Consider the following 57655-nt stretch of genomic DNA (forward strand, 5'->3'; position numbering starts at 1 on the left):
CGACTGATCATCGTACCTGCTGTAAGACCAATTTGTCAATTTCGAATTTTCGAGCCAGGGTTTTCGGGCCTACGGTACAGCTAAACTCAACCCCATCAATCCGTCACCAACGGGCCACAAAAATCTGACCTTACTTAACGGGTGTGGACGTAAGGTGGGGTTCCACTGTAATTTGGGAACGATGCTAATTAACATATAGCGTCGAGCCCTTATCATGAACAAGTGCTGGTTTAGAAACCTTGGATTATTACTACTTGCTAAAAGTAAGTATAGAAGGATAAATTTAGCACTATACTGTTTGAGGCAAAACAATTCCCTTCTACTCGCTCAGCTTAGCTCTTCTGAGATCGAAGTTGTATCTGGTTAGCTTTGCTTTGCAAGTAACAAACAACGCGCAAGTAACAGCCTTCCACCGACCCACACGAATCTCTGTAGAGTCGCGTCATCAGCATGGAATCGGCCAGTGACAGAAGAAAGTCCATGATAATGATCTATGATGCTTACATGTAGCTGTACCCACCGCTCGATACAGCTATACCTTCCTTCCGTTTGTCCTCGGAGGTTAGGGGGGTGGGTGGGTGGGTTTTCAGGGCTAGAACACCCCCTAACGTTTTTCCTCGGAGGGTGGGTACGGCAACATAAGGCAATGAAAAATACATGTTTGCGCATTCCAGTGCATTATTTCCAAAGATCATGCCAGCGTCACCCCCTGACAGTTTCTGATGTACCCTCCAGCTTGGGGCGTGTAGGAATTTAATTTTCCCCTTGAAACCTGTCCCAGATGACGTGCACTGCTTGCTGTGCCCACAAGTCCATCACTTGGTCCAACCATTTGTGTCGGCAGCTCTCAGAACTTAGTAGGTCTTCACCTTGCTCCATAATCTTTCACTTTGTAGTGAATCGACCACTGAAAAAACACACTCATTTTAAAACTCATGTTCATCATGTAGATCTTTTATTGAAAATTTGTACTTTAACAAAACTCTGTTTTTACTTTATTTTGGTTTTAATTTATTTTATATTGTGGATGGACGTGTTTTAATTCTAAAATTACAAAACGTTTTGTACGATTGTCACTAAAATATGTACAATGGTGAAGTTAACCTGGCAATAAATAAACTGATCTATGTATGTTTTTTTTTTCTCCCTGCAGTTTCGTTGGGAGAGTAGAGACGAGGACATTCGCGTTAATTTTTTTTAATTTAACTCTTTTCTCGAAAATATTTTTGTAATATTGGTAAATGGATCGTCTGATTCAACGAAAGTGTCACACAATTGAAGTTACGTGTAACGCCAGGTCAATGACAAATTGATGACCAGCACAGTCGATCTTTTGAGGAACAATCCAGTACGGTCACGATATGCACGGACCCTGCAAAGTAGGACAATTCTTCCAAGTCCTTAAAGTGCCTTCTTGTACAAGTTCCTACATAGAGGAGGAATTCAGGCGTCACGAAGAGGCCTTCAGGACATAGCTTGCCAGGTGCCAATCACACTGGACTGAGTTCAAGCCTCCAGAAGGGTGTTTTAGTCTTGAAAGTAATACGTCTGAAACACAGGCTCGCTTTTACAAGACGCCATAGCGTAGTAAGTGTGCATGAGAAGACGAGGATAGCGAGAGCTGAAATAACGCATGTATCCATCAGGAACCGAGCCTAAAGCTTTTTTCACGTGATCTGGAAGTTCACGGTAGTGGTGTTTCTGTCAAAATGAACAAAACGAGACATCAGAAGAATTAACATCAACTGCAAGAAGTTCATCTCTAAACACTCGGCAGCTGTGTGAGGACTTAGCATGAGCTACTTTTTCTTCTGAGAAACTTCTTTGCCATAGCCACCACAGTTTTATGACCCAAAAAGAGACTCGGACAGGTCCCCTTGACATTGACGGGGTTTCCTTGTCGGTGTTCTAAGCACCTAACGCAAACGCGCCTTGAGATCACCGAGATAGCATCGGTCACTGGCTGATTTACCAAACGAAAGGTACCGCGTCTTGTTATTTCTTTCTTTCTTTCTTTTTCTCGGAAAGGACAGCCAAAAGTCAAGTTACATGGGACAAATCAGGCTATAAATACGATTGTAACCTGTCAGATACTTTAAAGTGTCAAAACAGCGCCGCGCTTAGAAAGAAACTGGGAACTGGGGAAAAGCTCAACTAAGGCAGCCGCTGACAGGAGAGAGACGACATGCAGACTCAGCTGATTTAAAATCGAAATTGAGCTGCACTGACAGATTTTTATAATTACCTTGTTTCGCATGGCACGTAGAAGATCTCTGACATGAGAACCTTTGTACGTCCTAAATCTGCGAAGATCTGTAAAACAAGAAATTAAAGGGAGATTAAAAATTAAAAGTAACACATAAAATACCCGCCTGGAGATACACTCTTAGTTCCAGGTCTCTTTCCTGTACTCACCTTCTTGCAATTCGCTTCCCAAGTGTACTTTCCAGTCCCCTCGCACCACAGGGATGGAATCTTTCTGTAATGACAATAGCAGGTCTGATTCTTCGTCCTCTTTTTCAATGCGGTCACTTACGTCCTGAAAATACAATAAGATTTTGAGCTCTTTTCAAGCGTTTATAACAGACTACGACGGAAAAAAGCCTCCTTTTAATTATTACCTGAAAGAATGCCAGCTGTTTTTCTCTATTCCAGAAGAATGGATGTTTGAGGATTGCTTTCGCTGAAGGCCTGTAAAGAAAGAGTAAGTTATTTAGTGTTCAATCACACCAGTTGAACGACTTATAAGGCTTGTAGAAGTTGAGCACCGACCACTTGTGACTTAAATAACACCTCATTTAATTTCACTTAAGGGTAGGACGTTCATCGTACAAGTGTTAAAACTTTCCAACGTTTCCGTCAAGAGTTGTACCAGGTGAACAGTTTTGAATCGAGTAATGCGCGTGCCTGAAAATTTCCAACTGTTATTGTCCAATCAGAAACGACCCTCGCGGGCCGAAAGTTGATACAACTTGTTACCACAGAGGTACGTAATGGGATGTCATGCTGCCTAGCAACGCCCAAAAACTCATTCGATCTTCGATAACAAGACACTCGCTGACTCGAAAGCAAAAATAAACTTACCTTTCTGAAGGACAAGGATTTAACATCATTTTTATTAAGTCTCTTACTTCTGTCACTACTGTGAAAGCAAATTATGCATTGTATTATTAATATTCGTCAAAATGTCCTCGTGTAAGGAACGCGTCGTTGGACAAAATTACAGTTACCAAATACCGAGCCCGGAACAGTAAATTTATGTAATTTGGGTGCGGTAAGTTTCGAAACGAACAAAAGCAAAGACGAGATTCTCAAGCTATACTTTCTATGATAAGCCAATCGATCGCTATTGTCAAATAAACTTGTTAAACAGGTACAGCTTCTTACATTCTGAATTGATGATCTTCTCCATATCGTAATCTCCCGCTAGTATGTTAGCTTGTCGTCTGTATTGATCTCCAAATGGATGACGTCCTCCACTCAACACGTAATAAAACACACAGCCACACGAGAAGATATCTACGGAACGATTCTGGGGTAGAAAAAATACAAACAAATTAAAAATACAAAAACGCGCTAAGGAAGGACTGTTTAAAAACTTTTCTAATGGTTCATTCATTCTTCATAAGAAACGATAGCCCATTGAGAGCCCCGTTCACACTACGCGGGATAAATTTAAAAACGCAGCTTTGTTTCTACGGTTAGGCCTACCGTCCACACTTATCCGTCACGAAAACAGAGCTTTTCGAAAACGCTCTTCAAACGTGAGGAATGTGAAAACGCTGGCTTTGCGTCTTAGTGTGAACAGGACACATTTTGAAAACGGAGCTTTTCGAAAACGATGCCATCGCGATAATCACGTGATTTCCCTGACCGAGTTTTCTTCAAACACAAATCCAGAATGACCGGTGATTGTCGCGTTTTTAAATTTCTCCGGCGTAGTGTAGATGGAAAACATTTGATGCGTTTTTAGAGTGAAAACGCCGTTTTCTAATTTCTCCGGTGTAGTGTGGACGGAAATCATTTGATGCGTTTTCAGAGTGAAAACGCCGTTTTTCAATTTTCCTGGAGTAGTGTGGACGGACTCTGATACCCGATTCACTTCTGTTGAGGAATAATCCGTTCAACAACAATGATTGAAAGCATTTATATTTTTTATAGGTCGATAAAAAAGGAAAAACATGGCATTACCATTTTGTTGTCTGGCTTGAACATCTCTGGAGCTATCCAGCCGTCTGTGCCTATAGCACCTGTTTGACACGTGACCGAGTTGCGACCGTACGCCAGCTTCTTACAAAGTCCAAAGTCCGATATCATTGCTTTCACTTCGCCGCTTGCACTTCGCTTTGAAATCAGCACATTGTGAGGTTTAATGTCGCGATGAACTGAAAGCAAATTAAACTTTTTAGAGAGAAATAAAAATAAAAAAATAGATTATTGACATCATTACATTACTTGCAAAACAATTGGGACGTTACAATTTCGAAAGTTTAATTTTCGGACACTTTTTACCTCTAAAAATGATAGTTTTACCGCACCGTCAAGGTTTTAGATATATATACCGAGGTAAAAGTAACACAAATTCTATCAAGCCGTTACGTATCTTGAGCAGTGTCTCAACTAGAGTTCGCCTCATAAAGAAAACCAAGAGCTTTGGAGCTACTTAATTTATGCTGTATTCTAAATATTTTGGACCCTTAAAAATTTCGGACGGTTTTATTTTCCGACACTTTTTTGGTCCGAAAGTAAAATGGGCCCAAATTTTTTGCAAGTAATGTACGAGAAAAGTCCAGGGGCAAATGGTATGATAGTCGTGTTTACTCTCGAGTGATATCTTCCTTCTGTCTTGAAATTTATTTTCATTAACACAATCCTCAAAGAAAAAGTTCATTTTACCAATATTAAGGGAATGAAGATGGGAAAGTCCTGACATCGCTTGATTCAGTACAGTTACTGGAGTGAGCCCATGACGATCAAATGTTGGATCTTCCACATACTGAAAACAAAACAAAAAAAACCCATCAAATTAATACACAATAGTTTGGTAAGAACATATGTGAAGGAATTCATTCAGAATGCTTTCTTTGTACCTCTTGGAGAGTAGCCTCGCATAATTCCAGTGCAATATACCGAAACTGCTGATCCTCTTCCTAAAATGATAAAAAAAGCTCATTAACCATCACATCACCACACAGCCTTCGAATGTAATTGCTACCAGGTTCTTGAGTTAAATACGTCCAAAAGATATTTGTCGAGTGTGCCACATATAGACAGGACCTTAATTCGAAGCCTCCCTCAATTTTTCGGCCTAAATTTCTGCTGTCTGCTATTTAAGAGAGATCCGTGAGAAGTCTGTGATTGGCTGCTGCTTCGTTTTGATATTTTCGCGCGCAAGTAACAACCAATCAGAGGGACCATAGGGTTCTCTACGTCATCAGAATGAAATTTTTGCCATAAAACTGACTTACCGTGCAGAAATACCTGATAACATTTGGATGCGCATCCGATTCTCGTAGAAGATCGACCTGAAATAAAACACCACCAAATAAACCTCGGCCAATAATTCCCCAAACAACGATCATCTAAACATTTCTAAAACTGACTCTCAAACGTATTTTAAAACAGAACAAAATGTGACAAGCCAATTTAAAGGAGCCAAGTCACGGTTTGTGCATCTTGAAAAGTTTCCCTGAATTTTTCAAGGTCGTCGTTTGTAATCAGTGTGAATCTTGTCCATCCTTAACCATCCTTGTTCCTTTATGGTTTATTATTATCTCTTTGGTGTTTTTCTATCTTAGTAAACTGCTATTTTCGGGTTTCCTTCAATTTAAAGGTAATTATGTACATTATGTACGCGGCCAAAATAACTCAAAATACTGTGAGTTAGCCCCTTTAATTGAATAGCTTCTTTGCGTCCGCTCTGAAAAAATTCAGATACGGAAACAACAAAAGAATTGCTGAAAATTTAATACCTCTCTATCGGCAAAGCTGAAACATTCCGGTAGAATACGTTTCACTGCTGCATCGCGGCCGTCAAAATTACCCCTGAAAACAACAACAACAAGATATCAACACAAAAGTTCAGCACAACTTTGATAAAACCAAACGCTAAGGATGTTAAAGAACTTGACACAAACTCCAGTGCTTCCCCGCGGAATTTTGCAAGTCAAAATTTTACAAATACATTTAGCAAGATTGAGATGAGGATAACTTACTTGTAAACAACTGTTCCTTCACAACCACGACCAAGCACATCTTTTAGCGAGAAGGAAATCTTGCCCACAGACACGAAATTATCTGTTGTCAAAGATAAGAAGATGAGAATGGCTCACCAGAAAACTAACAAACTGTACGTACTGTTACTGCAAACTAAACACTAGTTATGCAACACTTTCGAGTGGCATACCATAGAATATCCTACGAGTCACTTGTATTTTTGCGGTATACCACGAGAGACCATTGCATAACTATTTTATACCATGCCATAGAAAAAACAGTGGACAACACAATCAATGCGACATGCGCGCGGTGCATGATGGGAAGGTTGGGTGAAATACCGTCGAATAAAATTCAAATGTTCGCGCCGCCGTGTAATATTCTTTATTTAGTAAAAACATGAAAAAGTTTGTGGTATTTTTCCCTTACTTAAGTTCTCAGGCGGCGGCTCTGTTTTTTGATCGTCGATTCTCTGTGATGATGATGCTGGACGCGATGAGCCCCTTGAAGACACAGAATGCTGTCTGGTTGACCTCTATAACAACAGGAACAGACAACAAATCAAAACTGCATGTGACAAAGAACCATTCTCTACCAACTCAAAAGTGTGACATCCTGATTTCAGACGTGATCTGGACTGAATGAATTCCATCACACGGTCTTGTAAGCATCTGCAACAGTGAAAAAACTTACGTCAATATAAAACACCACCAGGAGAACCACAGGAATACCAATGGTGGCAATAATAGTGTACAACAGACGCTGATGAATCTTCATCATTTCAAACATTTCTTGTTGTTGTCTTCTGTCTTCTTCCTTTGCACTTGGCTTGTCAATTCTCTTGGGCATAAGCTTCACGCCTGGTAGATGGTGATAATGCATGTACAGCGGCATCAGCTTGTCGGGAATGTGTGTAATATGCAGCTGAGGACTGGCCACCAGTGGAACTTGATGGTGTCCAAGTAGCAACGCTGCCTTGGGTTCCAGTACTTTAGGCTGCTGCACAGGCCGTCGCACTGGAGGGGAACTGTTCACAGATGGCTCTGTGGAAGACACTGCATCCTTTGATTGGGATGTTGAAGGAACTACTGGTTTTGGGCCTTCAATCAGTAAGACCTTCGCCTGAGGTGAGAAGTAACTTGGGTGTTAGTGGCTCAGTAGGTCAGTGCTACACTAGAACAAGCTATACATCATTTATGAAAGCATCAACATTGTGAATGAGATACTATAGAACTCCATAGCATCCCCTTCTCCCCTGAAGATTGAGTCTACTAAATAAGAATTAACCAACTGTTGTTAATACAATGCTCATGGTCCTTACCTCAACCAATGGTGAGCCTTCTTCTACCAGTGATGGTAGGGCATACAGCCCACCAGCATGCTCTCCTATGTACAGTGTTGGTCTAAAATGTATTAATAAAATAGCAAATATGCAATCAACAATTCTGAAGCCTTGATGGAGGCTGCACAGCCCAATGGTTAGAGCACCAGAATGAAATCTGGAGGTTGCGGGTTCGAGTTCCACTCTGATCACAAACTGGTTCTGTTTCATGGTAGACACAAGTTCAACTTCTTGGCTATATTTGTAAATAGCCACCTAATTTGCCTCCTGCTTGTTGGTTTCTGAAATTTAGCCTTTGGCTATAGACACTGACTGAGGGTAAAGGAGGGTTACTTATTCATTTATTTTTATTAGTTTTTGGCTAGTATGTCAGGCTTAAAATGTAGAGGAAGAGTTCAAGCCTGGCCAACGCTCTTGTCAGAGAGCTATCCTAAGATTCACTGCAAGTTGCACAACAAAGAAAAACAATGATTATATCCACCAGAAAAGAGTCAATGACCGCAGTATAATTTTGTGCAAAAACAAGCTTGAATAATCTACAACAGACAAATGAATGTTTTTGCAAGTCATACATGTATAAATAACTAAGTCCATTTTAAATGATTTAACTACTGGCTTGTACTTACTGTAAAACAATCTCTCCACCATCACCAAGGAACGTGTTTTCATGTGAAGAGCTTGACGTGTTGGCACCAATAAGATGTGTCAGTGTTTCTTTAGCTATGTGATTGACCTTGACTTTCAACAGTGCTTCATTGTCCATCTTATAGATTCCTACCACAGGTGATCCATAATTCTTGGTCCACAAAATCTCTCCTGATAAATGAAAACAATAAGTTAGATAATGCACACTCCATTGGTCTTTCAGTCAGCAAACCAAGTTCGTGCTGCAAACTCTGGCATTGGTAAACAAACTGGTTTGTACAACTCAATCAACTAAAAAGTTTAGCAAGAGCAGACTTGCCAACCTAAAAAAAATCAAAATTCTGGAGTTTGCCAATTTCACCCTGAGTTCTTGACCCTAGTAAAAAGCCATTCAAAGCAGTGCTCTGTCTGTTCACCACAAAAATGCATCAAAAATCCAGAAATTTCCCATTAAAAAAAATTACTTAAAAAAAAAAAGACAAAAGAGTGAAAATTAAACTTTGGGCACTTTCCTTTGTATCCAAGAGGTTTGGTGGTCCATAAAGGAGACTGGGAGATAAACTCTCTTTAACTTTAAGTTTAACTTTAATACAAATTCCAAATTACATTACATTGAACAAGTCATTCCAATGAATTTGAGAACAGCTTAAAACAGAATACAAGATTCCTTATTATTACATGGCTAGCTCAGTGAGCGGGCAAGATGAATCAAATCCTGCACTGTGATTGGCTACCCGAGCGGGCAAGATGGAGCTATCTTGCCCGCTCGGGACTACCCACCGTGTCCCACAAGAAAAGTTTCCCCGAAAGCCATATAATAAATACTTTATTGACCAAGCTTGTTTGGTCAAGATGGCTGGATATTGGCCTCGTTCCTTTTTTGTGTGTTTATGGACCTTGACTCCGTCTCAGTCCATAAACACCCAAAAAAGGAACGTGGCCAATATCCAGCCATCTTGACCTCACACTTGGTCAATAACCCATATATATAAGCCACCTTAGTGTATCATTGTATGATTGTCTACCTAGTTAAAAATTACTCTAACCTCATATTAAAAACACCTGAACTCTCTATCCAGAAGACTCCCAGAGAATCCGGGAGAGTTAGCATACTAGAAGTACATGTATCTGTTAGCTGTGTGCCAACAACCTTTCATAGTACCAACAAAAGGGTACTATTAAAAACAATTTTATTAATATTATTTTGTAAAGTTCATGATATATCACTGTTAGTATAGGCATGATCAGTATCTTGAAATCATTACCATGCCAATATTCCTGTTGATTTTTAAGGAGAACCAACACAAAAATTACTCCATTTCAGACATAAACTGAAGACACTTTCCAGACAACTTCATTGCTTGCGAGGTATTAAGCACGGCCTTGGCTGGTTTCACAAACACCTAACAGATTGTTTGAACAATATATCCATCCACAATGTGCAAAGAAATAATTCAAAAGTAAGAACTTGATCAAACAGTCCTGGTATGTCAATAATTGAATAAATAATTTTAGGATAAATGCATGAAAACATTCACCTGTTGATGCATCCATTGTGACCATGAAACCATCAGAACTAGAACAAAAATGATGAAGGTCTAGGAAAAAAGATTCTTAGTGTTAGTAAAGTATGTTGTGTCAAGCAGGTTGTTGTGAAACAGACAATGAATGGTGAACAATAATAATTACTGTAATCCACATCTTGGGCGAGATGAGAGGAATAGTCATGAAATGTGGCATTCCATCTGCAATAAGAAAAACAATAATATATTTTTATAATTTGTCACTAAGAATAGAGATAAATAAATATCAAGGGAAGTATCAAGGCCACTCTTAAAGTTAAGACACACAATATGGTCAGGAATATTATTTCTTGCGTAAGTCTACTTGTAATTCACCAGTGTACAAACAAATAAAATAATTTTCTAGATCTATGCAGTCAAAAAATCTAAATACAAACCTCTTTTCTCTAGTTTTGCTATCATACATGGTTATCGTATATTCTGTAAAGATAAAGATACATGTAAGTATTATGATATTGTATATGTACATGTACACTGTATTTGCAAATTACCATTCTCTTAATTTACACAGTCAAAATAACACTCAGATAAGTGATCAATTTTCTAGCCTATTATTTTTCTCCCTCTACTAACCTTGAAACAAAAAAATGCTTCTCTTTAACTGATTACCCTAGAAATCAGTAGAGTCCCAAAAGTTTTGTTGTACATGATGTACATCAATGTAGTCACTGTGATGCTAACAGGACAAACTAAAAGCTTAGATGTAAATTTATATACCTGTTCTTCCAAGAAATACTGGAGCCTTCTTGTTGGACATCATTGGACAGACAGTCTCTGTTCCGTCTAACTTTAGAGTTTGTTGTTTTATGCCAGTGTCCAGGTCAATGGCGTACCAAACATCTGTTTTACGGCCTGGGATAAAAGTTTGTCACAATAAAACCAGTGTTGGACTGAAAAATTATTAAGGGTAACAAATTGCAAATGAAAAACAGATCAAATAAAAAAATAAAAAAGGAAGGAGGGACGGAATGCACACATGAATGAATGTCTTGAATGAATGCAAGCATGCATTCATGTGTGCATGACTGACCAACTGACTGACTGACAGATTGACAGACGGAAGGACCGACGGATGGATGGATGGACTGATGGAGGGACGGATGGAGGAATGGACATATGGACTGGCTGACTGAATGTATGAATGAAAGAACTTAAAAACAGACAAAGGAAGGAACAAAGGAAGGAATGAATGAATGAGACCATGAACAAATTAAAATTTAAGGCCGCAATAATTTTAACCTGTGTACAGGATTCCATCTGAACTTCGACAGGGAGATGCTCGCACAAGTTCAGGTATTGTGAAGGGCAGTTTCTGCAAAATATGATAAGATAATAATTATTTAAAATTAGTTTCAACATCAGCAAGATGGCCTATATAATCGATGATTTGAAAATATCAAGAAACTTTTGATAAATCCAAGACACTATCTAGCAATAACATTTCACTGCAAGATCCAAGATAACATTATTCTGCAACAGTGAATACAATAACTAAAAATGCCAATACCTTAAGACCATCGTGTGCACTTCCAAAGGCATACAAGCTTCCATCTTTGGGATCAGGAATGAATATTGCACTGAAGAGAAAGAAACAAAACAATACCATAGATAAACATAGCACCAACAATCTCGGTAATACATTACAAGTAGCCTTCTGTCTGTTACAAAGTACGGTGGAGCCCCGCCTTACCACTTTATTCTGGCTCGAAAAAAGTTCAGCCAGTCATTTTCTTATTTAAAGAACCCCTTTAATATGGCCACCCTGTTAATACCGCAAGATTTTTGTGGCCCATTGGTGACCGGATTAATGGGGTTCCACTGTAAGTAAGATTGCCCTTACCCTGGGCGAAGGTATACTGGTGTTTGAATAACAGCGTCTGTTGAAGGTAAAAAATAAAATTTCACTATGTATCACCTACAAGAGACCAGTGAATCATGCACTGAAAAATCTGTTTATCAAATACACACTGTAAATGTTTTCTCCACAATAACAACACATATATCTACATGTATCCTAAGGAACTATCCATGAGGAGATCCTTCTGTATGACAATAAATTATCTTTAGTTACCAAAAATGGGTTTTGTGATGAGTTGATTGGGATTAATATTGTGCAGCTGCTGTCACCAACCAGATGACAATTATGAATGAGTCACTAACTAAAGCTAATATTATTGTATAATATCAGAAACAAGTTAAAAGGCTGCTTTTATTTGCTTTACCCTCTACAATGTATTTGGTTGTAAACTTCTCATTAAACATAAAGTTGTGTATAGATACTTTGTGTAAACATTTTGAAGAGGCATTCTATGTAAACAAGAAATTTTCACAGTTTGAGCTTCCTAAATGCATTGAAACCCAGTGCGTTAAATTATAAGAAAGTGGTTTGACAGGTAGGATTTTGACGGGCAGAATTTTGATTGGCAGATGCCGTATAGTCAGATTTATGACAAAAAAAAACAGTCCTATATAATCTATTTTCTAGTGCCTTTATCTACATTCCTAAATTGTTCCTCTTTCACTTAGAAACAACACATGTATTTCATTAATACAATAATGTGACCACTGTTGATGCATGGACAAAGAGGCTGCTCTCACACTAAATGGTAAAATAGATATCATATATCTTTTAGTTATATACCTTTTTGTTGCCTGAGGAGAGATAACTTAAGGAGTCCCACTAACAAGGGATGCTTAAGAGGTGCAAATGAACAGTCTGTGGTTATTTTCATGCAAATGAATTTGAAATATTGTTAATAAAACCTTTCCCCCAAACACAACAAGAAAATGAATTTAATTAAACCTGGGCCCAAAACAAGTTGCCTTTTTATCCTCTATCAAACATTGTAACATTAATTTTGAGATGTTTGCATCATGGTTTAAAGGGTGGGTAATATAATCTAGAGTATTTTCCTCAGGTGCACTAGAATCAGTTTATATTCCAGAGTGTACAAAGGCATTGGAAGAATAAGCTAATAATAAGCCCAAGAACACGACACAAAGACCCATATAGCCAGTACTCAAACCTGGATCACACAATCTCAAATCCAATACTGTCTTGCATGTGTCGATATAACTGTTAAAAAAATTTATACCACAAAATAATATACCACCAAGACTTTATGAGTTCCCTTCACAACCAAAAACAAAATATTACTTATTTCAAGTCCCAAAAGTACTACAAGTTAAACTGTGACAGTGAATTTCATTGTCAAGTAGCTTACGCCTTCTTTAGTAAATCTTGACAGACACAAACCCCAAGCAAAGGATCCAAACAAATTTTTCAGACTCTCTGAAGAGTTAACTCTTTTGTCAAATAAAACCTTATTAAAATATCTATTTTGTAAATTACAAAAAATGCACCATCCACATTGTTAACTGATGTGCCTGGAAAAAGGTGTTAGAAGAATTTTATTATTTGTGATATCTTGTCTTCAAATTAAGACAAAAAAATGGCTGTATTTTTATTCTTTCTGTGTGTATAATATGGTCACTTTGCTCTTAAAGATATTAAAAAACATGCACCTTTTAAACAAGATCGCGATTTTGTGTAAATAGCTGTCTGGAAAATAAACAAACCCCTCTGGAATGGTATTATATCACATGGGAAGATATTTCGAAAAAGACAGCTTTCATGATGAATACATAATTTAAACGTTAAGTTTCTTTCTTTCCAGACTAATCAATGAATAAATGATTATGCAAATGTATTGGAAAACAATTACAAAAGGACATTTGATAATAAATTCATATTGCATCACACCTCGCTTGGCTCCTGGACGAATTTAAGATATTGGATACTTGATTCTTCATGCAATAATCTGAACTTATCACTCCTCCAAACTGACTATGGGTTGTTAGAAACGTAGACTACGAAATTTCAACGATGACGTTAATTTGCAGATTTCGATAGATATCCAGGATCTTTAAAAGCAGAGATCGAGAATTTCTTTTAAAATGCTTAAAACCTAATTAAACCAAACGATAATACCAGCTTTAAACAGATCTGAATACAAACCACTAAAAATAAGGAAGTGAAAGAAGATACCTTACTTGCAAGCATAAACCTTCAGTAAAATATCAACCCACGAAAAAAGTTTGTGATCATGTTGCAGTCATCGGTCGCTGAAGTTTATCGCAAAATTCCACAGAATTAATTCAAGCTTAAGGTTAGGCTTTCTACCAATAAATTAATTGAAATCAGATTTGAAAAACACAGAATGGCTTCTAAACATGCTCCTAACTTCACTGCCAAAAATAAGCTTAGGCAACGACTTCCGTACCATAGTAAGACTAGTATTCACTTAAAATATACAATTAGTACGGGGAAATATTCTCACCTTCTTTAAGTGACCACCTTATTTCTCCAGTCTGTTTCTTCACGGCATGCATTGTACCATCCAAAGTGGAGATAAACAGGAAAGATTCTGGGACACTCAAGGTTTTAGACTGTAATGGAAAAAAATCTTCGTGTTTGAAGGTCGATTCACATGTAGACAAACATGGCTGGATCGATCGTGGGATGAAAAACTCTAGATAAAATACCGATTTTCAGGTTTACCTCTACGGATTTCACAGCCGAAGGCAAGGCCAGAAACACAATAAAACTACAAAAGAATCCTAAGATTGTGTAACCACTCATGCTGCCTGACTTGTATTATTTGATTGAAATAACAAAATCAGGTTTGTAGTTGCTCTCTTTCATGTAAATATCCGTGTTCCTTTCAGTTGATTTTCGTTCGACGCTGTGACGTCGTTCAATCTGATTGGTTCGGTAAATCGTCGCCATATTGGATTGCTCAGACTGAAAAGGACTGGAAAGAGGAAGCTCCTCAACCGAAAAATGAGGACTTCTCATTTTTTTCTTTGTATGAATTTTTTTTCACAAATTCTCTTCTTAAAAAGGAGGGTAGGGATTCCAATGAATTAAGAATGCTTTTTGCTATAGTCTCTGTCTCTCTCTGTGTCTCTGTGTGTGTTTCTCCCTCAGTTTCTCTCTCTGAGGCCGCATAAAATGACTCTGCTATATTCCCCTTTGCCCGCCTCTCGTAAAAGGGTGGCTGGAAAACCCGAATAGCGAATAGCGAATAGTCGCGAATAGCGAACAGCGAATAGTCCCGAATAGCGATTAGTGCGAATAGTGGCGAACAGTCTCGAATAGTGGCGAATAGTGGCGAATAGTGGCAAATAATGGCAAATCGTAGCAAATAGGGTACCTAGTATCTCGAAGGAACGAAGCAACGAAGGATGGGATTTTCCCGCTGAAAAGCACTGACGCTTATCAGGACAAAAGGTGTTTCTAAACCTCCGGGGGGTACTTTAAGAATTTCTGGGTGGGGATGTGCCGCTGGGACCCTGGAACCCTTAGCCTATACCAGAGCTAGTTCAGCTGAATTTTGCTAACCTATACTAGAGTAAACTCCCCAAATCCCCCCATCTATCGACACTGTTGAGGCTGATTTGCGTAAATTTAAACTTGCCGATTTGATTTTTTTACATTTTTGGGTGGTAATTCCTGGTTTCCTTACCCAAGATAAAATTTTCAATCAAGCAGTCAGTTTTGTGAAAAATGATACCCTATTCTAGACCCAAACGCTCTGATTTATATACCCTATCCTAGAGTAAACTGCTTGAAAACCATACCCTTCACGGCGGCACATACCTATATAGCCCATATATGGCAGGGCCCCTCCCCCCCCCCCCCCGCGTTCTAAACGTAATTTCTTCTGTTTTAACAGGTTTTAACCACTGCAAAAGCGTAAATACGTCTGTATTAGGTTATCCCTGTGTTTTCTGTTTTCTTAATGTCGGCGATGGACAGCCCTAGCCTGAGTCCGGAGAAGAAAAGGTAATAAATTCACTGACATTCTGTTGCTTATTTGGATAATTAATTAACGCAGGATATCAGATCTAAACCGGTGACTATTGACGACTATTCGTCACTATTCGCCACTTTTCGCGACTGTTCGCTGCTATTCGCAGTATTCGAGACTATTAGCACATTCGGGACTATTCGCTATTCGCTATTCGGGTTTTCCAGACACCCCTCGTAAAATGTCCTTTGCACCCGCACGATGACAGGACTGAGCGCAGATCGATCCTCTTGTACGTCCAAGCAAAGTGGTGATCTTGTTACACATGTGGTCCAGCTGTTGAAATTCTATTCCCAAGACAAAACCCACATGTAGGTATCACGTATCACCTGTGGTCACCAGGGCAGTCGGCATTTCGTAGATCCTTCGTGCCTACTTCGGGCGGGACGATGTGTGACCGGTGACCGTATTTCGTTCGTCTCACAGATAGAATTTCACTGGACGAGGAGCCCATGACCCTTGAGAGGACATACAATGCAATGTACATACAGGAGCATATCACATGGTAGATAATATTTTCCGTTTGAATCAAAGAAAAATAGTTGCAATATTTCACGGCGAATTTAAGTTGACATTACGGTCAAATAAGACTCTCTGATCTGTCCCCCTGGCTCGGCCTCTTGTAGTTCGTAGTAGGCGGGATATATGGGGGGGGTGGGGTGGAGGCTGGAGGGTAGGAGTAGAGCAATTCGATGGTCTGGGAACGAATGTTTTGCCGCTGACTGCCTGCTTTCTGCAATTCGTATTCGTTTCTCTGATGTGAAAGTCAAGCCATCTCGCTGAGGAAATTGTCGCTTTTGCGATAGATGTTTATCTGCTCATGGTCGGTAAAGATTCAATTAGTCAACGCACAAATGTGCTACGAAGCAGGGAACAGCAATGAGCGCAAAAAAGCCGCCTCCCCGACCACCCTTACCGCGATCATCGACCGCGAGAAGTGGCCAGCCAACCGGAGTAGCTCCTGAGAAATCTCTCCGAAATCCATTTTCTTCCATCTCTATTCGCTACAGTTCAAGCAACAAGGAGTCAGATTCCGACGAAGAAATTTCTATAGTACGTAAAGAAAATAGTAAGGTTCCCGATCCCAATGAACTACGTCAAGAAATCGGGGGAGAAGATGGAGAAGATGGTTTTTTTAATGTGACGAAGCGAGTGTGTGAGCAAGTTGGAAGCGCGAACACTTCTCAACCGGAAAAATATAAATATGCTGAAGGAACTTCGAATACGAAACAGAACTCTTCTGGGACAGGCTTAAATCTTGCAAGCAAAAGTCATTCTACTCAGGAACTGAGGGAAACGCCAGACAGGCGATCGGCAGTTACAAAACAGAGCACTTGGCCGAGTTATTCGCGAAATGAAGACTCCGATTCGGTGATCATGAAGTTTCTGCGTGGTCGAGAAAGGGAGCGCGAGCAGGGGAACGAAGGGAAAGTTGACTCTTCAAAAGAAGGTCTTTCGCTTTCCGAGAAGGAGGAAAGCGATGCTGGTTCGCGTCCTTGCAAGAGCCATGCTGACGATGGTTCGGAGAGTAAGTTGAAAGCGCACCATCAAAGGTCCAGGTCACCTTCACCATTTCGCATTTTGAATCGTGATCGCCAGGTTGAAAGTGCAGGTGATCAGGAGAAACCTAAATCCTCAGCTGGAATTTCCTTATCATCTCTTTTAGCCAGCATAGCGAAAGACGAAGTACATGGTGAGACCGAAGAGAAAATTTCAGATACTGAGGAAATCGAAAGCAACGCGGACATAGTTTCTGAAATCCCTTCTCCAGACTTGTTATTCAATTTTGACCACTATAATGAGGCAAGCAGAGAGTCGGGAGCGAGACTCTTATCACGCCCCATTCTAGACAAATCGCCTCAGTTCGCAAATTTCTGCTTTTGCTCTTTGCTTGTGTACATCTACTTCATAACAAGTTCTCCGCCGTTCATCTCTGGTTTAGTCCTTGGAAGTTTGTTGGCGTATTTAGGAGGATGTGCGTTTCTGTGGCTGTTTTGTCCAGAGGATACTCTAGCGGAACGATATGAAAAAGAATTGTTGGAATACGAAGGGAGACTAGCGAGAACACCTAGGCCAGAGTACAAATATGTCGATCCAGGATTGCTTGTGAAAAGAAACGTGCTAGAGGCAAGTATACAACTTGTGAATTATAAAAAAAATGTTTTCGTGACATCAAATAATGAAAACAAAATTCTGTCATTTATCACCAGCCAAATGATTCTTGAAGTTTAGCAATCAATTAAAATGTAACAATGTGACAACTTTCCAGTGATGCAGAGCATTTTAAAACATCGATTGCACAGTCACCCGTAGAGTCTGTGACAGACAGAAACGCTTTCATTCTTGAGTAGAATAACATTTGCTAATCTTCATGTTTTCAATTTTTAATGAGTCCCTTTATTGATTTTTATCAGCTAAGTTGAAATTTGGATTGGAGTGGATCCAATTACAATGGACAAGAAGCTTGATGAAACTCAAAAGCGGGCACTTAAAGTGTAACTTCTTTTTTGTTTTTTTAAAAATAGTCTGACTGCTCTTTTTCAAAAGAAATTGCATCATTCTCACAAATGACATTTGCATTGTAGGCCAGATGCTTCCTTGCATCTTGCGCATAACTAAAGCACATGTATTGCTTGTATGAAAAATATTTAAGTTTCTCATTCATTTATTTTTTGTGTCAGCACTTTCTTACTGTCCAAGTCACCAGTATTTTGGCAAGGGGATAGTCTGCCTTGTTCCATTATTTGGTTTGTCACACAACCATTCTCCCCACTAATGGCTGGATAAATCCAGGGTTCACCTGAAAATTTGAAGTAGAGGGAGAATAACTTTGAGTAAGCGGCAGACAATGCCGATAAAAAGATTTGGAGTGGTTTTATCGGAGCCATGTGGAAGGGGGGATGACAGCAACCTGTTATTGGGGGGTCCGGGAGCCTCCCCGGGAAAATTTTGAAATTGGGGTTCTAAAAAGTGCATTTCAGTGTATTTTAAGCAATCATGGTTTTGTTCTTTTGTTAAAGAAAAGCAATTTCACCGAGAGAAAAACATAGATATGTATTGTGATAGTTGAACAGGTTAGTCATCGTCATCCGTATGAAATTTGAAAAAAATATCAAAAATGTTCTCATTTTGTGGTCAATCATGCATGTAAAAATGAGAAAAGAGTTTTGCTGGCATTGAAGGTACTAGATTGAGGTTTGACATTTATTTTGTTAAAAGACAAGTTTTGAATGGCTTTAAACACAGTGCTAGGGGTGGAATTCATTGAACGTGATGAAGCTTGTGATTGGTAACCATTGCAAGTGCAAGCCTGTAATACTTGGTGAAGTTTCCTGCGGATTTAAGCTCAGAATTTTTTCTGATTAAGCGTGCGGACCATCATCACCGTTTTGAACCTTTGCGATAGTTTGGGTTTTTCGTTCATGATTTCAAAAGTGATAAAATTAATACAATCAAACTTAAACTTTACATATTTTGCAAATGTTTCGCTTTATAATGAAGCCTTGAAATAGTGCATGTATTTATTCATACTTCCCTGCTCGATAAGTTCGCCAGTTTTATATCTCACTTCCAATATTTACACAAACATCTTACAGCTGCTGAGTTTAAAGATTGTGTAAGATCTTGTAAAGTTTGTTTCTTTTGTTGAAAGAAATCTTTGTAGTTATTTGTTCTTGAAAATCCTCCATGTGCGAGCCAAGCACTGGGTTGCATGTCATTGTGTTTAAAGAACTAATTAAATTACGCTTACATTCACTGGAGATAAAAGAACTAATTTTAATAATATTTTTGAAAGAAAACAACTTATGACCTTCGTTTGTGCCATCTCTATTTTCTTTTCAATTTATCCCTGGTACTTAGTAGCAATTGTTGGGTTTTGCACTTCATGTTCAGAGGAAAAACTGAGCTTTAACTTAATCCCGGCTGTCAAATATTTCAGTGCTGCTGTCACAGCTCAGTGCCCACGTCACATTTTTGGTGGCAATTCTCATGGCCCAAATGATTTCAGATTTCTTTTATCTTACAGCTATAAGAGTTGCTATGTATTTGTTGAGAATATTAGACATATTGTTTTTATGCTTAATTTTATTGACGGATAGGCTCACATTGTTACAAATACAATTTTTTCATAATTTATTTACTATAAGTAGCTGGCACGCCAAGGACGACTAGACAGCAAATTTCGCCGGTCACCGGAGCTTATGGAGAACTCTGTAAATCTAAGCCACATTCCACTCTCCACTTTGACACCCACCCGGGGTCCCTCCCTGAGACACCCATCAGCCAAAAATATGCAGTGAATGTTTACCAAAACACAGCTAGATTGCTACAATACTTAAACTCAGATACATGATGTACTTACGAAATTTTCCTAACTGTGGTCTTCAAATCAGATGTGTTTTATTTGGGTATTATTTTTTATTTTGATGTCAAATGTATGTCAAATTCAAAAGGTGACATCATTAGTATCTGTTGACATTTTCGACGTCAGGTTCACAATATGAAAAGACTTTTGAATAGTGTAATCGTCAAATCGTGGCACAACAAGGTAATGAGATCTTTAAGCAACACTTGTTGTTTAAACAACCAAACCTGGGTATCAACAAATTGTTAGGATGAGTTGACAAAATGCTTGAAACTAAGCTGTAATGGACTAACATCAGTTGCTTCATGCTACAGATGAGAAGCCAGTGAAAACAAAAACAGTTATGGGCAACAAGGCTTGTGAATACTAACCTACTTACACAGTGTTTCATAACCATTTAGTAAGATTTGCTCGAATCATCTTTAATGTTTTACTCTGCTTTTCTCTTCAGGGCTGGATGTTTAAGTCATTTGATTATGTCGCAGACAAGTTTGACTTTAGCCACGAGACTGTTCCAATATATGCCTCAGTGAAGGGAACAAAATTAACTCTGTCATATCCCAATGTTGATAGTGCGGGCAAAAAGTTTGATCTCAGGTCAATTGATGAGGGTGCAAAGGTACTTTTTGCAAGACATGAACACTACGACATAGCTGGAAGTAAAGTTTCACTTTTACCTTCGACTATGACAATGAAGAAAGTGTGGAGTCGAAAGTTTCCGATCTGCCTTGTTCTTGAAAAGCCAAATGCAGTTACTGAAGACATCACTTACAAAACCAGAAGTACAGATGAAGAAGATGACGCAGACAACGTGTGCAAGGTCAAACAGCAGGATTCATTTGAAGATGTTGGTGTTCTTTACTTGTTTCCGAGGACTGGCAGAGAGAAAGAAGAATGGTTCAATCACCTGTGCAGACTTCTGAATGACAATTCTGAGAACACTTCTTCACAGGAAACCATCCAAACGTCTTGCTCATATCCACATTACATGGCCAGACTTGTGCCTGAACCTAATGCTTCACAGCAGAGTGAAATTGCCTGGGTGAATGTTATATTTGGAAGAGCATTTTGGGATGTGTGGCAAGATAAGTACTGGACCAACAAAGTCAAGGAACGCTTTGAAAACAAACTTGCCAAGATGAAAAAGCCCTCTTTTATTCGGGATATCACTATTTCTGATCTCAATCTTGGTCAAAGTCTCCCAGTTATAACAAAGACTTTTCCTCCTGTGGTTGACGAGCGGGGCACTTGGGTTGATTTGGAAGTGACCTATGGCGGTGGCTTGATTCTTACATTTGAGGGCCATTTGAACATTGAGGGCTATTTGAGCTACTTCCTAAGTCTTGGAAACAGTGAACATGGAGAAGTTTCCGCAGAACTGGAAATGGCAGCATTGTCACGAAAATATGAAATGATTGACAATGAAAGTTTTGACCCAGAGGATCCAGAAAATGATTCTGAGTCAGAAAGTCCACCAGATAGTGACTCAGACTTTGAATCGCCTGAGTCTGACCTTGAAGAATTCACAATTAAAGCTATTCATACACCTCTTAAAGTGCCAGATAAGCCTGATGATGGACCGCAGAGTGAAAGCTCTGACTATTTCACATTGAGCAGCTTTGAGGGTGACGAGGACTTTCTAGAAAGCAAGGACACATTGCCTTCTGGCAATCTATCTGACTCAGAAGTAGGAAATGGCATTTTGGATAGGAACACCCAACTAAAAAGAAGGACACTGTCTTCTCAAAAGCAGAGCTCAGGAGAAGAAACATCTGATAAAAGCTTACCAACTGGCCCTAGTGACAAGACATCAGACAGTGCCCCTTGTACTCCAGCAAAAAAACATTTAGGTTTTTCAGCTAGACATGGAGCAAAGCGTAAGATCTTTAGTGTGATTGAACGGCTGGCCAAATCCAAGTGGGTAAAGAAGGCAGCTGAGACTGGCATAGTCAAACGGGCAGCTGAGAGGTTTTCTAATATTCCTATCATTTTGTCGGTGGAGGTTCAAAAAGTCCAAGGAACTCTTGCATTGAACATTCCTCCACCTCCTACAAACAGACTCTGGTAGGTGACTGTTAGTTGATCTATATTGAACAATCTCCAATCTGCAACATTCACTACCTTTCTTCTTGAGAGAATATATGGTCCTGATTTATTACTGTTTTTCTACCTGGTGATCATTTATCTTTGTCGCTAACTTTTAAATAGTAATTTGTTATAAATTGTCATTGCCTGATTTCAAGCTGAAAAGGACTAGGTATGAGTCTGTAAATTATGGGATTAGCAACTATTGATCCACATAGTCAGAAAGAGCACACCAAGATCCACAAACTCTTCAAGTTTAGTGTTATCAGGCTAGTTTTGACTGAGATACAACCATTTAAAAATGCAAAATTACACAAATATTTTGGTTATCATCTTTTATGAAAAACGCTATTGTATATCTTTGTTGTGCAGGTATGGTTTTCGAGGAACTCCATTGCTGTTTGTGTCAGCAAGACCAAAGCTCGGTGATCGTCAGGTCAAACTTACTCACGTCACAGAATGGATTGAGAAAAAGCTTAAACAAGAATTCAGGGTGAGTCAAGTTTCCAAAACTGCATGTTAATGTAGTTGTTACAATTTCAACTCTGAAATAAAGCAGGTTGAAACCTCGGCATATGATCCTAGTAAATGGCCTTGCTCACTCCAAGTCCACCTTACTGGATAAAGCACCACGTCTGGTGTTTGTGAGATCAATATAACAAGAATTTGTGTGCTACTGTTGCTGCTGCTGCTGCTGTTTTTCCCACAAGTATAGGCTTGTGCTTGTTTTGTTTTCTGTTTGGTATTTGTGAATCTCTGATGAAACCTCCCAAATTCTCAAGTTTCCTCCAGTTTTCCCAGGTTGTAGGTTGCTAGTTGAGACCACCAAGACCCAGTTTTCAGTAGCAAATTAGTCTTACATGTCTTGCTTTTTAATATCAATACTAATATTTGATTTCAGAACATGTTTGTCTTACCAAACATGGAAGATCTCCCCATCAGACTCATGAATTCAGGACTTGAAGAACAATTCCCGGAATGGTGATCAGATGAAAGCATATGTGTACATGCAGAGAATATTTCATAATGAAGTGTAGAATAGCTTACTATAGCTTGTCAGATCAATTAACGTATGAAAAAAGTGTTAAATTGTTCATAAATTGAGACATTTCAGTAAAAACTGTAGACTTACAATGAGGATGTAGATCAATCAATCTGAGTCTTTATCAAGATTTAATGACCATATATCTAGGATAGCTCATAAATTTGCAGGCATGCCTTCATTAGGAATGTGTTCTTTCAGGCTGTAACAGTGTATAATGTCCACAACAGGAATATTATGGTGTGTTTTCAATTTCATTTGGTATGAAGTGAGTAAGTTTAAATTTACCCCCCAAAAATTATTTCATGGATTATTCAAAAAGTGAATACAAGTTGTTCAACAGTATTATGAATCATAAATGTCAAGCCATTGCTATTTCAAAAATGTTATATTTATTTTTTGCTTCTTTTTTGGAGCAGAGAAAGCATTGCCTTAGAAGTAATTCGTAGATATTAATATGAATTTTCTTCATACATTTGTTTTCAGCAAAGAATCAATAAACTTAAACTATGACATTTAGGTACTTTACTTGACAGTGAATGAAAAGTACCAATTATAAGTACATTGTAACTGAAGGATCCAAAAAATAACGTGTTAGGACAGAAAAACTTCACAAGAATAACCTGAGTGGTTAACATAAAGGCAGATTGTGTTGCTTGATCATGCAATTCATGTTTTTGCAGATATGACTCATATGATCAGGTGCAACTGACACCTATAAACCACTCGTGTGATGAGTGTGATGAATTTTGTTTATGACTTGTGGTAAACCAAACTGTCACCTTGACATTGAATATTGAATAAAAGAGATATTGATCCTGAGCTACCCATCTCTTTAAGATACCTGATTATAAGTAATGCAGAACAAAACAGGCATGTTAATGATAACGTTAATAATATTAATAATATTATGATAATTAGTTGCTAAGAGTGTGCATTTCGTTCGCTTAACATTAGGCTCGAGGTTTTGGCCTTCATTATTTGAAGCAGTGTATGGAAAAAGACTCTAAGTGACCTCTGATGGACTGCAAGATTCTCCTACCACCTCCTTGCACAGAAAAGGAGTATTTGACATGAGATCAAGAGTCAGTAGGGTTTTTTCCATGCACCCCTTTATTTATGGGTCACCAATGCTAGTAACCTCTAGACCTAACCCAGTGACAATCCATAGGCAATAACTAAATTGTAGGTCATTGTTAAGCAGAGCAAATTAAGTTTGGGGTTTTTTGTCATACTTTGGCCAAAATGTAGCTCATTTTATAAAACACATGAAACAAATTACTCCTATCTGGAATTTGTTTATTCCGAAGAAACAATTTTTGATACCTTCCACCCAATTTATAATTATACAAAAATTCTAAAATTCATATTACTGTACAGTTATTAATATATAGATTGTGCTATGTGTTTAAAATAATAATTATTATTATTGTTGTTTATTTTAGAAATGTCAGAGGCCTCTTCTTAAGCCAGTACAGTCAGTCAACAATGGCTGCATTTGTTGTTTTGTTTTGTTAACGGTTTTATTTAAGAAGACTTAAAAGGGTGTTTATTGAACTAGAAGTAGAATACTGGATTATTTTTACTTATTTTCATGTTCTTGGTTACAGTTAGCTCCTACATCCTTTGCTTCACATGAAAATAGCAAAAGAGACTTCTTTATGCGGGCTATTGTCATGGTAACATACAAGTCTTCCTGGCAAAGATTCAAATTGAAACCACTGGCGGCAGCCTTTCTTTTCTTTTCTTTTCTTTAAATCTTGAAAACTGGCGGAAACAGTCTCACAATAACTATCCTATTCTGTCCATCAGATGTACAAAGTAATTCTCCTTAATTTTTGTTTTATGCCACAATAATTTGAAAGAAAAAACTATATAGAGAGTTAACAAATAAATTAATATTTTGTTCTATAGAGAGTGTATTCTTAAGCAACATTAATTTAAAATGTTGTAATATGTAGAGTAATTTTAAAGACATTGATGTATTAAATAAAACAAAAACTAAACTTGGTTCTTGACAGCTGTGTTTTCTGACTGGTGTGACTGAAAAATATCCCCAAAGTGCCGGAAAATCAACCCAAAGTTGGGCAAAATCACGATGCGCGTAAGGCGGTCTTGGCTACTTTTTCAGTCTTAAAATGAAGTGGGGCTATATTTCGGCCTAGAAGCTCGAAACCGAGCGTTGAATTATTTTTCCTCTGTCCATTTCACTGAAAACCAAGGCCATCACGAGTTAGTTTAGAGTCCCTGGGACTGGGAAATATCCCCCGCGTTAGGGGAAATCGAGCCAAAGTAGGTCAAAATCACGATGCACGTACGGCGGTCTCGGCTATTCTTTCAGTCTTACAATGAAGTGGGGCTATATTTCAGCCTAGAAGCTCGAAACCGAGCGTTGAATTATTTTTCCTCTGTCCATTTCACTGAAAACCAAGATCATCACGAGTTAGTTTAGAGTCCCTGGGACAGGAAAATATGCCCCAAGTTGCAGGAAATCGACGCAAAGTTGCTCAAAATGACGATGCGAGAAAGACGGTCTCGGCTATTCTTTCAGTAATAATAACATTTGATATTTAATAATATTTGCGACACATTGGAACCTTTTGTGAAATGTTCAAGGAATTGCTAGAATTGGTTAGTTCGAGTTCATGGTGAACTGGTTATGCCGTTCCCACAGAACTTAGAATGTACAATATATTAACAACTGAGGTGGCCTCCACTATAAACTTAGTGGTTTTTGAGGGGGTCTCCTCTTCGCCTTCTGTTACTGTTATTATATCTCATTATTATTTAGGCTGAGGCAAATAAAAGATCGTTGATGATGATGATGATGATGATGATGATGATGATGATGATGTAAAATAATACTTCAAGTGACACAGTGAAAGTTTCAAAAGTGCATGCTTGGGGATGAATTTTTTTCTTTTGTATTTCTCATTTTTGCTGTGCGCGTGAACAAATGACCCTACCCCTAGAGACATGGCAGAGCCCTGAAGAGGGGCATTTCAACAGCATTTTTGACCTGGGGTACCGTAAAACTTCGAATTAGCGCCCGTGGCGCTTATTTCAAATTTAAGATAAGACGGGGGGCGCTTATTCGAGGGAGGTGCGCTTATTTAATTTTTCCAAATCGTGGCCTGACATGATCATTTTTTTAATACATGATCTGCGCGTGAACACCAACATAAGCTGTTTACTGACATAAAAAGCTGATCCTAAAGTTTAAATCGCGGCACCGTTAGTACTTAACGTGTTCAACATGTTCACAAACTGAAACAGTGTACAAATCTAATACTACATGACGAAAACTATACACCCTTTGTTGTCTCATTACTCGTCCACAAAATGGAGGGAGGGGAGGGGGCGCTTATTCAAGGGGGGGGGGCGCTTATTTTAAATTTCGGCCGATAGAAGGGGCGCTTATTCGAGGCGGGGGCGCTAATTCGAGGATTTACGGTATTGGAATTTGACCAAATGAAGATTCAAAATGTCAATCACCTGGGGGTTGCCCAAGAAGCTCCAACAGGAGTCCTGGAGGTTGGCGAGGCTCGAAGTGACTGATACATGTGAAGGATTGTTCAATGTGCCAGAGGGCCCGCCATTTATTTATTTTATTTTATCTTTATTTTCTTCACAAACGTAAGGGCCTGGGATCTAGTGAAGCGCTTGGATTCGGCCATCTTGGCTGTTTTGACTTGCAGTTATCAAAATGTAAGTAGATTCTTGTAAAATCCTCGGTCATCCTGCTATTACTAAACATTTCATATCTATCTCATACACCTTAAGATGTTTTAAAATTATTCTTTTCCCGTATTAGAATGGTTTTGCTTTAATTTCGTTCTAATTCCCGCTGTTTTTTCAGGGGTCGCAGAAGTCGCTCACGCTCGCGCTCTCCTGCACCTCGCAAAGACAAAGACAAAGAAAAGAAGCGAACTTCTAGTACCCGAGGCCGTAGTCCAGTTAAGTCAAGTAAAGCAAGTAAAGGAAAGAATAAAGCCAAAGGGGAGCAAGGCAAAGCAAGTGCAAAAAATGCTACAGAGAATTCGAAGGGAAGTCGACGCCGCAGCCGTTCATCCAGCAGGTGAAGTAAACCCTCGAGTGAACTTTCATTTCCTTCCTGCCATTTTCCTTGGTGTATGACATTTTACAGACTGCAGACCGCAGACGTTTTAACTGAAATCGTATTCCCATTTCCATTACCGAGAGCTAACCGTAAACAGGCTAACCTGAGTGATATTTAGGTGAACCAGGGCGCTATGTTGGCCTAAATGTAGTAACCAGGCGCATCGGCTGCAGTCTGCAAATGTCATACACGGCATTTTTAGACATCTTAAATCTAGAAATTTATTCTGTCTTTTAGATATTATGGCTAATTGAAATTATGGCTTAGAGTGTTGTTAACTCTCCAACGCGCTGGTCATGGCAAAGTTGAGGTTAAATTACGGGCAACATACAGCCTTTCACTGTTTGTCTACAGCACGCGATTCAACAAACTCTACACCTGCAGAGACGTAGATGTTTGCTGAATGAGTGTAACCACAGCCATTATACTGCAGTGGAGATTAGTTTACTCCCCTTTAAACATAATTAAAGCTGCAAATATAAGAAACTCCCAAATAATGCCCAGCTTGTATGAATTTGTTTTATGAGTTTTATCATCGGTCAAAATGGTGTTGAAAATTGAAATATTTTAAAACATAGCCTGTATACCTTTAGCTTAATGTCTTCTTGTTTATTCTGGCTGGTTTAAACAGAATATATTTTTTTTCCCTATCAGAGGTATCATCCACTATAAAATAATTTAAGGCTGGCTAAAAGGATGGGTTCCTTTGGGGTGAACCAGTTCTGGTCAGTGATCCAAGATCACTCTGATCATGGTGCATCAAAAGGAACCAATGAGTCCACTCTGGTCACAGATTCATCTGACAGTTCCTTTGATGCACCATAAACCGAGTGATCTTGAATCCTGATCCAAAGGAACGCACCCTGAAATCATATACATGTAATACATGAACTATGAACTTCTGCACAGCTACAGTGTATTGCTTGTTCACACTTATATCATTCTTTTGTTATGTTTCTGGTGTAGTTCATCGTCAAGCTCTGGCAGCTCGTCAAGTTCTGGCAGTCGCAGCTCCAGTTCAGGATCCAGCAGTAGTAGAAGCAGCAGTTCAGGATCAAGCAGTGGCTCAAGTCGGAGCAGTAGTAGGTCAAGTAGCATTAGTAGTGGTGAGGATGTCTTATTTTTTTTTAAATTTTTAATATTGTTATAAAATTTTTAGCTGTAATTATTTACTATATTTTTTAAATTTATTTATTTATGTTTATTTTGACCAGGGTCTCTTTTGGTAATAGGTTTTTTGCTTTCAAAAGGGCCACATTGAAATGAATTGACAGTCAGTCAGTCGTCAGTCAGTCAGTCAGTCAGTCAGTCAGTCAGTCAGTCAGTCAGTCAGTCAGTGAATCAGTCAATCAGTCAGTCAGTCAGTCAGTCAGTCAGTCAATCAATCAATCAATCAATCAATCAATCAGGAAATATCTTGAATACAGTAGTTTCTGAAATTCTTGAACCTGGAATTTTTTCCCTCATTTTTCGGGACTCTGGATTTGTCCAGACTTCAAATACCTTACTTTTTTCCTCTTGCCTGTTCCATCATGACTATCACTTAACTGCCTCATTGCCTCAGCAACATTCAATTTCCTCTTGAATTGATACAAATTGCCTTGACTTTCTCGTATTCGGCAAAAGCCACAGTGCTTTCCAGTCCTTGTAACTGTAGAACAAAAACTTTCCAGATTGCATTTAAAGGGAATCTTTGCTGAAAAGCAGTTCAAGTTCCACAGTATACCTGATGGTTCTCATTAATTGATCCTGGTGTTTTAAGTTGATATCTCTGTAAGTGGTTTGATGTCATAGTTTCCCATCAAGCTTGGCAAAAACAAACACGGTGGCACATGGGAAATATTTGAAATCCTAAAATAACTGGAAGGAAATGGCCAGCATTCAAAACAGTCAAAGAACTATTGATTTTGAATCACTGAAACAATTTAACACCAACACCAGCTTGTGATTTGGAACAAAACGATCCCTTTCACAACTATCAATGAGGTGACACGCCGCAAATCGGGTAAAGGTGCAATTAATGAACTTGAGCTCAATGGAACGAGAATAACAAATTCAACCAAAATTGCAGAGGGTTTTAATAAATTTTTCGCAGAAATCGGTCCCGAACTGTCCAGGGATATAGAAGAAGTCGGCACCTCTTTCGATGAATATATTTACCAAACCAGCAATTGTTTTAGTTTCCAGCGAGTGACTCAATCGCACGTTTTGTCCCACCTAAATAAATTATGCAAGAGAAAGGCTACAGGTCTCGATTCTGTGTCAGCAAGACTTCTAAAAGAATGTCCGGATTTAATCTCCTGGTCACTCGCTCTGATATTCAATCAATCGATCGATACTGGTATTTTTCCTGATGAATGGAAAAATGCAAGAATCACGCCTCTTTTTAAGAAAGCAGGAAGTAGGAGTGATCCTTCTAAGTATCGACCGATCTCGATTATCCCGGTTGTGGCCAAGGTTTTCGAGCGAATTATTTATGATCAGTTGTATCATTACCTAAATGAAAATAATCTTCTCAGTAGACACCAATCCAGTTTTCGCTCGCTTCATTCTACAGTTACTGCATTGATTGAAGCGACTGATAATTGGTCTTTAAACATCAATCGTGGCTTTATTAATGCCGTTATATTTTAGATCTTAAGAAGGCTTTCGTTACTGTGGATCACTCTATTCTTCTCTCAAAATTACAAGCTTATGGTATTCAGGGTTCCACAAACCAATGGTTCTGCTCTTATTTAAAAAACCGAACCCAGACGTGTCTTGTAAACGGGAATAAATCGTCCAAAACGTTCCTTCGCTGTGGTGTTCCACAGGGAACGATTCTTGGGCCCCTTTTATTTCTATTGTATATAAATGATTTGCCTAATTGCCTCCAGCATTCCCAACCAAGGATGTACGCCGATGACACTAGTATTACATTTGCTGGTAGTGACGTTGATGAAATAAATAGTTGTATTAATCTTGATTTGGAGAGAATTCATGTGTGGCTTGCAGCCAACAAAGTAACTTTAAATATGACAAAGACAGAATTCCTTCTGATTGGTTCCAAGCGAAGGCTTTCAAATTTTACAGTGAATCCTACTGCTAATATCGACCAGTTTCCGATAAAACGAGTCTCGACTGTTAAATCCTTAGGTGTACACATTGATGAAAATCTTACTTGGGAGTGTCATATCAATGAGCTTTCCAAAAAGATTGCTTCTGGCATTAGCGCCATTAAACGTATTAGGTATTCGGTCCCATATAAGACTTTACTTTCCGTTTACAATTCATTAGTCCAACCTCATCTCGATTACTGCAGTTCGGTGTGGGGATCCTGTTCTAAAACTCTTTCTCAAAAGTTACAAAAATTACAAAATCGGGTAGCACGCGTCATAACTTTTTCAAATTACGATCGTAATACTGATGAATTGTTGAGGATGGTCAACTGGGTTAAACTGGACCGTCAACGCCTTGTTAATAAATTAATAATGATGTACAAGATTGTAAATAATATGGTTCCGGAATATCTTTGTTCACGCTTTGTCTTCCGTTCCGATACTTTGACTTATAAGCTAAGAGATAGTGATGGTACGCTTGCTATCCCACAGCCCCACACTAATTACTGTAAAAGAAGTCTTTCTTACAGCGGAGTTGTACTATGGAATAGTCTGCCCTTGAATATTAGACAATCGCTCTCCCTTAATCAATTTAAATCTAAGTTGAAGAACTATGATTTTGACAGTGGTCTTATATAAATTTTATTTTGTTTTTATACACGGCTTCCTTGTAAAGCAGGTTTTTATCATTTCTCTTATTCTAGTAGTTATTTACAATATTAAATTAGTTAGGTAGTTAGATTTATTTAAATTAAATATTGTATAGTCCTGAAGGAAATACCGTGTCTAAATAAAGATTTTACCTTTACCTTACAACCAGACTCACCTTTGGTTCAAAATGCGTTCAAAAAATTATTTTTCTTTTCTTTTCTCCCTTCAGGTGGTGAAAAAGACAAGACAGCCAAGGCTAAGAAAGAAGTGAAAGAAAAAGAGACAAAAGAAGTGAAAGAAGTCACAAAGGAACCCAAAGAAATCAAGGATAAAGCTCCTCCCCCTCCCCCTAAAATCAAGTCGCCTAAAGTGTCTCCTCCCCCAAAGTCACCCAAGAAATCTCCAGTCACCAAGTCACCCACTCCGCCTCCTCGTGCCAGGCCCACGCGACGATCAGTTTCGAAATCCGTGTCGAAGTCACCCAGCCCCGTGAAACGTGCACCTCGTGCGCGTTCGTCGTCCTCGTCAGGCTCCTCGCGCTCGCCAAGGAGACGTAAAAGAAGTCCAACTCCCAAACCCACTAAGCTGTACGTGGCGCATCTCACACGCAACGTCACTAAGGATCATGTGTTCGAGATATTTAGCGTGTACGGTCACGTGAAGTCAGTAGACTTGCCTATGGACCGGTTTAATTTTCTTCCTCGGGGATTTGCGTACGTGGAGTATGACGAGGCTGAGGATGCGGAAAGCGCTTTGAAGCACATGGACGGAGGACAGATTGATGGACAGGAGATCACAACTCAGATGGTACACCCCATGAGGCCTCGCGACGTTAGACCTGCTCGCCGTCCCAGTCCACCTCCCCCACGGCGCCGTCCTCCGCCGCCAGCGTGGAGAAGATCCCCGCCCGCCAGATTCCGTGGTCCTTTCAGGGCGGGAAGACGATCGCGTTCACCATCACCACGACGCCGTTCTCGTTCGAAATCACGAAGTAGAAGTCGATCTCCGCCGAGACGACGAAGATACAGCCGATCAAGTTCGAGCTCCTCTCGATAAGCTTGCACTTGGTTCCAGTGAACTTTGTGCGTAAGGAAAGAAAGCTCTGTTCAAGGACAACATAATCGAAAAATAACTGCGTGTTTGCAGTCTGATAGTCATATTAGCTCAAGTTGCATCGGTGAAAGAAGAGAACATTTCAGTGAAGGAAACAGTTTTCGATTCAAAAGTCCTAAAACGACAGTTTCTTTCCGTTAGTCTGGTACAATTTTGGAAACAAAGACAAACAGAACGTTTCACTAACAGAAATTTACTGGGACACTTGAAGAGGTTATATTCATGTGAAAATGAGTCAAACTTACAGATCTGTTTCAAGATTGTATGGCTTTATTACTTTTAAATTGTTTGATAGATGCTTCATCATTTTTACTTCAAGAGACAGTTGCTAAGTTTGTACATTCTTGCTTTTGAATTAAAAGCAGTTTGTACTTTTTATTACCTGGCTGTGATGCTTCGCTTTTTGTTGCCTTTTTTTTTGTTGTTATTGGTACGTTTTTTCCCTTTTTTTTTCTTATTATTTTAATTTATGTAGTTTTTGTTTTGTTTTTTTGCCAGTACTGGTTTTCTGTTATTATTTCTGTGGGTTAAACTTCAACAGTCTTCCTGTTGATTTGCTTTAAAATTCCACTGATAAGAGACAAAAACTGAAATGCGGGCCTCTATGAAGATCTGGTTTATGCTTTGAGTGCGTCTATCGAAGGCTGTTCGTGTGAGTAAAGAAAGTACTTTAGAAGCTGGAACTGTGCTTTAGGTGAAGGAAACATCCATAAAGCCCTGGCGAAACGGACTCGCAAGAAGTCGCAAGTAGCCGCAAGTTGAATTTGCGTAGAGACTTGCGTTGGGTGGCCAAACGGACTCTCAAGATTCCTCGCTAGTTAGCCTACGTCTAGCCGTAGTAGGCCACGCGCTAGTACACGCAAGTCGCAAAAAAAAAGAACACATTTCAAGGCAGACATATCCTGTATTTCATTGGCTAATACCGTGTAATGGATTAATGGGTGGCCAAACGGTGAAAAACTTGCGTCGACTTGGGTGAAAATTTGATCTTGACCAAAGTGAGCGCAAGTCATTGCAAGTCAACGCAAATGCACGCCAGGTCTGGCCAAACGAAGTCGCACGTGGACATAAGTTTTCAACTTGCGTCTATTTGCTTGTCCGTTTGGCCAGGGCTTAACTCGACAGACTCCACCAAAAGTATGAAACAATTCTTTTGCATCATCGCGGCAGGGATCGGGGAAAGCTTTGGTTAATGGTTAGAAGACTCGGCGATTATTTGTTGCATTGGAGTGAATTATTGAGGTGTGTCGACCGAGTTAGGGATGATCGCTCACGCTGCCGGGTCATAATGAGTATATAACGCGAATTTATTGATAATTACAATTACCGCCAAGCCCCGCTCATAAGATATAAAATTCTTTGTATTTTCAGCCCTTTTCGGTCGCAGAAGAAAATTAAAAGGAATTTATGAAAGGCAAATATTGAGAAAACTATATCCAAAAAAAGTTATTTATGGATGGACTCACCTGAAACATTTTATTTCAGGTGAGTCCATCGTAGTTTTCGTATTTCTTTTGGGCTGAGTTGTTCAAATGGTCGATAAAACTATTTGCATGTTCACCGGCCAAATCACTATGAAGTATTCTTGTCTCCCAATTTTTAGCCCTTGAATAATAAGTTATTCAGCAGAATGCGTTATCCATCCATTGAACAACTACTAGCAGCTATTAGTTTCACTCAGAGTGATCTAAGTCTATTTTCTTTCTTACACCTGGGTATCGATTCATTACGAGGTATACAGATTCTAGAAATTGCTATGTTAATTTTTGTTGGAAAAACTTGTAGACTGATGTTGCTCGCCAAAATGGCCAGAGCGGTCAGCGGTTTAAATGAAACTAGAGTGGAACCTGGGAAGAAGATACCAGGACGCGAAGACGCCTGGCAAAGTTTGACTTTACGTTGATCATGTCGCTGAAGACAGTTACTGTGTTTTGTGGTTCTAGCTCAGGAAATGATCCGAGGTTTGAGGAAAGCGCTAGAGGTGAAGTTGTTTCGAGTAACTTAATGTAACTTTACTATATATTTCTGAGATTTTTTATGGGATGTCGTCGTAGTCTTGCAGTCCTGAAACTCCATGTGAAACTAGAATTTGTTCAGATTTGTTGAACTACCGAACAACATATTAGGCTGGCTGAAGTTGTAGTGTTGAAAACCCACTAACCTAGACACAATCTTTGAAACATTTACCTTCCCAACCACAAGAAATTGAAACAAAGTAGAGCATATAGGTTTTCTCTCGCCGTCTATCAACGAAAGATGAACAGAATACACAAGCAGTCTGTAATGTGCTTGAGTTCAAAATACCCGGCAACTGGCCGCCTACATAAGCTTACATGCAACGTTTACGAACAACGTTTTTTTACTCTCGAATATACAGAGTTCAATGTTGCATTTCTGCTAATTTCTTAGGGCTACCGAAGTTGCAAATTAAAAACTAATAAAAAAATTAGGGCCCACAAATTTATGCATTATTGTAGGACAAAATTAATCTTTTGACTACAGAATGTGCTACAAAAGGTGTTTAAAAAAATACAATTGAAAAGAAAACAGAAAGAATCATATTTTCTTCCTAAGAAAGATGCAATTGGGAACAACAGAAAATACTGCCCACTGTGCAAGGGCAGATTTAGGAGGGGGGTACTCGCAGTATACATGACGGGGAGGGGGGGAGTCCAACATATTTTTGGGGTTGAAAATTGACACCCTCAATATTTTTGGGGGTCAAGAGATCTGTCATGTATTTTATTAGGTCTTAAAAAATGCGTAGTTTTTGGGTATACACATCTCCGAGTGAAATTTTTGTTGCAATCAGACAAGAGAGGATAAAGAGACATTAACAGATCTACCAGTTTCGTTAGATCATGCATTAGAAGAGTCTGTTTGATTGAATAAATCAGTATTGAGGTATTTAATTCTTGCATTTTTTTGGTTAAGATAGTTTGATGCTGGGTATTTTTGGGGGGGTGTAAAATTTCAGGCTCATATTTCTTAGGTTTGCAATATGAAGGTCTGTCAGGCCCACCATCATGTATACTGTGAGTACCTCCTGGGGGGTGGATTGGTTAGCTAGCCACTGTCTTTTAGAGAAGCAGAAAAAAATGAAAACAATTGTGAATATTTTAGCAGAAATGAAGGCAAACACTCTGGGCAGGCACCTCATTGTAATTTCTAGTTTGTGGTATTGCTAGTTTTTTTGGTGTAACAGTTTTCAGTTCGGTTCCAAATCTCAAGTTACACTGTTTTGGGAGGATGCCACATTGAGTCTGTAACCCCAAAGTACCAGTCACCCACCCCCCTTGAAAAATCCTGGATCCACTCTTGACTGTCTAACAAAAATATACGAAAAGGTTGCTAAGTAATATTAAAAGAATCAGCCGAAAATTAGACAACAATAATTGTTGTTTTTTCAATATTAGCCATTGGTAGAGTTAAATCTTTTAAAGCTCAAAATGTATTCAAAGACAAGCTGTTTTGTTCTAAACAACACACTTGTTCATATTGTGTTGGTTTTTAAGATAGTTTAACATCATTTGCAGCTCTTGGTCAGTGCCTGGTGAAAAACAAGATTAACCTGATATATGGTGGAGGATCAGTTGGACTCATGGGAACTGTAGCTAAGACTGTAGCTGATGGTGGTTGTGATGTTACTGGATTTCTCCCTGAGTTCTTTGTTACGAGAAGTAAGCCAAGCAAAAATGATAGTTTCAACCGATAAAATTCAGCCTTAAGCTTTAAAAAGTAAATGTCTTGACTAATAATTTGAGAATTTGTTACTACTGACTATATTATGTATATAAATAGACTGTGAAATGCAAAACGAGATCTTTTTTAGTTGATTCTTTTTTTCTACTTGACAATGTGTCTACAAAGTTGATTACCGTAACGATATTATACATGTATATTTATTACATCTACATTTATATACATACATGTAGTAATTCAGGAGGTATTAAATAACAATAATAAGTTGATCAATAATAATAAGTCTTTACAAGCCTAGTCACAGGACCACAACTTCCACACGTTAAGAACAAATAACTCTTACTACTTGTTTCTGAAGAGTAAAAATTTTATTTACCTTTTGTGCTATATTCAATAACTGAGTTTAAAATATAGCTTTGTTGTTGTTGTTGTTGTTGTAGTTGTTAAAACTCAAATAAGTCTTTAAAGTATAATGTCTGATGTTGCCAAAACCATGATAATTCCAGAGCTATCCTAGCTAGCCTGCATAGCAAGCATTCCTATACAAGTGAGGGGTTTGTTGCCTGCTGTGATGTAAAAATTGAATGCAGGAAAAGTTCTTAGGTTTGTATGAGAACTTTTACTAGTCCACTGAAATCTGAACTGAACTAGTGGGAGCACTTTATATGCAGGCTAGAGCTAGCTTAAACAAGCCAACATGAGCATTATTCAGGCTTTGAACCTGAGCATTACTTAGACTAACCAGAGTACTATTGAGATGACCAGAGAGCTCAAGGCCGATTACTAATCGTGCTATTTAGGGTAATGGAAGCACTATTATATTCATGCTAACTAGAATGCGATTAATTTTGTTCTTTAAAGTGACTCATTCACTCATGACTTAATTATTTGACTCAAAATTCCAAAAATAATGGAAGCCTTTCTATAACTTGGATGCTAGATAAAAATTTAGTCTCAAAAAATAAAAATAATAAATATCGGGTAGTTTAGATAAGGTTATAGAAAATCGTTTTTTGTAACTTGTTTTACTCTTTTAGATCCTGAACACTTGAAGGGCATTGGTAGGACAGTGCTGGTTGAAGATATGCATACTAGAAAAAGAAATATGCTAGAACAGGTAACATCAAGGCTATTGATGTATAGTGGCTATTGCTACTGAGAAGAATTTTATTAATTTATCAATCTATCCTCTTTCCATCAATTTTGTATGTGAACATCTCTGTTCATAAGTACTTATAGGTAATATGTTGACTGCACAAACCCAAAAAGTAATTTATACATCTCATTGGGTTTTTTAATAACGTAAACACTAGTGAATAAACTATACCTTTTTACTCAAAATTTTTGTAACAAATTGGGGATGAGGCTTTTCTGCCTTTAAGTTGCATAAATTAACACTTTTCATCAAAAATTATAAGTCTGTATAGCATTTACTAATAAGAACTTCATAACACTATACCAGAGTACACAAAAATCATTGCTTAAATTGCAAGTTTGATAGCTTATGCGGGTTTATGTTCAACAAAATTAATGTAAGCTTCTATACATGTAGAGCATCTTTCTTAAGACTCCACTTTTGATTTATTTTGGTATCTCTCCAAAAACATTTTTTCCAAAATTTGAGCTCCAAACTTAGGGGTTCGGCTTATGTACCAGTGCAGCTTATCCACTGGTGTTCACAGTACCATATTTTGCTTACTTTTCAACTTTTTACTCACCTCTGTAGGATTTGGAAACATACAGCAACTCATAAAATATCTGCACATGTGAAGAAGCTAGTCATAAAAAGGGATAAGTGACGATTTTGGTTGTTGTTTTTTTTTTTGCTCCAAATTAGCTGAAATTTTGCATGTGGACTTCATTTCAGCTGAAAGTATTGCCCTGTATTTTTTTTTTCGCTGGGTTGCTCTTCGTTTTCGAGAAATAACATATGCAAAAAAAGGCACTTTTCCTAGCGGCATCTTTTTGTCGAACGCGAAACAAAAGAAACCTTTTGTTTTGCTGGACAATGAAATCAACGAAGCGTCACATTAGCCGCTCGTTGTTCGTGCCGATACAAGTATCCCATTCATAAGAAAATGCTTACTTATTCATATTGTCGTGTTAGTACAGGCGATTAAAGCGCTACATGGATCGAGAGCAGGTACATTTGTAGTGAGTCGAGTTCGACACGACGCCGGCCCCTCTTTTTTTTTCTTTTTTTTTTTTGTTTGTTTGTTTGTTGTTTTTTTTTTTTGTTGATTTCTCCTCTTCTTTTTGAAACCAAAACATTAAAATAGCCCGTTCAGTCGACGCTGCTAGTGCTAAAATAAACCGTTCGAGTTCACATCGAAATACACCTTCGATTAATAACATTCGGTGTGTATCGAAAGATTCACCCATTTATCGATGCCACCATCTGTAGGATTTGGAAACATACAGCAACTCACAGAATATCTGCACATGGTTGTGTTGTCAGTGGTAAAATATTTATTTTGGGTTTATAATTTTTCAAGCCAGTTTGATTTCTAGTTCCCTTTGTTTCAAATTATATGATGACTATCACAAGCCATTGAAAAATAAAAGTCAACCTGGTTTGAAACAAAGATAAATCTAAATGTTACCACAACATATTTTATAATAATTTTATTTAATGTCTCTTACTAAAATGTTTGGTAGAAATTTGTCAGATTAATAGTATTTTTTGATAAATTTATTGTTGTATAATGAAACTATTGAATACAATTAAAATTTAACTTCATTTCTAGGCTGATGCACTGATAGCTTTGCCAGGAGGTTATGGTACCATTGAAGAACTTCTTGAAATGATCACATGGTGAGAATATACATGTACCCCGGTATGATATTCAACTGCCGCCTGGTTAGCTCAGTTGGTAGAACACCAGACTGCTGTATGGGAGGTCGAGGGTTCAAGCCCCAGACCGGACCAACACTTAGGGTCTACCTTTGTGCTACCTTGGTAAATACAGCTGCAAATGGTTGGACATTCAAGTCTTCCCAGATAAGGACTATAAACCATAGGCCCTGTCTCCTGCATCTTCAGTGTTACGTAGTTAGCAGGGGACATGAGAGAACCCACAAACTCATCACAAAGAGCAGGGCACGGAGTTCCCGGTGTTGTGATCTGGCCTTGTTTCCCAGGTTGGTGCCTTACATAGGGTTAACCACATCACGCTTTTCCCCTTTGGACAGAATTGTCTGAGAAAAATTGCTGTGTAACAGTGAATGAATTGTTCCACTTATCCTAAGAGTGTTCTATACAAAAGATATGCAGAGCAAAATGTAAAGATATAAAGACAGAAGGTAAATGTAACTCGAGTTTCACGCACCAAGCGATCATCAAACTAGTTAGTTGTTAGATGATTGCTTAGTGCGTGAAACTCGAGTTACATTTACCTTCTGTCTTTATATCTTTATATGTATGTAAGTATGTATGTAGTACATAATAATGAGTAACATTATTGTAAGCATTTTCGGCATATTATAATTTTATCTGTACCAGTTATTATCTTTGTTGTGTACATTCTTCAATCAACTGTGTGAGTTTATTTTACTGTTTTTGTATGTTTGTTATAGGTATCAGCTTCGACTCCATGATAAACCAATAGGAGTGTTAAATGTAGCTAATTATTGGGGAAGCTTGATAGAATGGGTATGTGGAAAACATTCCTCTTTCAATGATATTGATGTGTACACATGTATGTTTCAGGATTAACAAATGAATATAATTGCCATTGATCTTAGTTTCTTTTTTGCCCTCAGATCCAAAATGCTGTTAAAGAAGGATTTGTATATGGTCAAAACAAAGATATTCTTGTAGTTGCTGATGACTGTGAAACTTTGTTGACCAAGCTGCAGGAACGTGCCGCAAACAAAGAAAAAACCCCATAGACTACTGCCAGATGTCCAATAACCAATTAGATTGTGAGCTCAAGGTTTCTATGACGCAAAGAAATCGAGAGCGAATAATCTTATTGTTTTAGTATTCTACTAGTCGTTCAAAACTTTATCTAAATCTTCTTCACAGACACTTCGAAAATGCCAAGAAGTGGCTGTCATTTTGTTAACAAGGGCACACTGCTATGCTACTCGCTGTCTATCACAGATTAGCATAAATCTACTAGCGTTCTATCACGAATGCCGTTCTCTGATTGGCTACGCTACTCACCATCTATTCTGTGATAGATAGTGAGTAGCATAGCAGTGTGCCCTTGTTAACAAAATGACGGCCACTTCTTGGCGTTTTCGAAGTGTCTGTGAAGAGGATTTAGATTAAGTTTTGAATGACTAGTAGATTTATACTAAAACAATTAGATTATTCGCTCTCGATTTCTATTGCATAATAGTTGATTTATGCTAATATCATGTATTTAACAGTGTCCTTGTGTACTGTACAATTGAACCTGTATTTTAGAAGCAGCCACCTATTAAGTGGCCACCCCTTGTTAAGCAACAGGTCAGTTATCAAAGTCCCCAAAATTGTTGACAGTCAAATACTCTAAATAGAACCTCTATTAAGCAGCTGCGGTCACCTTTTGGTTGTCCCATGAGGGAGACCGCTATTGTCCTTACCCCTTTAAAGCGGCTGCCCAAAAATTTAATACTTGTATTTTGGCTTTTTTTTGGAAAAGATGATGGCAGGTAAGAGGTGGAAATAGAATTTGACGACTGATAAAAACATTCAAACACATGTTTATTATGACTGCCTTGAGGTGATTCCATGTTCACTAAGAAATTAACCCGAGCTGGAAAACATCTAAAGCTCACAAACCCCTCTTAAGGACGTTCGCGCTAATTGCTTCTGCGTATCCTTACTGCACACGAGAGTGCGTGCTTAGTAAGTAAATGAACAATGATAGGGCAGGTGGCCATTGCTATATCTTTGCCTGGATTTACTGATCTTTGATGTTCGGTGACCCCTACTTTTCTTTCCAGAAACAGATTTTATTTACAATTATCTCCACATTGTCCACAAATGAACAAAAATCAATGTGGGAAGTTAAAAAAAAATTCAAGATTTCTCTCACATGACATCGAATCCTGCCATCTTGCGGCTGCAAGGCACGTGAAACTATGGTTGCTAAATGCGAACTTGTTCTTTAAGGAACCTCACCAGTTGACTAAATTCACTTAATAGGTCCACGTGAACAATATTTGGCAGAGAATATTTCACTTCAGATATAATTGCAATATTTTTGGGCTTACAGACACTATGGCCTTATTCACTAACGAAGCCCGATTTTTTCAGATTTAGGGTGTTCTTCTGGGCATGTTTTCTCCAAAATGAAGTCGGTGAACCCCCATTTTTTTTTTTTACATTTCTGACATAACTAACTCATCATCTTACAGTGGTAAAAGTCTCACAAAAAAATCAATGTTGGAAAATTTTCGTGCAAATGTCCTTAAGTGACCACCTCCTATTTTTCCCAAGGGCGGCCACTTAATGGCAGTTCAGCTGTAGTTACAAATATATTGTATGAGAGTTTTTAATGCTACATTTGTCTTAAGATGTATCCAGACATTTCGGCTACTTTTATCACATGATTTAGAATTAAAATAATCATACTCCTAACTGGATGGTAGACTATTTCCGAGTAAAATATTTTTGCTTCTGTTAATAAACGAATTTTCGTTGTGGAAGGAAAATTTTGTAAATGAGGGAAACTATTTATTAAATATATGATACTCAGCAATAAAAGAAGCAATTTTAGAAAACTTTTCACCTTTGCAATTATTTGAGGTACAAAACAAATGCACAACCCCACCCCCTAATCTGTGGGCGCGCCCAGCCGGGGACATTTGGTGGCGAATTACATAAGTTATCACAGTCAAGGAAACAACATGGCGGCTCGTAGAGCTACTATAAAAAGAAATCACAAAACGCAAAGCGCCAAAAGTGAAGAGGTAAACTTCTCGGATCAAATCAAAGGAGAAGGCGAGAAAAGCATTTATTTCCAAACAGACTACAACGATAGTTTAAGTATCTCGCCTTCTAAGAAAGCCAAACTAAAGTCCGAGAGAAATGGTCTGCCTTTGACCAAACTTGATAGGTCTTTTTACGACCGTCCAACTGAAGTCTTAGCCAAACAACTCCTGGGAAAGTTGCTTTATCGTGTTCTTGATAATGGCGAAGTGCTTTGTGGACGAATCGTGGAGACTGAGGGGTATTTGGGCGAGGTTGATAAAGCTTGCCATTCGTTTGGAGGTAAACGGACTGCTCGCACTGAACCAGTGTACATGGCGCCTGGAACAGCGTATGTCTACATCATTTATGGAATGTATCACTGTCTAAACATCTCCAGTCAAGAACCTGGTGCTTGCGTGTTGATCAGAGCTTTGGAGCCGCGTCAGGGTGGGTTCATAACTAGGGGTAACCCGAAAACACTGACGCCCGGTCCGCGGACTACCCTACGGACCCCCCTATACGGACCACCCTAAAATAGTGTAAAATTAAAAAATAAAGATTTCGCTAATGGGTTGTCTAGTAGATTCAGACTCCTGTCGGTGATTTTTTGGAGTGTTACACTGTGCAAATGTAACAGACTTGGGTTTTTAACACCCCCACCCCCCCTCCCAAAAAAAAATGCCTAAAAGCTGTTTTCAGCGTAAGGAGATGCCGATGGTAAGAAGGAAAGTTCTTACCTTCCATTCGTGGCTCAATCTGGCTAAGGAAATATATTTTTAGGCCGTTTATTCTTGTTTGTATCTGTTATTCCGCTGAATAAATTATTATATTTTCGGGGGTGGTCTGTACAGGGGGTCTGTAGGGGGAGTCCGTGGACCGGTCCATAGGTAGTTTGCTTTGCCTCCAAATACAACTTTTACCCCAAATTGGATTATAGGAAAGTTCTTATGAATGTCTTATTGTCTTTGTGTTTCTATTTGCTCTGCTATTCCCCAACCGGATGATTGTGTACCAAAGGCATTCATGGTTGAGTATGGAGCAATACTCTCGATAGCTACCCTTGATCGACATCTCGATCAACCCTTGACACTCTATCAACACTTAATCAACAATTATTGCTCAATAGTCAGCCGACTGTTGACCAACTCATACGAATCGATCGAAAATTAGTCAACCCTTGACCGACTCTTGACCAAGATGTTGATGGAATGTTGATCGAGTGTCCACTGAGGTGTCAATAGAGTATTGATCAAGGGTCCATCAAGGGTATCGATCAACACTCTACTACAGATGCCTTTAGCACACATGATCCCCCCAAACCCAAGGGTTAGTCTTGAAAGCAGTCCAGGTTTGAGCCCTGGCTGGGACAACTGTTTTGTGCTTTTAGGCAACTCTCACAATAGACTTGCACATACCCGCATGACTGTGATGCTCAAAACTCAACTATAAAGAGCACAAGGTAGAGGAGCGCAAGGTCATCCTTGCCAACTACCCACAACCATGTAAAAATTCCTTGAAAAAGTCTACCCTCAGTGTCTCAGTTCTCTAGGAGTGTACATGAGTGTCAGCTGTTAGCACAACATAACAAAATGCTGGGTTAATCTGCAAGTGGACTAGAATCCCTTCCAGGAGGGAGTAACTTTACTTCTAGTCACGTCATGGTACAGAAACCAGAGTGAAGCAACAGTACTTGTGAGCTGTCGTGTTTCTGTGATCTTAAGAGGGGCATTGTCACAGGGATTTACTGCATTTTGGTCAAGAAAAAAGTACCAAAAGTTAAAACTTAGTACCTACACTCATACAAAAAATGTGCTTGGAAAAATGAAAGCATTAAAAATTGCTGAGGGGGAACAAGCTGTAATGACCAATTGTTTTCAATGTTTTGTTCATGAACCAAGCAGAATTTTAGATATTCTGTCTGACCTTTTCAGTGAGATTGAACTTTAAGAGTGCATAACCTATGATAACACCCTTTAACAGCCTAGTGCATTTAATCTCTAATAATAGTCGTTACTGTTAACAAAACGAGGCCATTATGTGTGGTTTCCACTGGTGTAAAATGAGTCCTGGTTTGTTCGTGCTTTTTGTATTCTATATTCAGAAGCCTTCCTAATGATTGAGACTTGCTTATAAAAAGTTGGAACTTGGACAAACAAGCATTCTCGCTGAGCCAGATATTTTTAAATTGCATTCCAGGAATGAATTGCATGAAATCTTTTAGAGGGGTACGTCGACGGGACGGTGGTAGCAAGCTGAAAGATCATGAACTCAACAATGGACCCTCAAAACTTTGTCAAGCGCTTTGCATTGACAAAGCTAATCTCAACAAGGAAGATATCTCTACTTCAGAAAGACTCTGGATTGAAGAAGACAAGGATTACCAAATGAAAGACATTACTGTGGTGACATCGACAAGAATAGGAATAGATCCCTCTAAATTGGAGTGGGCTCTTAAGCCATTGAGATTTTATATTTTAGGAAATAAATGTGTCAGTGTTAGGGATAAGAAAGCCGAGTCTGAACTGTAGCCGTAAATGTAGGTAACACTGTTAGGTAAAGTTCTTCTTTCTCCTCCTCTCCATATCATGGGTAACATGATTGAAACTGGAAATTAAAGAAGTTTGCGAAAACTGTTAAGTACAATTTTTGTGATTCTCGCTTCCAAGCCTTTTCAGATCTCTGAAATTATTATTAATACCTCCATGCAAAACACCAAGCCATACTTCCTAAAAGTGTCCTGAATTAGTGATGTTATCACTACTAATTAACAACATTCCACGAGCCTGCGTTGGACATGAGATGGCAGATAATCATCTCTTATCCAACAAGCACAAGTGGAATAATTGTTTTATTAAAAACGCCCCAAAATGATAGAAAACCAGACTGAAATAAAAACGCCCCAAAACTTCAGGTGTAGGCTTACCATATTTGTAGAGCATGGTATAATAGCTTGTAACCCATGATGGCTAAGCTAATGAAAACTCTTGAATTGCATTATCCAATGATACAGTTTTTCGTAAGTAATATCCTGACATTAGTCAAATTCTGACTCTTGAGTAAATTTATTATTAATAGATTCTATTTAACATTTTAGATTAGGAGCTCAAGATTTCTACAAGGTGATACAATTAGATCTGTTGATTATTTCTCGCAGAATGAATTAACTGTTGTTTGAAACTTAGCCTGCGTAGCAGACTTATAAAGGGGAGGAGGTAGGGGAGGAAGAAGAGCAGGCGTATAAAGGGAAGGAGGTGAGGGTGGAGGAAGAGAACTTCCACTCCTCCGTTTTTTTTGGTTTTTTTTGCACAAATTCTGTTCCTCCTCTTCCACCCCCTCCGCTTTATACGCCTGCTATGCAGGCTATTTGAAACTTGCAGCTGTTTACACATGCTCGTCAGTTCACTGAAAATGTTTTCTCGCATGACGCTCTATTTCCTTTCTTGAGTGTTCTTGAAAATTTAATCATCCAGTGAAATTTCTAAATCTTTCTCTAAACGTCAGGAAAACAAGAACATAAGCACGCAAGGCGTGCAAGGGTTATTTTTTGGGAATTAAAAATGTTTCGTCACTTTATGAGAGTCAGAGACGTACATTTACCTCTTTGAGCCGCGGAAGGTATTTGTTTCAAAACGAAAGAGCCAGTGTGTTGCCTCAAAATCCAATTATTTTGCTGTTTAATTTGCCACCATGGAGTCTTAGGAATATTTGAAGAGTTTCCATACCATAAACCAGGAGCCATGCACCGGTATCACAGAGGTCATGGGTTGGAATCCCGTTCAAGCCTGATTTTTTTTTTTTCTTTCGGGCTTTAATTTCACAACTGCGAGTTATGTATATAACTACGATGATCAATCACCTGAAAAAGGCTTTCGATACTGTTCCTCATGACGGTCTTTTAAACAAGTTGTACAGATATGGAATTCAAGACCAGCCTCTCTCGTGGTTTGAGAGCTATCTCACTAACAGGACTCAGAGAGTGTCCATTGAAAATCACCTTTCTTCTGCCGCCAACATCAGTAGCGGAGTACCTCAAGGTTCCGTGTTAGGGCCTCTCTTGTTTATTCTTTACATAAACGATCTTCCTTTGGCCGTTGGTCTGTCTAGTGTTATGTTATATGCCGACGACACCGTTATTTTTACTGCTGCTTCAAACATTGACCAACTACAGCTGAACTTAAGCCTTGATCTCAATAACGTCTCTAACTGGTTAACAGCAAACGGTCTTTTCCTCAACCTAAAGAAAACTGAGTATGTTTTATTTGGAACTCGGCAAAGGCTAGTCAGATCTGAATCTCATAGTCCGCTTTGCATGGAAGGAAAGGAAGTCAACCAAGTAAAGTCGTTCAAGTACCTAGGAGTCTTGCTAGACGAGTGTTTATCTTTCAACGATCACATAAGCTATTTAAGGTCAAAAGTTGCTAGCAGACTTGGCCTCCTGTCACGATTACGAGGTTGTTTAACCACGGAAGCAGCAAATAAGATCTATTTGTCCACGGTGCTACCGATATTAAGCTATTGTGATACGTGCTTTTGCCCTCTGGGAAGCACTAACAGAAAGACTCTTGAACGCCTGCAACGACGAGCTGCGAAAATCGTATACGGTTTTAAACCTGACATAGCCACGGAAACAATACTCGAGAACCTACGCTGGCCCTCTCTTACAAAAACCATGGAAAAGCACTGTGCACTGTTAGTTAACAAGTGCTTGGTCGGAGAAGTTCCTCTATACTTTAAAGACTATTTCCTGTTACGCTGCCAGAGCGACAACCAACATGTTTTTAACAGATGCACTAGATCGTCAATCACTGACATTATACTTCCTAAATTTCATTTAGATGTCGCTAAAAAGTCTTTTTATTATCATGGTGCATGCACATTTAATAGCCTTCCAACGAACATAAAGATTTTACCACCTAAGGAACGTTTCAAGGCTATCTCCGATTTTTTTTCTTAGGTTATTTTTTAGAACATTTTCAATTCTATATCCAATTTTTATGAGAACGCTACTACCTTTTTAAGCTTTTAAATTTTTTAAACATTTCAGCGTATCTTTTAAAGTAGTTAGTTTTTTTATAGATATATATTATTTATACATGCTCTTTTTATTTTACGTTATACAGGGCCCCCGTTGATACCAGTCCTGTGACTGAAGGGGTCACCCTGTTTAAATATTGATTATTATTATTATTATTATTATTATCATGTCTTCATACCTTTCTCCGCGTTCAAATATATGAATTTTTGTATTTTCACTTGTAAACTTACAGAGTGATAATAACTTAAAATCAACAATGGAAATCTATTGGATTTCAACTGATGAACCAACCAGTGCTGACTGATAAAAGATCGTCGATTCCGTAGTATCCTCAAATATCATTCATGACCCGCTCTCCGGCGTCTTTTGTTCGGGAGTTAGGGCCTGTTTAGAAGGAGAGAGGGTTACCCTAGCAAGCGGGTTACCCTAGCACACAGGCTACCCAAGCACTCACACATTTCCTCTTTTATTTCTTCGTCATGTTTACAAGGCATCCAGGGTTACCCCGGTAGGCAGGTTACCTTATCTGCGTGCTAAGGTAACCCTGGCAAGCGGGTTAACTTTTTCCCTTGTAAACACCCCAGGCAGGGTTAATCCACCTACCCGGGTTAACTTTCTCCTTGATTCCAGACCCTTTGAAGGTATGAAGACAAGCAATAGACTGCAAGGCTGGTACTACGTGAAAAACGTTTCGAGACACCAACATGACAAGAACCGATAAAGTAGGATCGCAACAGTGGACAGCTGTTTCGCCCTTCTTAGGGCTCGTCAGCACTGTGTAGCGAAGATATGTAACGCCAGCCCAACAGCCAACGCACATAAATTGCAAAATGACCCGTGCACTATATCAAGTTCCGTACTTTGAACTCACTTGCGCTCCGAAACACGCGTTGCCACATCACATGTTTCGGGGCGCAAGGATCTCTTGTAGATCCTACGTTGGCAGCGTTTATCGTATGCGGTCCCTTGTAGTTTATGGTTTCTCTTTTGAGTGTAACCGCGCATTAAGGTTGTCCCGGATTGTAGGGATTTTGCTTGTAAACCCGGCTTAACTTGTTGGGCGCTATTGAGCTGGAAAGTTGTAAAGAGATATAACGTCAGTACCTCTTATGCCTGATGAGGATAAAAACTTTGGTGGCTATTTAGTTTTAGATTTAAGAATTTGGTGACGTCACGTGAAAACGCTCTACACAGGGTGTCCGCTCTAAGCAGTGTCTAACATATTGTACAATATAGTTAATTATTAACCCTTATGTAACTCAGTGTAACACAGTGTACGATCAAAAACTGCTCTTAGCACAATGTCCAGTCAGTCAATGTATCAATCTGGAAAAATCTACTTAGCTTTGAAACGATATCGCTGAACAATGTTAAAGGAGTCTGAGCTGAGCTTTTACAAGTAGAAAGCCCTTGAAGTGTCCGCTTATTGCAGGTTTGTGCAACAAAATGGCTTAATAAATATTGGTGTCCGCGTCCGCTCAACAGAAGTGTCCGCTGAATGCAGGTTTATTTGACAGTAAATGTAGGAGGAAAATTTTGGGACTCAAGCTGGTGTCCACCAATAGAGTGGGTTTCAATGCACACTTTTTTGTCAAGTATTAAAACTTATTTGTATGTACCTTGTGTCTTAAGATAGTCTTTTGGAAAACCCGTTGGAAGTTAGGGTTCTCAAATTATTAATGGTTTCCATACTCGAATCAGATTTAACCGCTTGATCGTGGTTAAGAAAGTGTCTGTCTCCTTTCGGAGCTTCGTGCAATCTTCGTACGCTGGACCACGTGAGTCTAACACTTGTGGCAACGCCACGGCTCCATCCCCCGTTTTCCCGCGCTTTTAAAGTCAACATAATGCGATGCGGCCAAAAGCGAGATGAAAAATGCACCAGTATATTTACGAAACTAACGCCAAGGGAATTAAGAGGCAATCAGTGGTCTCTGAAGTAATACTTTGCCTGTTATGCAAATGAACAATTAAAACTTAAATACGCTGATTTGATACTTTACAAAACTTATTATCAATTCCTTGCTATGCGCGAGAAATTCACACATTTGATAATGAAATTCAAACTTAACGACGCAGTTTCCTTTGTCCATGCGCACCTAAGCCAAATTTCATTTTCAAATTTCTCAACCGACGTTTAGTTCAGTTTGAGCTGTATCCACTTCGCGTAAGGTTTGCTGACTTTTAGCAATGCGAGCGAAGCTTTAAAAGGATACAGCGAGTTTTGTTCAAACATTGTGCATTTCATTCCACGTGAACAAGTTTCTTGAAGCCATGAGACTGAAAGCTCGCTTGACAAGAATGGAAAGATCCTTCAAAAGGTTTGATTCAAGCATTACTGGGCTCTGTGGTTGTCACCAGTTAGGACATTTCAGAACTGCACTGTACTAATCTTTAGTGGCAACCGACAAACAGGATAAACGGTGCTGAACGATGCAATCGGCCGCCTTAATTTCTTCTTCACCGGTGAGACATTTAGATACAGTCACTATGTTGAAGTATGCGGAGACAGATAAGAGAGGCAGGGCAATGGAAAAAGCCTTCTTAGAGGTAAGTACGAGGTTCTCAGTCTATATAATCAGCAAATAGATTGAACTTTATTCTAGAACAATTTCTGGACATTTTACTGGTCTTATGATATTTTAAAAGACTAAGCAGTCTCTTAAGAAAGTAACTCTCAGTGACTTTCGGGCTCAACAGCAATTCAAAGCGCCAGCGAAAACTCGATGTTTAATTTTCCTAGAAAAGCTTCAACACCAGTACCGTGGAACAATGATCTGAAAATTATATTAAAATGCTTGAGTTAGAAATCGAGTGTATGGAAAGCAGTTACTTTATCCGAGATGACTCTCGCACATTTACCCTCACACTCTTCGTAAATAAGTTTCATTTTTCATAAAAAAAAAACTCTGTAATAAGACACGAAGAGACCGAAGACAAAATGCAATTATAAAACGCTTAAACTTAGTTTCCCTTTGTGAATGATTAATCTAAATACCTCAGTGTTTTTCTCTAGATTAGTCCTTGAGGAGCTGATTACTGTGCAGTACATACATCACATGCACATCGGTGTTGCAACCCCGGCAGTTTTCTGATCATCAGCCTGGTTCAGTTGTGGCTTATAAGGATCCATACTATGGAAAATCTGGAGCCTGGCCGGAGAAATGTCTCGGACAATGGGATGGAAAGCGGAAAGAGCAACCCGGCTGTGGGCAATTCTGGTAACGATAGCATAAGTAAATAAGGATACAGGTATCGACTTGTTTCTTAGAAAAATCCAGTGGGATGGAAAGCGGAAAAGTCTTTCCTGAGAGCAACCCGGCTGTGGACAATTCTGGTAACGATGGCATAAGTAAATAAGGACACAGATATCGACTTGTTTCTTAGAAAAATCCGAGATCAGTGCTAAAACGAGCTAATAAAACGTCTATTTTGAAATCGGAATCATCGCGGACGGCAATCACGCATTCCTAAGCTGGGTGGAGAGTTTCGTGCGCTCCTCTTAGTGCTTGTTTTACTTTCACGTCCAGAGGGGTGGTAGCAGCCGAGAGGTCGACTAGTCATTCCGTGCTCGCAAGTTGGAAACCTATCCTGTTGGACACAGCACGCAGGTATCATGAGTACCATGCGACAATCCACCGGAAGCATGAGTCTGGATGGAGTGTCGGAATAGGGTGGTTGATTTCTGACCGTTCCTGTACTGCCTCAGCGCTTCTGGCTTCATATGTCCTCATATGGACCCCCCGAGGGCTGTGTCTGTATTTCAAGCTGGGTTTGCAGGCTGTCGTTTCTAGTTTTTCTTTTCTGCAGTCAAAATTCTAAAAGAATGAATAAACACTTGATCTGGATTTTTCGAGAGCTAGTTGTACTTTTCAATAACTTGGAGGAAGGAAGAAATGTGGACACAATATCTAATTTATGATCAACCACGAATTGGGCCAGAGCAGATGAACCTCTATTTCCTGTTTAACTTTTTGAGCTTTAAGCAATTCATGTTCCTATACAGCAATAATGACATTGGCTATTGAATTTATATTACATTTTTTGCCTGTAGAAGCACTGACAAGGTCAGGAGTAGTTTGTATGTCGAATTAATGCTTCATCTAATGCATGCCGTGGGGTTGTAGTTAAGTAACTAATTATTTTCTTTTGTTGTTTCTAAACAGTTTATTGACTTGTTATAAATTACATAAGACAGAAAAAAGTTGCTCGCTGCGTCCTTGAGATGTTCTCTACGGCGAAGACTGTGCGATTTCCTGGCCTCAAAGAACAAAGAACTTGGCTAATATCCAGCCTTCTTGACCTTACGCTTAGTCAATAACCCATTTGCAATGCTCTGTTGGACTATGTAAAACAATGGGGAATATCTAATTATGTATGGTTCTGTAGGACTTTGTAAGGTTCTGAATTACACTGTACTTCAAAGTTATTTTCTGGAATTTAACCAAGCTTAAAGTTTGGTTATATATGGTTATATGAGTTTACTAAGGACTTTGTGTTACTATAAGGAAGATGTAGGGCTCTCAGTGGGGCTATATCAGCTCAATTTGTATGAAAGTGTATAGTTGTGTAGAGCTATATAGGCCTATGTGTGGCTATGTCAAGCAATTTAGGGCTGTAGAGTCTTGGGATGCGTGAAAAATAGCTCTCTCTGACTATTTCTAACTTTTGATTGGGCTTAGACCACGCTTATTCCTGAGTCAATGGAAGCCTTGTTAGGCGGGTGTTTGAATCCTCCGAATTGTACCTAAGCGCATTGTAGAACTGGAAATGAAGACAGAAACTCACTCACGGTATCATTCATTATTTACTCGTTCGATCTTCTGTGACCTTCGGTAAACTTCGGACCTCTTAGAAAAATGGAACGTTGTCGAACATCTTCGGTCATCCGACTGATTCGGCAAATCGAGCACTGTCGAAACGTCCCCCTAGTTCGGCGAAAAGAGCATCTTCGGTCATCTTTGTTGAACATCTTCGGAAATCCGACTAATTTGGCAAATCGAGCACTGTCAATTCGTGCGCAGAATAGCTTCGGAAATACGTCATATATAGCAAATCAAACATTGTCGAAGAAGTCAGTACATACATACACAAACCGCCTGATTAACGTCACGTGTCTTTACATCAAACCGATGGGGAAAAACCCCTCTAACAGTTGGGGACACTTAAAATGGAAATCCGACTAACTCGACAAAGAGAACATCTTCGGTAACCTTCGGTAACCTCCGCGAAAATCCCAGTGATTCGGAAAAATCTAGTATTATTATTTTCACAAAAGTCAGTGGTAACAAATTGATAAAAACGATATGATATCCTCACATGTGAAGATATCATGTTTGATAACATTTCTCTGTTGTCCCTTTAACTACACTTGAATTTGTTGGTGTATGATCGAAACATATTCGGATCTTCTTCGGTAGTCTTCGGCAATCTTCGATAATCTTCGGGAAGTGTTCGGATACGTTTGTCTGGCCTTCGGAAAAATTTTGGAAAAGTGATATCACTACTCACGATGACTTCGATAGCGTTGATCCTAGCAGTATGCAGGACACTGGTCATATATGAACTCAGTTAAATGACCTTGCTCTCCATGAGTTCTCGTAGCTCAGTGGATAGAGCGCCCGCCCGGTGTTTGGGAGGTCATGGGTTCGATTCCTGTCGGGGACTCAGAATTTTTCTTTGTCCCACGCTCGTGTCATGTTAATTAATTCACCTTCACAATTTTGGAAAATCTTCGGGAATCTTCGGAAAGTGGTCGGAAATCTTCGGAAAATCGCCAAAACCGAAGTCGTCAGCATGTCTATATAATAAAAAGAACATTACACGATAGCTCGAAGATATGAATTTTATGTTTTCATGACAAAAACAGTATCTCACGAGTGAGCGCACCTCACTCGTGAGATATAGTTCTTGCCACTCGAACATAAAATTCATATCTTCTCGTCACCGTGTAATATCCTCTATTACTTCCACACAAGATAATCTTAGGAAATTCGGTTAATTCGGCAAATGAAACATCTTTGGTAACCTCTGCGAAAATCGAACAGTGTCTAACATCGTCGGAAATCCTCTATTTCGGCTAGACGAGCTCTGTCGAAGCATGTGCAGAATATCTTCTGAAATCCGACTAGTTCGGAAAATCGATTTACTGCCAAAGAAGACCATCTTCAGAAATCCGACTAACTCGGCAAATAGAACATCTTTGGTAACCTTTGGTAACCTCTAGGAAAATCGTACTTTCTCAAACATCTTCGGCAATCCGACTATTTCGGGAAGTCGAGCACTGTCTGTCGCTTTCGAGTGGTATACCGCGAAATATCCCACAAGACACTTGTATTTTCTTAGTATACACACCCGCCTAAAGGCTTGTGTTTATACCGAAAAATTCAAATGTCTTGTGGGATATAATTATTCCATAAGGGATCACTGTTCCACCGTTTTGTTACTTCCAGTTGCAAAATTCGTACGTTATTCATGTCATCTGGACTGGAGCCCTAAACAACTCAACCCAAGCAAGTAAGCGGTAGGGCTATAGCCCTTCCTCCCCCTCTGCGGTCCCAGACTTTATTTGTGGTTTTGTACATATCCTTCAGCAGCCTGAAATGCCAGTCATCCCCCACCATCAGCTTAATCCCCGGCCGATTAGGCTGAAGGCGGAAGATGACTGACATATGACGCCAACCTTTCAGCATCCTCGGAGACCCAGGGGCAGTTAGTTGGGACGACGCGATATTTTTGGGCGACGCAATATTTTCGGGAGAAATTTTACTTCTTGATGTAAACTTTCGCTCGAAAATATCGCGTCGCCCGAAAATATCGCGTGGAGTAACTGCCCCTGGGCCTCCGAGGATGACCTTTCAAGTTTCAGCCAGCATGGGGGAAAGCTTCTTGAGCCGACTGTACGAGAGGATGATCAGCAGTTTCCTTCTCAAATTCAAGATGGCGGACGGTGAGTACTGTCGTGCAACGAATGTGTTAAAAATTGTCGTTTGCACAAAGGGTGTTTTTATTCTTTTTCTTCAAAGTAAAACTAGGCCGAAGTATAAGTACTCTTATGTTATTTTTCGAATACAACTCCAGCTTCCTCCACGGAAAAGCGCTGGAAAATGCGCCCAGTCACTTCCTTCTTGTCTGAAGAGACGGTAATGAACAAAACACTCAAAGTTTGGAAGAGCTCGAAAAATTATTCTAAGTCTCCAAGAAATCGTTCCGTTTTTGTGTATTTTAGTCTAAAAGTATGCGACACTTAGAAAAAAAAATGGTAAAATTTAGAGTTATTCAAATCAGGTAAGTCTCAAAAAAGCGCTATTGTTTTCGCTATTGTTTAATTAAACAAAGAACTGTATGCATAATAAATGTATGGGGTTATACGGAAATCTTGCCCCTTTCCATCTAAATTGTTCCAAAATAATTTGCAAGGAAACAGCCTGAATCTGAATGTTTACAATGTATTTGAGAAAAACACTAGTTGCTGGCTTTATTATTGTTATATCATGTTGGCGTTATTACATTATTTTTAGAGTTAGTCCCTTTTAGGGTAGTCCATTTGGGGTGGTCCATGGACTGGGGGTCAGTGTTTTGTCGCATGCTTAGCGACATTGATGGAATTTTCCTCTCTCTAGAGTCCAAGTAGACAAGTACAGCGAAGGCACTGACTGTAATTCTCACTGAGTTACAATGTGGGTTTTGTTTGTAAATTTCAGGTCAGTCGGAGTAAACTCTTGAAGAACTGTTAAAATCTATCAAGCACATGATTCTAGTTGATAGAGGAGGAGTTGGTAAAAGTACTGTTTACAACACAGAAAGCATGCACTCTCTACAACAAAGGAAAGAAGGTAAGCTGAAATCTTTGTGATCTGTTGACTTACCTTTACCTGCATTAAGTCATTGATTCATACACAGTGGGAGGGGCTGGGAGTGGGGGAGAAGCTTTATTGGATGATTTTCTATGTTTTGGATTGGTCTTGTTTTTGTGTTTTATGTTTGGGAGATTTGCTATCAGAATATTTACAGTATTACACTCTAGCCACATGATATGTGAACTGGTGACACTTAGGGAAAAATCCTGTTGTGGATTAAAAATGTTCACTTTACCTTCTCCCAGCACCTTCTGTCTTTCCCCACTCTACCCAAGAGTCACCCCGGTGAAAATCTGTGGATCTGCCACTGGTAACAGAGAAGTGTCTTCAAGAATGTATTATTACAGCAGTACTACCTTGATCACAATAAATGGCTCATCTTTGTGTTATCTCTTTATCTTCCAGGTTGGCATACTGGATGTTGACTTATGTGAACCAAGTATTCCAAGGATGATGAATGTAGAGGGAAAAGATATACACCAGTGTTCTGCTGGGTAAGTCATAACATAAAGGATCATCTTCTGAAGCCATAATTTCTGCAGGAGCCATTCACCACATTATGCATGTACGTTAATCTACATTGTGTAACAGTGCTCACACTTGTGTTTAATGTGTAATAGTAAAAGAGTGTCTATGAACTTTAGTGGCTCATTACAGGAGAATTCCTTATCTCCAGTGTGATAACAAGAAACTGACTTGAAGTATTGCAGCTTAGATCCTGCATGGAAAGCTGGTCTGTCAGGGGCCACTACCACACGTCTTTGTAACTTTTGTGGGTGAACTTGCTTGATCTTGGGAAGTTTTTTAATTCACAAAATTTAGATTATTTTCAGTATAAATGCTCCAGACCTGTGTTTTAATTATTATACTTTTCATATAGATACTTCACTTTCTATATTTTTTTTTATAAGATCAGCTGTTATGTTGTTGACATCAAAGCTTGCCTATGTTCTTTGCCAAAGGTGTTTACAAGTATTTTCTAAAGATCACAGTGAACCTTTCTTGATAGTCAACTGGGTTCCAGTTTACACAGACAAGGACCAACGACTGGCTGTTATGTCAATTGGTTTTTTGTTAAATAACAGAGATGATGCCATCTTGTGGAGAGGACCTACGAAAAATGGTATTTATTCCTTGGTTAGGCTCTTTACTTAACATATATATATTTTTTGACTTACCTTGACCTGTTGAAGCTTGTTAATGAAAGCTAGATCTGAGTGTTTTGCCATCAGTGCAACTGTACTGAAATCACTTCAAGGAGCTCTGCTACCACATGTTGAGTCATTTTTTGTAATGCACAAAATTACCTTAGTTTAAAATGTAGGAAACCTCAACAAAATGTTTTCTAACTAAAGGTAGCTATAATTAGGCTTTATTGATAGCAAGCAAACAATACTAAATTTTCTTTGTTAGGGGCAGTATTATGTCTAGTTTATATATAAATAACAGATTTTTTTATCTGACACCACACTATTTGTATAAAAGTTATACAACTACTTCCGGAAACACTGTGGCTTTTCTGAGCTTTTGAAGGAAAGGAAGATGTTTGAAATCAGCTTAATGTAAATTACTATTATTTTAAAACAACTTTGTCCCAGGCCAGTGCACCATATCGTCTGCAATGTGCTTTTATTAATGATTTTTAAAATGGAGCAAATTTTGTAGAGTGTTACAAACATTTTGATGGTCCTGTAGACTTCCTTGAGTTCTCAAGTGACAGTTACCGCTATGCTTTTTTTTTTTTAGCAATGATCAAGCAGTTTCTATTGAATGTGTGTTGGGGTAACCTGGATTTCCAGCTTATTGATACACCTCCACGTATGACGACTCTATAAAATGTTATTTTCAGAGGCTTGTGATGTACTGATGTGTGAGGTACAGTGGCCCAGTGGTTAACGTCATACACTGTAGATCAATAAGTCTAGATTCAAGCCCTGTTCATGGGTCTTTGTACTGTGTTCTTAGGTAAGACACTTGACTTGCAATGCCTCTCATCACATAGGAGGAGAAATGAGTACTAACAAGTTGTTGGCCAACCTGAACTGCAAAAATACCGGGATACTACAGCGTATTTAGCAGTAGGCTAGCTCCACATTAAGAACATTTAAGGTGGCCGAACACAGTTTCGCATGCACTTTTGCTGATGCAATTCAGCGCGCGCTCAAGGATTGCAAAAGACAAACATGCCGTCAATAGAGCGATAATTTTATTTACTCAACACCCGCATTATCTGTGCTATTTTTCTCTATAATTGAACGCAGCGTATTGATGGCTTTAGTCTTTTATTACAAAGATATGTTAGAAAAGGTAACGATGCAAAGGACCCAGCAATTCTCAGCTTTTTCTTTCTTACCGAAAGAACCCAGCTAAATGCAACGCATGCGTAGTAAGTCAAAAAATTGCGATTGAATGAAAATTGCACTCTCGGAAATACGCCTATTTCTCGAGAACCAGTCATTAGAATTTCACGAAATTTGGCACGAAAATACTTTAGGAAATAAGTATTTGGAGTATTAAAAATAATTGAACTTTGACAAAGGAAATTCTAGATATTCCAGTGAACCTTCAACAAGGGATAACTAAAGATCTCTCTGTTAAATTATCAGCAAAATGGTGTTAACTTGTGAGAATCGTTACAAGCTTGTTGCATGCAAATTTTAAAGAAAATCTAATGACTAGATTTTCTGCAAATAAACCAAACCGATTTTAAAGGCCTGTTTATATTTATTCATGTTGCCATGGCAACGGCACATACATCAGCTTAACCATCAAAAAACCAAAGTTTGTGTTGTTAACTAGCTTGCTGCCATTTTTGACGACCAAGGGATCAAGGGTTTTAGAGAAAAAGGTGAATGAAACACAGGTATCAAAAACTGTGTTCAGCCACCTTAAGGGAGAGGTAACAATACTCCATATTAGGAGACTGGAGTTGAGTTCTCTTGATCGGGGCAGATATACTCTTTATTGTTAACTTTGCTGATAGTACAATAGTGCACATTCATTTTGCGGAATGCAGTGTG

The 57655-nt window shown here is 38.9% G+C and overlaps 5 protein-coding genes and 1 pseudogene across 8 annotated transcripts in view; 5 read left to right on the forward strand and 1 right to left on the reverse strand.

Moving 5' to 3' along the window:
• Positions 1-924: 924 nt before the first annotated feature.
• LOC145490948 (serine/threonine-protein kinase/endoribonuclease IRE1-like) lies at positions 925-14508 on the reverse strand. The gene is made up of 25 exons (XM_081470064.1): positions 14348-14508; positions 14127-14235; positions 11627-11663; positions 11294-11363; positions 11026-11098; positions 10504-10638; positions 10164-10206; positions 9893-9948; positions 9742-9801; positions 8185-8374; positions 7538-7619; positions 6910-7338; positions 6646-6751; positions 6216-6297; positions 5973-6045; positions 5469-5525; positions 5091-5150; positions 4897-4996; positions 4192-4385; positions 3388-3532; positions 3085-3142; positions 2622-2691; positions 2416-2539; positions 2246-2313; positions 925-1701 (listed from the first exon to the last, which is right to left on the reverse strand). Exons 1-25 carry the CDS (start codon positions 14426-14428, stop codon positions 1528-1530), a joined length of 2676 nt encoding a protein of 891 aa, XP_081326190.1. The 5' UTR covers positions 14429-14508; the 3' UTR covers positions 925-1527.
• Positions 14509-15563: 1055 nt separating this feature from the next.
• LOC145491216 (testis-expressed protein 2-like) lies at positions 15564-25732 on the forward strand. 3 transcript variants are annotated; one of them, XM_081470368.1, is made up of 5 exons: positions 15564-17786; positions 20477-22089; positions 22483-22603; positions 23012-23113; positions 24598-25725. In XM_081470368.1, exons 1-4 carry the CDS (start codon positions 16539-16541, stop codon positions 23093-23095), a joined length of 3066 nt encoding a protein of 1021 aa, XP_081326494.1. In that variant the 5' UTR covers positions 15564-16538; the 3' UTR covers positions 23096-23113; positions 24598-25725. The 3 variants fall into 3 exon arrangements, with proteins under 3 accessions (XP_081326494.1, XP_081326495.1, XP_081326493.1); XM_081470369.1 differs by having other exon boundaries at positions 23012-23091; XM_081470367.1 differs by having other exon boundaries at positions 23012-25732.
• Positions 25733-26793: 1061 nt separating this feature from the next.
• On the forward strand, positions 26794-32224 carry LOC145491217 (uncharacterized). The gene is made up of 4 exons (XM_081470371.1): positions 26794-26860; positions 27012-27230; positions 28239-28378; positions 31251-32224. Coding segments are annotated over exons 1-4 (1188 nt in total). The 5' UTR covers positions 26794-26858; the 3' UTR covers positions 32078-32224.
• Positions 32225-34005: 1781 nt separating this feature from the next.
• Positions 34006-41519, forward strand: LOC145491219 (uncharacterized). The gene is made up of 6 exons (XM_081470373.1): positions 34006-34115; positions 35671-35814; positions 36874-36953; positions 38584-38651; positions 39413-39488; positions 39599-41519. Exons 1-6 carry the CDS (start codon positions 34040-34042, stop codon positions 39725-39727), a joined length of 573 nt encoding a protein of 190 aa, XP_081326499.1. The 5' UTR covers positions 34006-34039; the 3' UTR covers positions 39728-41519.
• Positions 41520-41602: 83 nt separating this feature from the next.
• On the forward strand, positions 41603-45036 carry LOC145491218 (putative 3-methyladenine DNA glycosylase). The gene is made up of 2 exons (XM_081470372.1): positions 41603-42188; positions 43938-45036. The coding sequence occupies exons 1-2, from the start codon at positions 41678-41680 to the stop codon at positions 44267-44269; spliced, it is 843 nt and encodes a 280-aa protein (XP_081326498.1). The 5' UTR covers positions 41603-41677; the 3' UTR covers positions 44270-45036.
• Positions 45037-53649: 8613 nt separating this feature from the next.
• The window catches only part of LOC145490573 (cytosolic Fe-S cluster assembly factor NUBP2 homolog), an 8429-nt pseudogene continuing 4423 nt past the window's right edge, over positions 53650-57655 (forward strand). Inside the window, exons 1-6 of the transcript XR_014049707.1 lie at positions 53650-53725; positions 53857-53918; positions 54473-54611; positions 55041-55129; positions 55598-55758; positions 56382-56453. The product of XR_014049707.1 is annotated as a cytosolic Fe-S cluster assembly factor NUBP2 homolog (transcript). The remainder of the gene's footprint in view (positions 53726-53856; positions 53919-54472; positions 54612-55040; positions 55130-55597; positions 55759-56381; positions 56454-57655) is intronic.

The sequence above is a fragment of the Orbicella franksi genome, chromosome 6, assembly GCF_964199315.1.
Source record: "Orbicella franksi chromosome 6, jaOrbFran1.1, whole genome shotgun sequence".
Classification (NCBI taxonomy): Eukaryota; Metazoa; Cnidaria; class Anthozoa; order Scleractinia; family Merulinidae; genus Orbicella; species Orbicella franksi.

Coding starts and splice junctions, on each gene's coding strand:
- LOC145491218 (XM_081470372.1), top strand. CDS start 41,678: ATGGCGGCTCGTAGAGCTACTATAAAAAGAAATCACAAAACGCAAAGC. Junction 42,189..43,937: donor AGCTTTGGAGCCGCGTCAGG/GTGGGTTCATAA, acceptor ATTGCATTCCAG/GAATGAATTGCATGAAATCT.
- LOC145491216 (XM_081470367.1), top strand. CDS start 16,539: ATGAGCGCAAAAAAGCCGCCTCCCCGACCACCCTTACCGCGATCATCG. Junction 17,787..20,476: donor TGAAAAGAAACGTGCTAGAG/GCAAGTATACAA, acceptor TTTTCTCTTCAG/GGCTGGATGTTTAAGTCATT. Junction 22,604..23,011: donor AGCTTAAACAAGAATTCAGG/GTGAGTCAAGTT, acceptor ATTTGATTTCAG/AACATGTTTGTCTTACCAAA.
- LOC145490948 (XM_081470064.1), bottom strand. CDS start 14,428: ATGAGTGGTTACACAATCTTAGGATTCTTTTGTAGTTTTATTGTGTTT. Junction 9,802..9,892: donor CGCCCAAGATGTGGATTACA/GTAATTATTATT, acceptor CTTTTTTCCTAG/ACCTTCATCATTTTTGTTCT. Junction 1,702..2,245: donor TACGTGCCATGCGAAACAAG/GTAATTATAAAA, acceptor TCATTTTGACAG/AAACACCACTACCGTGAACT.
- LOC145491219 (XM_081470373.1), top strand. CDS start 34,040: ATGTCGCTGAAGACAGTTACTGTGTTTTGTGGTTCTAGCTCAGGAAAT. Junction 36,954..38,583: donor AAAGAAATATGCTAGAACAG/GTAACATCAAGG, acceptor CTTCATTTCTAG/GCTGATGCACTGATAGCTTT. Junction 38,652..39,412: donor CTTCTTGAAATGATCACATG/GTGAGAATATAC, acceptor TGTTTGTTATAG/GTATCAGCTTCGACTCCATG.
- LOC145491217 (XM_081470371.1), top strand. Junction 27,231..28,238: donor CGCAGCCGTTCATCCAGCAG/GTGAAGTAAACC, acceptor TTTCTGGTGTAG/TTCATCGTCAAGCTCTGGCA. Junction 28,379..31,250: donor GTCAAGTAGCATTAGTAGTG/GTGAGGATGTCT, acceptor TTCTCCCTTCAG/GTGGTGAAAAAGACAAGACA.